Below are 72,089 nucleotides of genomic sequence, written 5' to 3'. Positions count from 1 at the left end.
TTCCTCTTTGTGGCTCAGCTGAGGTCAAGCATCTTTCTATTGAAGTCATTATCGGAGCCAAAAGAGGCTTGGGGCAGAGGAAGAGGCCAAAGGGATGGAGAAAGTGTTGAAGAACCCATTGGTTTCATTTAGCGAAGCCAAAGTTTGAGCCGAAGTGCGTCCACTCCATTTAAATAATATCTAAACAGCCGCTTGTCCCTGACAAAGCCCAGGTTCTCATAGAGTTTCAGGGCTGATTTGTTGGTGATCTCCGTCTCAAGCACCACCTGAAGATGAAAACAAAGCATACAGAGACATGATTTGCAAAGTGCACATTTTATACTAGATTCTAAGAAGTATTTACCCATGTTAGGAATGGAATATTTGCTAATTATTTACTAAATACTGCGCAGTATTCACTGCATAATGCTTTATTTTTTTTTACTTGTAAGTGAAACAGTTGCCATTATGCTGCGATATACAGTATATTAGATTGTGTCATATGACCTCATCACGTTGCATTTAATTCAGTGAGGGGCATCCAGAATTTTTCTTAGAAATAAAGTAATTTTTCACTTCTAAATCAATTTTGTTAAAAAAAATAATAATAATTACAGTGCAATCAAGTAACGAGTTGAAATACTGTAATAAATACATACATAAAAATGAAAATAAAACAGCTTTGTGTATTCTGGTTTGATTTGTCACTTTGGAAATGGAAGGTAAATTCCTGCATAGCACAAAGAGCAGTGTTGGGTAGATTACTTTTTAGATGTAATCTAGTAATGATTACAAATTACACTATTAAAATTGTAATTAGTTATGTAATTTTTTATACTACACTTTTTAGGTAATCTCATCTGATTACTTTTGCACGTTTTGATAAATCTAATCATTAGTTTTAAATGTATTAAGTAAAAAATGTATTGAGTTTAAACACTAGTAAACAGCAAATCAACAAGCATCTAGCAGTCACTGAGTAAAGCCAGTGTCACACTAGCCAATTTCTCCAGTGATCTGCAGGGGTGAGCTTCATTACATAATTGCCGGCCAAGTGGAGGGAAACGAAGCATGCATTAGCATCTCTGAGCAGGAAGTCATTAATAACTTGCGAGTCGGGACTCAGATCTTAGTTAATGGTTCCAGCAAAGGGAAAAAGGACTCATTCGCATTTCTCATTCACCAAATCATCACTGTGCAACCAAATGGTTTTAAAATTTGCTCAGTTAATTAAATGGAGATCACTTCTGCACAGTCAAGGTGTTTCAAGTGATTTTAGTATAGATACCCATGTCTGTATCAGTATCTTGGGAAAAACAACACCATGAAGACAAAAAACACTCCAAGCAAATCCTCAAAACTGTTCTGGATAAACGTAAATGTGGGGAAGGATAAAAGAAAAAGTCCCTGAATATCCCTCGGAGTACTGTGAAGTCAATAATTAAGAAATTGAAAAAGTATGGCACAGCAGTAAATCAGCCTAGAGCTAGGACTAGTGAGGGAGGCCAACAAGAGACATATGACTACTCTGAAGGACAAGCTTCATTGGTTGAGATGGAAGACACTGTGCATACAACAACTGTTGTCCGGGTTCTTTATCAGTTACAGCTTTATGGGAGAGTGGCAAAGAGTAAGCCACTATTGAAAAAAATAGAAAAACCCATATGAAATCTTGCATAGAGTTTCAAGAAGGAATGTGGGAGACTCTGAAGTATGCTGTACATAATGCACCTTTGAGTTTCTTTGAGACAGAATAGCAAACCTGCATAGCAGTTTACAGCCTTCAATGGCAGTTGCATCTATGAACGGACAAAGCAAGACAATGATCCCAAGCATACAGCCAAAGCTACACAAGCATGGTTTCAAAAAAACAGGCCCTTTCCCCACCAACAGTTCTGGTACTTTTCCCTTAGTAAATTTCTAGATGAGAACTCTTACGAGACACAGAACACCTGAGGAGAATTTTATGTTGCATTCGCACATCCACCATAGTGATGTCATCTAGTATCGACTATTTGTATTCGGAGGTTATTTGCACACGCGTTTCAATAGCAACAACAACAAAAATCAACACCGCCGATGGAAACTGTGGCTGCATCGGAAAACGTAGGCAGCTGCCTTATCAATTTATGGTTTAAACACCAGTGTTTTTGGATGAATGGATTTATATGAACAGCTTAAAAAGCACCTTATTTCATCCTATATTCATCTATCCTTATATAGCCCCCGAAGGCAGCATTTATCAGTTTTCAGAGGCAGCTTGTGTCTTCAGGTTACAGGTTAAACTGGGCTCATGAGGCGTGAATGCGTTGCTCCATGCTGCAGCAGGAGAGAGAGGACAGACGAGGCGGTAAAAGCGCTCTTTAACCACGCAGCACACGATGAACTCAGTGAACAACATGTTGAAAATCCACTATAAACCCATTTATCAACACAATCTTTTACAATAAAGGCTTTTATGACTCAGCATAAATTATTGTACTGAAATACTAATTGAATTAGAAGGCATCTTGGTGCCCACACAGTAACAGGCAAGCAATACTTCACTCATGTAAACTAGCAGCAAGATTGTTTACTATGGTGGTCGTGGAGCTACTCTCCTTTCTCAATGCAGGTTTTTGACCAATCACAGGCTGCTGCAGCACTTCCCACAGTTCCACAAGTATCTACCCTGGAGTAGGAGCTAAAAATGTCCCCTAAAACGGCTTTGAGGAACTATAGTTCCTTCGGTGTGAAAAAAAGCACTAGTTCCGGGGAAAAGTACCTAAAACTGGCTTTAGTACCGTCAGTGGGAAAGGAAAAGTCTGCCCAAAAATGACAATTCTCTAATCATTTACTCACACTTAAATGCCATCCCAGATGTGTATGACTTTCTTAAATCTGTAGTTCCTCACAAACGCTGATTGTAATCCAAAGTGATTCTGTCAAATCGTTTTTCTCCTACATTAAAATGACTAATGATTATCATAAAGCAGAACAACAACATCCTATTTTTATTGAAGGAAATTGCTTCACTCCCTGAAATCTGCATATGGACATACACCTTCTACGGTAAGTCTCAAGGGGATAAATTCACAATCATGCACTTTCACAATGTAAAGTTACTCTAACACTGTCTACTTCGGGCACGTCCGTTAATGCAACGCTGAGGCTTGAGGCTGTCTACACTGGACACATGACACGAACATTCTAAACCATCTCATAGCACCAGCACATGCAGCACAAAATGGAACAGGACACCTGCTTCCAGTGTAGATAGCATCACTGATTATAATGGGGTTCTAATACTTTTGACATGACGCTCGCTCTCGGTGTAGACAGGGTATATGAATCGCTTCCTAAATCACTCTTTTACAATAGTTTATGCTCATGCAGTACTCCTGTTGTTATTTTGGCAAGCTCCACATAACAGAAATAAAGGGAGAGAGCTGCGGTGATTTGTTATGTCTGTCACTCCACCATTTTGTATCGCAAGTGAGCGAGATCTCAGCAAAGCAAACACCCTTGGCCAAAATAGAGTTGTTTTTAAATCTGCTAGTGTGCCGCTGGCTAAAAACACTAAGGTACATAAAGGATTATAACAAATAAAAAAAACGAACCCTTTGTTACGGATGGAAGAAATTATAACATGCATATATTTAAAATTTGAAGACAACTGCATAGAATACCCTGATGGCCTACAACATTAGCAAAAAAAAAAAAAAAAAAACATTTTTGCATTTAAAATGTTCACAGGACAGTTAGAACATTTTTAAACATATTTGAATTACAGGTAAATGTTAAATTGTACTAACAATCATACTGTAATTAGCATTTCTTTTTTAAATAAACTGACAGCTCTCACTGATGTAAACATCAAATGAAGTGAAACTGTGTGGGGAAAAAAATAAAAATAAAAAAATAAAGTGCATTAAGTATTTACCATATGTCTGAGACCCAGCCATAGCATGATAGGACCCAAAACACTTTATGAATAACTTAAGCAGTTAAAGGGATAGTTCACCCAAAAATGGGTTCACCAAAAAATGAATATTCTCTCATAATTTACTCACCCTCATGTCATCCCAGACTTACTTTCTTCTGCTGAACACAAAGTTTTTTAGAAGAATATCTCAGATCTGTAGTTCCATACAATGCAAGTGAATGGTATTCAAAACTCAGAAGGTCCAAAAAGGACATAAATGCATCATAATAGTAATCCATGAGACTCCAGTGGTTAAAGCCATATCTTCTAAAGTGATATAAAAACGTGGGTGAGAAACAGATCAATATTTAAATCCTTTTTTACTGTACCAACTGGTCGAACTCCTAGTCAAAGGTGGAGATTTAAAGTTAAAAAAAAATTATTTAAAAAAGACTTAAATATTGACCTGTTTCCCCTCACACACCTTTCGTATCGCTCCTGAAGACATGGATTAAACCACTGGAGTCTTATGGATTACTTTTATGCTGCCTTTGTCAATTTTATACCTTCTAAATTCTGGTCACCATTCACTTTCATTGGATGGACCTTCAGAGCTAAGATATTCATCAAAATTCTTAATTTTGTGTTCTACAGAAGAAAGACATACACATCCGGGATGGCATGAGGGTGAGTAAATTAGTTTATTTTCATTTTTGGCTGAACTATTCCTTTAATGAAAAATAAAAATGTTACATGGTGTAATTTACCAGACAGATTTGGGGATTCAAAACAATGTCCATGCAGACCTTGTTTAGTATGCAGTAGGTGGTAAATTAGTGTTCCATTCTGAACATACCCATAGCATGAAGTTTTTGCTAGATTAATCTCTCACCTCATCACAATCCCCCTCCACCATGGCAAAGATGGCCTTTTTCACAAGGTTGGTGCCTACCAAAGCAAAATTAAAGCTTTTAATCATCCAGAAAACATTTACAGTAATATATCTAGTCAGTGTGGTACATAATGCACCTTTGAGTTTCTTTGAGACTGAATAGCAAACCTGCATAGCAGTTTACAGCCTTCAATGGCAGTTGCACCTATGAACGGACACTGAAGCAGACGTGCGACCTATAAAAAGATCACTGACTGTTGCCATTCTCAGATGAGGGCTACCGTATTAGCAGTCAGATACGGCCCTTACCAATGCCTTTCCTGCGAAATTTGGAGTCCACCGCGAGCATAGCGATGTATCCGCGACGGAACATCTTCTTATGCATGTCTAGCTTACATACAATGGCACCAACACAGTCCTTCTCAACCATCGCCTGTGACACATTAGAAATAAGAGTCATCAAGAAACCCTGGAATTAGCTCATCTTGTAGCTTGTAAAGCATGAAGAAAATGAAATACCTCAACTCTCTATAATTAGGCTTAATTTGTGAAAAATACACCAGCCTGAATGTGTGTTAATAAAGACAAATCTTGTGAAAATTGACCACATACAATTTATCTACAGTAACATTAGCTTAATAGGTGGCAGTTGTACTAAAACCATATCATAGATGGCTCCTTATAAACCATGGTCTGATCAGTATGTTTGAAACTATAACAACACTTGCCATTACTATACTAATAATAACCCATATAAAAAAAGTCATGTCATGGTACTGTGATGGTACCAGAAGGTAACACAATGGTACTTTGATATATAACATGGAAAATAGTTCATCCTCATGCCATCCCAGATGTGTATGAGTTTCTTCTGCTGAACACAAACAAAGATTTTTAGAAGAATATTTCAGCTATGAAGGTCCATACAATGCACATAAAGGCACCATAAAATTAATCCATTTGACTCCAGTGCTTAAATCCATGTCTTCTGATGTAATCAAATAAATTTTTTGGTGAGAACAGACCAAAATATAACTCCTTTATCACTATAAATCTTGACATCTTCTATTTTCTTTGGCGATCATGATTTCAAGCTCGATCACACTTCCTAGTGCCATCAGGATGTGTAATCGAGCTAGAAATCATGATCCTGCCCAGAAACTGCCATGGTAAAACGAACAGTGACATTTTTTTAATATTTTGAACCAATTGCATCGCTTCAGAAGATATGGATTAAACCACTGGAGCCTGGATTACTGTTAAACTGCCTTTACGTGCCTTTTTTAGAGCTCCAAAATATTGGTCACCATTCACTTGCATTATATGTACATACACAGCTGAAATATTCTTCTAAAATCTTTGCTTGTGTTCAGCAGAAGTCATACATCTGGGATGGCATGAGGGTGAGCAAATCATGACAGAATTTCAATTTGTGGTTGAACTATCTTTTTAAGTGTTATAATGGTAAAACAATGGCACATTTTCACGAAGGCATATAGTGGCTTAACTAAACAATTTCAGCAAAAACTCTGCACAAATACTAGTAAACAAGAATCATGGCATTACAATGTTTTTGGACATGCTAACATGATTTTCTTGACATAGTAACATGGTCATATCATGTTTTCGGCATACGCCATAGTAATATCATGATTTTCATTAGCATGACTTTTCGACATGTGTCATGTCATTGTACCTTGGAGTAACATGAAAATACCAAGGTATATTATACATGGTAATCAACCAGTATGATGGTATTATGATCTGATACTTTATCATAATAGACAATGTTACCCATTTATATAGAACATAAAGAAAGAGATCATTTTGAAGGGAAAAAACGAAATAAGACACATACCAGAAAGCAGAGCTGAGGCCAGTTGTGAATAAAGTACCTATACGTGTATATGGAGTAGGGCTCAGACAAGTCTTTCGTTATGAGTCGGATAATATCGGGCATTTGGAGCTCAGACTCGTATCTCACGTATCGGATGGACTCGTCATGCTCCTCTAGCGCGAGTCTCGACATCTCCGCCACCAGAGCGCTGTCATCCGCCGCCGCCTGCTGCTCTACTCGAGCGCCATGCGGGCCCGGGCCTGATTCCTCTGCTGCTCGAACCTTATCCACCTTACCAGTCCTGCTCCTCACATCATTCTCCAGTTGACAAGAGATGCTCTCCGTGATCGCCATTCTATCAGTGCAGTGTATCCCGTTGTTCGGCGACGACTGGCTCTGCGATATATCATTACAACGTTTATTTCTGATTAAATTGTTGTTTTCCGTGTGATCGACATGTGTTTCGCCGATGCTGTACGGGTGATGATCAGAAGCGCCGCTTTGACAGTCGGACGTCCAGTGCTGGACGTGGTTCTGGAGGTGAGCGTGGTTGCACTGGACCCCGTTCAGCTGGGCTGAGTGGAACTGAGCGCCTAACGCATTAGGGTGTACGTTGTTCTGGTTGGATTTGACAATCGCTTTATGATCGCCGGTGTGCTGGTGTGGTCCCGGGCCGGGGATGAAGATTTCCAGTCCCTCATCGTTCCCCAGTAAGGTGCACCCGTCCACGGGCAGTGCTGTGATGTCGCTCGGGGATGAAGGCAGTGCGTTAGGCCCAGTCGGCACTTCAGCCATTCCACTGCATACAGTTAATATAATGACAGGAAATCGAGGTCGGAATCAGACTCTCACAGCGAACGAGGACAAATACAGGCGTCCGTTCGGCTGCCGGTACCTGATAAATGTTGGAATAATGTAAAGTCCGAGCACTATCTCGTGTCTGTTCCTGCCATTACTCTCCACACTGGCCTATTTTCTGCCGTAAAGCAGAGCGGGTGATTTACGACACTTTGTCGGGGCTTCACAGTGAAGGATGCTGGGAAATGTAGTTTTTAATTAAAATGTTTTTAAACCTTAACGTGGTTATCTGTATCAAATGAAATGTTGTTTTAAATGCGTGTCTACAGCCCCGAAACCCGCTTACATTCACAATAACGTATTTTAAACATGATATTCGGTCTGGTTTGACTAGTGACTGGTTTACCTGGCCTATTTTCGAAGATGAGCCACTAGATGGACCTAAACATCCAATTATTTGCAATTTAGTTCAAGGGCACAGCTTGTGGGTGTTATTGACAGTGTTTTGGGAGTTGGCACTTGTTCGAGTGGCTGCTTTATCGCTATCCAGTGTGTCAAAAAAAAAAAATACATGTGTTTTTGTGACAGAAGTCTCTCTAATGATTTTCTTATGAATAAATTATCGACAGACTGTGTGCAAAAACAGTGCTGATAGTCTAATTAAATAGGGAAATTTGCCTATAGAATTGGAAAAATGTCTTTCATTTTCAATAAACTCAGTCAAAAATCCTCAAGTAATGTGTACAGGATTACTATTGGAATTTCTAATATAGGCCTAATTTTGAACCAATCCTGAAGGATCATATGAAATTCTAACATAAACATGCAAAACAAAACTACATCTTTTAGAAAACATAGTTCCCAATATCTCAATAACACCTATTATGAATACAAATATATTAAATTGCCCCTCTAGAACATACCTAAAAATAATACTAATAATATGACAATACTATTTTAGGATTGTAATATGCCTTTATCGACTGTGTGATTTATTTTAACTGTCCAGTACCAAAGACTGTAAACCCTAATATTGTCATTACTGGAAAAAATCAAGTTTTCTTAATTAAATATTACTTGAAATGTCAAGTTTTGGGCTCATTACTAAAAAAAAAAAAAAAAAAAGTTCCTTGAACTAATTTTCTTAAAAATCCATAGACTTAAGATTTGAAGTGTTAGTAAATTAAAACTATTGAGTACAACATGTAGGGCAATGGGGAATACCCACAATGTCTTGCACTTGAATTATTTAAATATGCATCCTTTGGGAACATATGGGGCATTTAAATGGTTGTTATTAAGAATACATAGAAGCTTTAGCTCTTTTTTAGTATTATTTATGTTGTTTTGTTGCAAATAGTTGTTTCGTGGTATGTCACCATTATGGTGATCTGTGTCCCTTTGGTCAAGTTGGACCCTGTTAACATAGTTTAATATATTCTTGTGCATGAACAACTGAAATTCAGGCATATATGCAGTGTTGTGGAGGAATACAGTAAGTTTATTTGATGATTGACCTAGAATCATTTTTAGTCTTCATAATTTGTGTTATTGTACAGCCTAAATCTGACCTTTCCATTAAAATTATGTAGTTGAAACTACAACATTTACACTTCAAAGCTCAATTAAGTCTACTTGCATCTAATTATTTTAACTTAAATAGCTAATATCATTCTATATGAACACCAAGTTAACACAAATACACATGTAATTACACATACACCATAATTGAATTCAGTTGATGGAACAAGTTTACTCGATTAATTGAGTAAAGTCAACTTATTAGGTTTTTCAGTGCACACAATATCCAGGACTCCAAGAGTAAAATAAATAATTTCAAAGTCCTAATGGAGTTTCAGCTTATCCAGTAGGATCTTAATTAATTCTTGGTGTATTCTGATTTGCCATCAGGAATGGTTCCCAATTATACAGACAGTTTTATGATGAGGGTGACTTGAAAATGCATGATGGCTTAAGACCCATTGACTTAGAATACATTCTCATACACTGAGGCATAAAGACTTTCTATAAGTCCTGCCCATCAAATGAGTATCTTACAGGAGACGGGCTATAATGATTAGATCGATTATGGTACGTGTTCTAAAGATGAAATCCTTGTAAGAATGCAGCCCTGCCTTGTTCTTGCAGAGATTCAAGGCAATCAGTAGATGTGGCAGACAATTAATCTCTCAGATAAAGGTTTGCTTAAGTTGAGAGCTCTTGTGTGGCTCCAGCTAAACTATCATCATCTTGCAGTCTTCTCTGTGGAAATTCTCAGCCCTAATTGACAGCCAGATGCAACTCACCTAATCTAAACAGACAATACCACATCTCTGCAGTAATACAGCTGCTTGCTGGCCATGTTGTTGGTGCTGTTTGTTAAGCAACATTAAAAGCAAGTCTCTAACACTAAAAATAAAATATAAAGTAGACCATTTTCATATTGCAAACATCAACAAATCTGTACAGTGTATAACATCATGGTCTGTGTAATTGTTTTCCTATTGTAACAATTAAAGACCAAAATGAAACGCTTTAGTTGTGAGTTAGATGACTGTTTTTTTTTAGGGCTTTTGTTAGGCAGAAGAGAGAGCCCTAGGCAAACTTAAGTGGGACCTCTATGGGTCAATTTGGAAACTAATTAAGAACTTCTTTGGATACCAGTCTGGTATTTCTCCTTAACAATCTCTCTGTCTCTGCCATCAAAATGCACTCTTTTCAACCTCATCAAACAAACACAGGGCAAAAGACCTCTTGTGAGCGAGCTCAAGGAGCCCCTATATAAACCAGCTGAACTCATGGCCCTGTCTGAAGCAAAATAAAGAAACTTTTAATTGAATTGTAATACTTCTTTTGTTGTTATTAATGAAGATGAACAAAATGGTCATCTAAAGAATGTGCAAATCAAGCTTTTCTTTAAATATAAAAGCCTTCAATCAAAATATATTTTCTACTAAAACTGAAATGCCTACAATATTATAATTTTTAGATAATGAACACACTTACGTTTCTACAAACCTAACAAGCATAGCTAAACTTAAAAGCTCACCTTACACAAATACAGTGGACTAATTGCAAGTCTTTGGTGTCATTGTACAGAAAACCCCCTAAATAATAATATAGGCAATATTCCAATAATTGATACGATTATACAATACTCTATGTTTACAATCTTATGATGGACACATATAAAAGAATGTATATATTGCCTATATATGTGATATAATGTGTATTCATCAGTAGATTGAAAACATAAAATATTATTTATTATAGTAATTTGTATTTATTTATGGGTTTTCTGTTAAATGAAACAAAAGTGTTAGTTCATTCAACTAGATAGCAGCAAGTACTAGGAAAAATACTTTTTCCTCTAATGTTTGAGTGTTTGTAGGCATTCAGTTTATTTTGTGTTCTCACACACATTCCCCAATATTTCATGAATATCTTGGCCTCTGAGTGGACTAGTCTGAAAGTAGAGAATACCTGATGAATAACCTAATGATTAAAGGTCTCACATTAATGTGGTTTTCTTGTGCTGTCTAATATTTATTTCCAGATTTTGTATGATTCTAAGCGTATTGGTTTGTATTTTAACTTCATTAACAGTGCATTTTTAGCTAACTCGTGCAAAGACAAAAACATAAAAAAACATACTACATTGTATGGTAGTTAACACTTTTAATATTTCACTGGACATATTCAAAAAGCTATATGAATGTCATAATGTAAATGAGAGCTAACACTGCATGACAGTAGTTTCAATTTACAAAAGCAACATTTTCAGGATTTCTGCCTCATGGCTTCACTGTTTAACAGCAAGTTCCAAAGCAAGTTCATTGAGTCTGGTCTTCCGTAAACATGCAGTGAACTTGGGCAGTAAGTTAATAAGACAGGTGCATTAGTGAGAAGTCACAGTATCATGAGTCCAGAAGAGACCAGGGCGCCTCCTGTGACGTTCCAAATGTAGGAGATCTGAGGAGATAAGCTCTCGCGCTACAGAAATAGAGATTGCAAATTATTTGTAACAAAAACTTAACTCTTTTTGTAACAATGTACTTGTTTCATGTTCATGATCTATTGTGAATATGGACAATTATTCATTGAAACATACTTGAGACAATATGTGGTTTGGCAGAAGAGTACACCTGAATGTGCTGGTCCACACAGCATCCAGATAAAGTCAAATCTGACACATGGAAGTAAAGCTGCAAGACAACAGACACTTAATGTGACACAGAAATCAACTTATTGAGCACATGTAGCAGAGTTGCAATATTTTTTTACAGACAGAAAAAATCCAACCACAAATTCAACCTTACTTTTCAGTTAGGTCAGTCCAGCAAAAGCCCCCTCCCGTGTTACTTCACAAGATTTTTGAAACTTCTGTTATTAACAATTATTTTGTTAATATTTAGTTTGGTACCTTTACATTGATGCCTTATGTATACACATATGGAACCTTCAAAGCAAAAAAAAAGTGAGAATATATTAAACGTTTACATGCCAAGAACCCAAACCAGGAGGTTCTTCTCCTTAGACACCTCAAGCTGTCCTGAGCTCACTTTGAGCTCTACACTGCCCATCAGGCTTGAAAAAGCATGCACAGGGAGAACTTTAAGGATCAGTTCTCCCAAAAATGAAATCTCAGCTATGTAGCGCCACACAATGCAAGTGAATGGTGACCAAACGTTTTAAGCTCAAAATAGCACATAAAGTCAGCATAAAAGTATACATAAGACTTCAGTGGTTAAATCCATGTCTTGTGAAGCAATTTTGGATGAGAACAGACCAAAATATAACTACTTTTTCACAATAAATCTTGACATCTTTAGTCTCCTTGGCGATCATGATTTCAAGCTCGATTACACTTTGCTCACACATGTGCCAAGCACTAGAAAATGTTATCAAGCTCAAAATCATGCCTAGAGATTGCAAAGGTAAAATGTACAGTGAAAAAATGTGTTATGTTTTGGTCTGTTCTCACCTAAAACCGATTGATTGCTTCAGAAGACATTTCATTTTTATACTTTTATGCTGCCTTTATATGCTTTTTGGAGCTTCAAAGTTTTGATCACTGATCACTTGCATTGTATGGACCAACAGAGTGGAGATATTCTTCTAAAAATGTTTGCTTGTGTTCTGCAGAAGAAAAAGATACAAGTATTTTTGGGTGAACTATCCCCTTAACACTGCATCATTATGAACTCCTGACATATGTATTACAAAATAGTCCTAAATCATCCAAAGGTGTTAATTATAACACAGCATATATAAATTGAGATTTTTTTTCCTCATATTTTCATTATTTACTTTTTTGGTTATTCAAATTTCCTGTTTACCGAAATAATCATATTGATTGCGAAAATAATTTTTTTTTTAATATAAATTGAATATTTGTGTAAAGGTATGTAGGATTATGAACACCTATTACTGGTTGAAAAATGGAAGGTGTGCCACACAGTAATCAAAAGTGTTTTTGACACTTTCATGGAGCTTCAAGACCACACTAACCTTCAGATGACTCTCCTCTGCCTTCAGCTGGTAGGAGCCAATAATTGGTGGCACAAGCACATAATAAAAAATTCACTGGGTCAAGTCAGTTAAAAATTCTTATAAAGAGCCCTGCAACTGCTAAGTCACAACGCAGCAACTATGCCGACACTGAAACAGGAAAAATGTCTTTAAAGTTTGTATCGCTCTATTTTCTTTTAATCAGATCATGGTTGAGCCAAACCCTTCTGTCACATGACTGATTACATTCTTAAAATAGCAGATTTTACTAAATGTGCGGTTACTGCATTTTGTCTTGGGAGGGCAGTGAGCGTAAACCATGATGGGATCAAATCAAACTAAAATACATTAATCTTTGGAGAGGTAAAACTCTTTTTAACAAGACACTCTATGCATTACATGTTGTGTAACTGCAGAGTCTGAAAAGCTCCAGAGGAGTTGAGAAGGGGAACTTGTATGGCCCTGAAAAAGCAGAGCTGTCACTCTCTTCCACACTGCAGGCAGTGAGAATGCTGGTCTCCAGAGAGGAAACACAGGGATGAACAAGAATGTCCTGCAGAGGTGAGCCATTGTCTCATTTCTTCACCCTCATGCCATCCCAGATGTGAATAACTTTATTCTGCTGAACAAAAGGAAGATTTTTAGAAGAATATCTCAGCTCTGTAGGTTCACATAATGCAAGTTCCAGAAAGCACATAAAGGTAGCATACAAGTAAAAATGTTGGTCTGTTCTTTCCCAAAATGTATTAGATCACTTCAGAAGACATGGAATAAACCGCTGGAGTCATATTGATTACTTTTATGCTTCCTTTATGTGCTTTTTGGAGCTTAAAAGTTTTGATGACCATTTAATTGAATTGTTTGGATCTACAGAGCGGAGATATTCTACTAAATATCCTTATTTGTGTTCTGCAGAAGAAGAAAAAGTCATACACATCTGGGATGGTATGAGGGTGAGTAAAAGATGATTGAACTTAAATTTTTGGGTGAACTATTACATTAATATTCAATTACTCAAATATAATAGAATTATATGGTATAGAAGCCAATAGAAAATTTTCCAACTTAACCTTTAACATTTCTTAAAAAGTATTAAACCAAAAATAAATAGCACACCGGAGATTAAATGATCTACAAAACAAAGTTTGAACTGAGTCGGTCCTTTTAGCGGTTTGGGCTGAATTAATGGCAAAAGTTTAATACTTGGGGATTTAGAACAAACCTTATGTTTAACAAATTAGGAAAATGATGGGCACTAACTTTGCACATGACTGTACTGTACACATCCCAAAGATCCTGTCGGCTGTTCTTGCACTGTATCACCTTCTCTGTGAGGGCCACACTCACTACCGCCCTACCCCTGCGTTCAGAAGCAGGCTGGCTGCTTCTGAACCCTCCCTGGGCTTGGAGCCACAGAAGCGGGCACTGATCCAGCTGGAGTGGGGGTGTCCAGTGGCAGGGCAAACCTGCAGCAGCATTAAGGGATGAGCAGCCAAATGAGACGCCAACACATCAGGCTCTGGCAAGTTACCTCCAGGGCCAGAAAGGAAATCATGCAAGCCTGACAACAGAGCTAAGCCCTGAGAGACTGAGGCAAGGCTGGGGAGAGGTGGCTGGGGTTCAGGGGGTGCTTCCACCAAAACGCTCCCTGAGTGAGAGTTAGCACTGGTCAGAGAGTTCTCCCAACTGGGCCGTCCACATGGAGCTCCACAGCTGGAGAGTGCTGCTGTCTTCCCGTACATCTATGTAAGGTTTGTCAGCATCCACCAGGCCCAAGGAACAGCCACATATTGAGCTCTAGCCAAGGATTTGGCATGGAACTCAACTGTTGGGTATTGTCCGAAGATGAATCATAAACGCAACGAAGAACCAAAACATTTCAGGGAGATATGTTGTTTAATGACGAATAATAGCTATGTTCGGATAGCATACCACTACTCATAATATTTCTGCAGTACGTACATTGTGCAAAGTATCTGAATGTTCTCTATGCATGGGATGCTTGGATTTGGGCTGTCACAATTATGAAATTTGGCTGACGATTAATTGTGAAACAAATAATTGTGATTATTACAATTAATTGTTTGTTTTAGGGTTTGTTATGAATTGTTTGACAATTCATTTTCTCTTTAAGGGCTTTCATGATTAATTGTAATATTTCTTAAGGTGCATGTGTGCGTTATAGACCTTAACTTTGATAATTAAGTCATTTTTACATATTTAACTTCAAATATATATATCATATAATAAAATAGGGATGTATGATTTCCTTTTAAGGCTTTAAAATATAGGAATTACATGAAATATAACATTGTAAATATCAAAATATTTCTAAATACTTAAAATACAGGTGAAACTCGAAAAATTAGAATATCGTGCAAAAGTTCATTAATTTCAGTAATTCAACTTAAAAGGTGAAACTAATATATTATATAGACTCATTACAAGCAAAGTAAGATATTTCAAGCCTTTATTTGATATAATTTTGATGATTATGGCTTACAGCTTATGAAAACCCCAAATTCAGAATCTCAGAAAATTAGAATATTGTGAAAAGGTTCAGTATTGTAGGCTCAAAATGTCACACTCTAATCAGCTAAACACCTGCAAAGGGTTCCTGAGCCTTTAAATGGTCTCTCAGTCTGGTTCAGTTGAATTCACAATCATGGGGAAGACTGCTGACCTGACAGTTGTGCAGAAAACCATCATTGACACCCTCCACAAGGAGGGAAAGCCTCAAAAGGTAATTGCAAAAGAAGTTGGATGTTCTCAAATTGCTGTATCAAAGCACATTAATAGAAAGTTAAGTGGAAGGGAAAAGTGTGGAAGAAAAAGGTGCACAAGCAGCAGGGATGACCGTAGCCTGGAGAGGATTGTCAGGAAAAGGCCATTCAAATGTGTGGGGGAGCTTCACAAGGAGTGGACTGAGGCTGGAGTTACTGCATCAAGAGCCACCACACACAGACGGGTCCTGGACATGGGCTTCAAATGTCAAACGTCTTACCTGGGCTAAAGAAAAAGATAACTGGTCTGTTACTCAGTGGTCCAAAGTCCTCTTTTCTGATGAGAGCAAATTTTGCATCTCATTTGGAAACCAAGGTCCCAGAGTCTGGAGGAAGAATGGAGAGGCACACAATCCAAGATGCTTGAAGTCCAGTGTGAAGTTTCCACAGTCTGTGTTGGTTTGGGGAGCCATGTCATCGGCTGGTGTTGGTCCACTGTGCTTTATTAAGTCCAGAGTCAACGCAGCCGTCTACCGGGACATTTTAGAGCACTTCATGCTTCCTTCAGCAGACAAGCTTTATGGAGATGCTGACTTCATTTTCCAGCAGGACTTGGCACCTGCCCACACTGCCAAAAGTACCAAAACCTGGTTCAATGACCATGGTATTACCGTGCTTGATTGGCCAGCAAACTCGCCTGACCTGAACCCCATAGAGAATCTATGGGGCATTGCTAAGAGAAAGATGAGAGACATGAGACCAAACAATGCAGAAGAGCTGAAGGCAGCTATTGAAGCATCTTGGTCTTCCATAACACCTCAGCAGTGCCACAGGCTGATAGCATCCATGCCACGCTGCATTGAGGCAGTAATTAATGCAAAAGGGGCCCAAACCAAGTACTGAGTACATATGCATGATTATACTTTTCAGAGGGCCGACATTTCTGTATTTAAAATCCTTTTTTTTATTGATTTCATGTAATATTCTAATTTTCTGAGATTCTGAATTTGGGGTTTTCATAAGCTGTAAGCCATAATCATAAAAATTATATCAAATAAAGGCTTGAAATATCTTACTTTGCTTGTAATGAGTCTATATAATATATTAGTTTCACCTTTTAAGTTGAATTACTGAAATTAATGAACTTTTGCACGATATTCTAATTTTTCGAGTTTCACCTGTATGTCTCTCTTTTTGGTCAACTCCAGATTTGGTCAATTTTACATTTACACTGATGTTTTTGGAACTCATACATATATATATATATATATATACAAACATACAGTTGAAGTCAGAAGTTTACATGCACTTAGGTTTAAGCCATTAAACCTAATTTTTTAACCATTCCACAGATTTCATATTAGCAAACTATAGTTTTGGCAAGTCATTTAGAACATCTATTTTGTGCATGACTTGAGTAATTTTTCCAACAATTGTTAACAGATAGACTGTTTCACTTTTAATTGACTGACCCACTGGAATCACAATTCCAGTGGGTCAGAGGTTTACATACAGCAGCTTGGAAAATTCCAGAAAATTATGTCAAGCCTTTAGACAATTGGCCAATTAGCTTCTGATAGATGTATTTTAAGACCTACCTTCAAACTCAGTGCCTCTTTGCTTGACATCATTGGAAAATCTAAATAAATCAGCCTCAGAAAAGACCTAAGAAAAAACAATTGTGTAGTTCCACAAGTCTGGTTCTTACTTGGGAGCAATTTCCAAATGCCTGAAGGTATCACGTTCATCTGTACAAACAATAGAACACAAGTATAAACACTATGCGACCACGCAGCCATCATATCGCTCAGGAAGGAGACGCATTCTGTCTCCTAGAGATGAATGTAGTTTGGTGCGAAAAGTGCAAATCAATCCCAGAACAACATCAAAGGACCTTGAGAAGATGCTGGAGGAAACAGGTAGACGAGTATCTATATCCACAGTAAAACAAGTCCTATATCAATATAACCTGAAAAGCTGCTCAGCGAGGAAGAAGTCACTGCTGCAAAACCACCATAAAAAAGCCAGACTACAGTTTGCAAGTGCACATGGGGACAATTTTGGAGAAATGTCCTCTGGTCTGATGAAAAAACTGTAAATCCATGTAAATCCGACTGTATGGCCATAATAACCATTGTTATGTTTGGAGGATAAAGGGTGGGCTTGCAAGCCGAAGAACACCATCCCAACTGTGAAGCATGGGGGTGGCAAAATAGATGGCATCATGAGGAACGAAAATTGTGTGGATATATTAAAGCAACATCTCAAGACATCAGCCAGGAAGTTAAAGAGCACCTATTATGGTTTTTAAACATGCCTAATTTTGTTTTAAAGGTCTCATACAATAGATGTACATGCATCCAAGGTCAAAAAACACTTTAATTTGCTCATAATTTAAATTGCAGCAATACCTTTTTTTCCCAGTGTCAAAAACTACTCGTTCAATGATCCGTTCTAAAGGATTCATTCTAAACTCCTCCTTTCAGCGAGCCTACTCTACTCTGATTGGTCAGATGTCCCAGTCTGTTGTGATTGGTCTACCGCTTAGTGTAGTGTTTGAGGGCGGGTCAAAGTTGTTAGCGAGCAGCCAATGAAGACCAGAGGCGGGTTTTTTGTTACCAAATTAAGTAGGTCAGTACAGGAAGTAAGTCTGGAATTACTAACGACTCGTTTCTGGTGTTCAGAATCGGTTCTTTCTTTTGGGAGTCATTAACTCCATTTGCCATGCAGTTAGATTTTTGAAACTTTGCAGACTTTTTTTACATTCAAAAACACCTATATAACACACTATATGAAAGGTAATATTTGAAAAACTATAATAGGTGCTCTTGGTCTCAAATGGGTCTTCCAAATGGACAATGACCCCAAGCATACCTCCAAAGTTGTGTCAAAATGGCTTGAGGGCAACAAAGTCAAGGTATTGGATTGGCCATCACAAAGCCCTGACCTCAATCCAATAGAAAATGTGTGGGCAGAACTGAAAACAAGGACTGTCTGGTGGAATGGGCCAAAATTCCAGCAACTTTTTGTGAGAAGTTTGTGGAAGTCTACCCAAAACATTTGACCCAAGTTAAACAATTGAAAGGCAATGCCACCAAATACTATCAAATGTATGTAAACTTCTGACCCACTGGGAATATGATGAAAGAAATAAAAGCTGAAATAAATAATTCTCTCTACATTTATTCTGACATTTCACATTCTTAAAATAGTGATAAAATAGTGAACTGACTTAAGACAGGGAATGTTTTCTACAATTAAATGTCAGGCATTGTGAAAACTGAATTTAAATGTATTTGGCTAAACTTCTGACTTCAACTATATATTTTTTTAAATAAAAAATATAATCTAATATTTTATCTATATTATATACTATTATATTATACAATTGTAAAATATTTCTGTCCTAATTTCTTCAGTTTCACACATTATTTGAATGCTCTTTGATTAAAAACATTTGAGATTTCGTTTCATCATATAAGCACTGCACAGAAGGAGCAGGGCCTGGGTAGCTCAGCAAGTAAAGACGCTGATTACCACGAGTTTGAATCCAGGGTGTGCTGAGTGACTCCAGCCAGGTCTTCTAAGCAACCAAATTGGCCCAGTTGCTAGGGAGGGTAGAGTCACATAGGTTAACCACTATAATGTGGTTCTCGCTCTCAGTGGGGTACGTGGTGAGTTGTGCATGGATGCCGCAGAGAATAGCATGGAGCCTCCACACACACACTACGTCTCAACGGTAATGCGCTCAACAAGCCACGTGATAAAATGAGTGGATTGACGGTCTCAGATGCGGAGGCAACTGAGATTCGTGATCTGCCACCCGGATTGAGACAAGTCACTACGCCATTACGAGGACTTAGAGCACTTTGGGAATTGGGAGAAAAGGGGAGAAAAAAAGTGAAACCGGAGCGCTTTGCGTTCATTTATGGCCGTTTGGCGTGAGCCTAGTCTATCGTGTGTGCCTCAGAAACATGGACCTATAAAATACATGGAGAGTGCTATCTGTTAGCATCCCCATTCATCTCTATGACTGTGCTCAGCTAGCGCAGGGTTCCCAGAAAGCTAGCGAATTGGAGGCTACCATCTTTCCACATGGGTGCTCGGTTCCGGGATCGGGTGTCACTCGTCAATGGGAATAGGGAAAAATATATATCAATTTCACACTTTTAAAAGCCCTTTAAAAACAATCTGTCACAGGAAGACGATGTGCTATAAAGTAATGAAATAATTTAAATTGGAATTTATTTTATTTAGTCATAAAACACGGCACTTTTGAATGCCTGTCTATGGAGAAAAATGCTTTTTGCCATTGGGTGGTTTAGTTCCAGCATCTACGAGCAGGTGCTAAACTGGGACCTGCTAACTCGCCAATTCCTGATGCCCTGGTCAGAAGGTTTGAGATGCTGCTCTTGTTGATGTCTGTGGTGCAGCTCAGTGACGCTCAGAGATCAACTGAATGACACACACACACATCCTTTTTTACTATAAATGTCCACTTTCACCAGCCCTCTCTTTCACAGTGCTCTCTTATCTCCAGAGGGTTTTTCTTCTTTTGATTTTCTCTACTGGGCAAAGAGAATTTATATATATAAAAAAAGACAAAATAATGTAAATTATTAATAAATGTAACTGTTTCTCACCCAAACCTATCATATCGTTTCTGAAGACATGGATTTAAATGCTGGAATCGTATAATTACTTTTATGCTGCCTTTATGTGATTTTTCAAGCTTCATAGTTCTGGTCACCATTCACTTGCATTGAATGCACTTTTCCAGACTCACCATTCTGAGACAACCCACAATGCTCATACACTTGATGCTGCTGATTCTGCCCGTCTGCATGAGAGGGACTCGTATAACTTTGCAAGTATCTAATGAAGTATGCACATAACTTAGTCATGCACATAACTGAGACATTAGCTCACTCCAAAAGACTATTTCACTCTTTCTTAACATCCTAAGATACATTTTAAGGAACACACAGAATAGAGGACCTCGCCTCTGTCATACATCTGACAGCTCCTTCTTCCGGTTTTCTTCCATCATGTGACATTTGGGGGCGTGGCAGAGTCATGTTCCAGGCTGACGGAGCTGACGTGGGATCAGTCTTAAGAAGGCGCAGTGTTTTGAATGAAATTCAAGAAAACCATGAAAGCTGATCTCAGACCTGCTCGCGAGCGCATAGGTCCCGATTCTCACCCTGTATCCTTTCTTTCTATTTCCGGCCCGGTCATGGCAGCTGGATGCAGGAAGCAATTGTCCTCAGAATAGAAATAAACAAGGAGCTAAATATTTTCGCAAATATATTTGCTTTTTGGAGCTGTGAAATATGGCTACGACTGCTCAGTTTTTCGAGGTAAGTTAGGGTTTTCTATAGCTAACTCGGACTTCGTTTAAGCTTTAAAAAACAATGAAGCTGTTTGTACAGTTGCTCAAATTAGTTCGTCCTTAGTGCTTAATTTAAGTGCACATATTTACGTCGTTTAGTTTTTGACAAATATTGCTGAAAAAATATACGGAACCAAAACACCATACTGCCACATAAACCGCCGTTTTGTTAGGTGCAGCAAAATGAGCCATTAACCCTTTGCAGTCCAGATTTGTTTGTTTGTCAATAACTTGTGTTGTCAATGATTGAGAGTTGTATTGAACAGACATGATACCTTGTCAATAGAATTATATATTCTGAATATGCATATTCATCTTTTTTTAATCTTCATAATCTTTCTCTCACCAGGAGCCTTTTGATGCTGATGAGTATATTGAGAGACTGGCTTGGAGAACTCCTGGAGGAGGTTCCAAAGGAGGAGCAGAGGCATTTGACCCCAAAAAGTGAGTCTCAAAACAGATTTTTGATTTGCATTACAATATGCCATAATGATTATCAGGTAACACACAGGGTTTTATTTCTTCTTCTTAGAAATGACAAGATGCATCTTCCATATTTTTGTTTGATTTTCTACTCGACACTCATTCTATTAGGCCTAGTGAGGCAGCATTCCCATGGTCATGGAAAACCTGGAAATATTAGGGAATTTAAAAATGGTATTTTCCAGGCCTGAAAAAGTTGTTCATTAATAAATCTTAAAGTCATGGAAAAGTAATTTTATCTTTAATAAATGCAATCTTTTCTAGTTATGCTCTATTCTAAAATATTTTATCTGCTAATTATTGCTCTTTTGAGGAGTTGCTTGCAATTCATAGTGATGTCGGATTTGTGATCAAACCATTATTGGTAGGTTCTTTTGAATGTGCCAAAATAATTAAAAAATTGGTCTGAATGATTTATTAGCTAGTTGTTCTGTGTGTGTTTTTTAATTCTCATACAGTAATCACACTGGATTGCATTTAATTGTTTTCATTTAGCAGACCTTTTTATACAAATGAGGAATACAACAGAAGTGACTTATCCCAAGGAGGCAGTAATAAGAGATGTGCTGTAATACAAAGTTGCAAATTGCACAGAGAAGCACAAGTAGAGAGGAAGGTAAGAGAGAGCGATTAAAGAAGAAGAAGAAAGAAGACCGTTATTGCATGAATGAGATTGGGTCATGTGCTCATAAAAGAGATGCATCTTTAGATGTTTCTTAAAGGTGACTAGAGAATCAGCTGCTCTGGTGGGGTTTGGCTGGTCGTTCCACCAGCTAGGAACAGTCGAAGTGAAGGTCTGGGAAAGTGATTTTGTGCCTCTGTGAGATGGCACAACGAGGTTCCGCTCTCTCGTTCATCATAAGCTTCTGGGTTGCACAATGCACATAGACTTGAAGTAACAAGTGCAGAAAGGGGTAATTTAATTCAGTGGTTGTTTTGTAAACAAGTGTCAATGCGTTGAACTTGATGAGAACATGCATTGGCAACCAGTGCAGATCGATGAAGAGAGGCTCATTGAAGACTAATCGTGACTCGCCTTGTGGATCAATTGCAGAGGTTTGACTGTTTATGCAGGAAGTCCTGCCAGAAGAGCATTGCAGTAGTCCAGTAGATGTAACAAAAGCCTGGACAAGGAGATGTGTTGCATGCTCTGGGCTCAATGGAACAATGAGAATCTCCATCTTTGCTAAGTTGAGTTGGAGGTGGTGTTCTTTCATCTAAAACAAAATGTGTGCTAGTCTGACTGAGATCCATGCAGCTACCCTAGGATTGTCAGGCTGGAATGAGAAGTAGAATTGTGTGTCATCAGCAGTGATAGGAAAAGCCATCTGCCTGATTGACAGATCCCAGTGATATCATTTAGATGGAGAAGAGGAGGGGCCCAAGCACAGAACCTTGAGGTATCCCGGTAGCTAGTTGGTGCAACTTGGACACAGCTCCCTTCCAAGACACACTGAAAGACCTTTGTCTGAGGTAAGACTCAAAACCAGCGAGCATGTTTCATGTGATGCCCAGTGCTGTGTGGGTTGAAAGGAGGATCTGGTGGTTGACAGTGGTGAAAGTAGCAGACAGGCCAAGTAGAATAAGGACAGATGATTTGTATGCTGCTCTCACCAGCCTCAGAGCTTCAGTAACAGACAGCAAGGCAGTCTCAGCTTAATGTCCGCTGGATAGTTAATGACTGGAAAAGTCATGGAGATGCGTTGGACAAAATGTCTGGGTACCCTGTTGAGTAATATATGGTTTAGGAGGATGCTGTAAAATTCCATAAACTAGTATATCTTGCAGTGAAATAAGGATTATGTACATATGTTTCACCTTTATTTCACCTGCCATACAGAAATGGTGCCTGTATAGTTCAGATATGGAACACTAGATATGTTTATTTCTAAGTTTTACACTTCCCCTCATCTTGTGTTTTTAAATACTTTGATAATTGAATTATGCTTTTAGCAACTAATAAGATTACAGGACACATTTTACGATATTTAAATACATTCTGAGTCTGCAGAATCCTGCCCAATTTCAGAGCAGAAAATGCAAAAAAAGAGTTTGCAGAATCTGTTGTTCACATGATTTTGTTGGCATGACTAATTTGACAGTCAATTCGTTGTTGAAGACAAAAGCATGAAAAAGACAAAAAGTTTATTTCAATAAAGAGGCACTGCAAAAGTGCTTTGAGTACCAAAGCAGAAACATCACCCAAAATTTTACACCGAGCTCTCAAATAACCGTCCACGAAGAGGCAGTTGTGAGCCGGGAGAGCCATTGACTCATAAATGATGGAAGAGAACAAATTTGAGTGGAAAAAGAACTTAAGCTGCCAGCAGCGTTCAGGGAATTACGATGACATGAGATTATATACTCATCACTTCAGAATGTTTTGCTAGCACCCAGCGAATTCAAACCTGCTGAGTTGGAGCTTTTGACTTTGCTGTCCTACAAGTTCTTTGAAATGCAGCTGACGAAGCTTTTGGTTGTGTGTGTAAGGTTTCCTAAATACTGTATATACACTCACACATACACAGCATGGGAGGCCGTTTTTATGAAGAGTCACAATTTATGGTAACCGGCCATTAGCTGAATTGCTGGCGAGGTAAGTACTTATTTGAGTATGATATCGACAAATAAGATGCTCTCCTTGGATGCGTTTACATTTGATAGATTGAGATCAGTTTCCTGGACTTTTTCAGAGTCTTATTTGGAAGTATTCATGAAAGATAAATGAATCTCTCAGCATATACTGATCCCTGCCGTTGAGCTGATTTCAGGATGAGGGAACAGAGCTTCAGGCATTTTTATGTGATTGGTCAGGTTTTATATAACGTTTTGCCACAGATTACATGCTACCCAAGCTAACTTAATTTGGGATGTAAGCAATTCTCACAAATCAGGCTGTGAAATGGGTCCTTTTGCGGTGTTCTCTTGACACAAAGAGTGTTCTTTGGAATGCTCTCCAAAGTCTACACACTAGTGTATATTTCATGGATGAAATTGACTCCAGAGTTCTGGTGAAAATATACTTTGGAAAATATACTCAGCAATTCAACTTCATGTGGCTTGTAACTATTCCCATATCCCATCTGAACGGATACAAAAGAAAACTTTAACATGTAATGTTATATAACTTAATAATGAGTAAATCAATAAAATGAGCAACAATTACAAATAGATTTGTACCCTATAGAGCTTGTTTTTGTTTGAATCATCGATGCCAGTAGTATTATGACCTTCTCTTCAAAGGGGACATATCATAAAAAATTAGATTTTTTCTTTCTTTAGAATTAAGACTTTGATCTACTAGACATACTTTAACAATCACACTGCAAAGCTCCTTATCCATTTATACAAATTAGAATGTGTCACTGTCATGATGTCAGAACTGTCAGCACATTAACATAACAGTGTAGTTTGGAAATCTGAGCCCACACTGGAAATCTGTTTTCAACATCTAATTTAAAACTGAAAATAAACAGCAGTGCAAAATAGAAGTAGACTCTTAACTTCACTCTATGAGCACCCAGATGTATCAACACCTCTTTTGCAGAAGATTCATTGCCATCCATTACGAAGCAAGCATACACTGATCAGCCACAACATTAAAACCAGTGAAGTAAATAACATCAATTATATCAGTACAATGGCACCTGTCAAGAGGTGAATTATATTAGGCAGGCCCGTGGAGGGAGTGTGATGCTCTGGGCAATGTTCTGCTGGGAAACCTTGGGTCCTGACATACATGTGGATGTTATTTTGACATGTACCACCTTCCTAAAGATTGTTGCAGACCCCGCACACCCCTTCCCTGTATTCCCTGATGTTAGTGGCCTCTTTCAGCAGGATAATGCACCCTGCCATACTGAAATTTTTTTTCAGGAATGGTTTGAGGAACATAACAAAGTGTTCAAGGTGTTGCCTGGCCTCTAAATTCCTCAGATCTCAATCCTATTGAGCATCTTTGAAATGTGCTGGACAAACAAGTCCAATCCATGGAGGCCCCACCTCACAATTTACAGAACTTAAAGGATCTGCAGCTAACATCTTTGTGCCACATACCACAGGACACCTTCAGAAGTCTTGTGGAGTCCATGCCTCGATACACAATATTAGGCAGGTTGTTTTAATGTTGTGGCTGATCGGTGTAAATATTATGTTAAGCCTTGCCAGGCCTACATTAGCCAACTATGTAATGAGATGGTAAAACTAGCTTTTATGCTGTGTCTTTGGTTAAATGAAAATGTATAGTGCTGATAATGTTGGTTAAAAAATAGTCTTACTTTACAAACATTGCACATTGTATTGTAGTGATAGAACTGTCTTTGGTTTCAGGTTGCTGGAGGAGTTTGTCAACCACATTGAGGAGCTAAAACAGCTGGATGAAAGGATCCAGAGGAAGGTGGAGAAGTTGGAGAAGCAATGCCACCGTGAAGCCAAGGAGTTTGCCCACAAGGTCCAGGACCTGCAGAGAAGCAATCAAGTCAGTGGTCTTTACATATTTGCATTAAATTGAACACCTCAAAAAATAAGGGCCACTTACTTAAGGCCCATGCACACGTCATTCAAAATCGAAGAACAAACGGTTGTGACAAATTTCCAGTGCGATTGTAGCTCAACTTCATCCATCATGCATGTATACACCTGCTTAATCAGACCTGGCCTTGGCGTTCTGCGCATGTTCTTTAAATAACCATAATAAAGCGTTAGTTATGTGACAGTTATGGGTGCTTCATATCAAATCATATGGATGGGCTCTATATGGGAGAGTCCACCAATCCTTTTACCGTGATGATTCAGATAGATCGCTAATTATTGCTTTTGTTCTGTATCCGTTTGTAAGATTTAAAAAATTTTTTTTTTATCATTTTCTGGAGAGGTCATGGGCAGATTTCCATTGGTATTTTACATCCAATCCTTGAAATAAGTAGATTTAAACAAGCATACTTTTCATGTACAAACTGTTTCCTGCCAAAACGTCCTGAGTTTTGCATGCAGCCCAATGGAGGATTCTGCTTATTCATCCGTTAAGCGCCCTCTTAAGGAAGACAACTTAAAATTTGAACGATTGAGTCAAAGAGTCAAGGATTTTAAGATGCTGGTATAACTCCCAATAAATAAATCATTGAGATTAGAAAATAATGTTTTGTCAAAACAAATAAGGCATTTGTGATTAAAAAGTAATTAATTGTAGGCTAAGCCTAAAGCCTGCTTTGTTTAGGAAGCCTACGTTTTCAGAGAAAAATGTAAGTACATAGAAATAACAATATAAGAAAAGATTATGTTGGAGTGAGGGGAGTTGGAAAGTAGAATTCGGTGTTCCATTCAACACATACTTTGATAAATTTGTGACATCATTTTGCACATGTAAATTTTAATTTACCCTTTGTTTAGAATTCCTTTAGTTTAGTGCTGGATAATATATTTTACATAATGTCACTTTATGTACCTTGAGTATTATTTTCTCGAATGAAATCTTGTTGAAAAAGAAAAAATATTTGTACCCAATAATCTTAGGTTTATCACATATCACATTTTTCCTCCTGTGCATCCCTATTGGTTAGTTCTTAATTAGTTTGTTCTTTAGTAATTAAAAAAAAAAAAAATAGGCTAATATTTAATATGGTGGGAATGAGAAATAATAAATGAGACTTGTTATTTGAGGTAATAATGTTATTTTGCCTATATTACAGACTGACTTTTTTGCATTTTCTTAATACCAACATTTTGAATATTATCCTTGCTATACACTGGTGGCAAAAAGTTTGGAATAATGTACTGATTTTACTCTTATGAAAAGAATTTGGTACTTTTATTCACCATAGTAGCATTAAACTGATCACTATGTATATTCAGGACATAAATGGCATGAACATTTTTCTGAAATTCTTAAACGGCTTCAAAGAGTTCTCATCAAAATATCCTTCACGTGCAGCAATGACAGCTTGGCAGATCCTTGGCATTCCAGCTGTCAGTTTGTCAAGATACTCGGTGACATTTCACCCCATGCTTCCTGTAGCACTTCCCATAGATGTGGCTGTCTTGTCAGGCACTTCTCACACACGTTATAGTCTAACTATAGTCTTTAAGATCCATAACACTCTTTTCCAATTATCTGTTGTCTAATGTCTGTTTCTTTGCCCACTCTAACATTTTATTTTGTTTTTCTGTTTCAAAAGTGGCTTTTTCTTTGCATTTCTTCCCATAAGGCCTGCACCCCTGAGTCTTCTCTTTACTGTTGTACATGAAACTGGTGTTGAGCAGGTAGAATTCAATGAAGCTGTCAGCTGAGGACATGTGAGGCATCTATTTCTCAAACTAGAGATTCTGATGTACTTATCCTCTTGTTTAGTTGTACATCTGGCCTTACACATCTCTTTCTGTCCTTGTTAGAGGCAGTTGTCCTTTGTCTTTGAACACCGTAGTGTACACCTTTATTTGAAATGTTCTGCTTTTTCGTGCATTGTATAGCCATCATTCCTCAAAACAATTATTGACTGACCAGTTGTTTCTTTTTTGCCATTTTTAACCTAATATTAACCTTAAGACATGTCAGTCTATTGCATACTTTGGCAACTCAAAAACAAACACAATGTTAAGCTTAATTTAATGAACTACATAGCTTTCAACTGTTATTGATCTAATGGCAAGTGATTTTCCAGTACCAAATTAGAAATGTATCATGATTACTCAAGGGTAATGTGTTGGAGTGATGGCTGCTGGAAATGGGGCCTGTCTAGATTTGATCAAAAATTACTTTTTTCAAATAGTGATGGTGCTGTTATTCACATCAGTAATGTCCTGACTATATTTTGTGATCAGCTGAATGCCCCTTTGGTGAATTAAAGTACCAATTTCCTTCTGAAACAGCAAAAACTGTACATTATTTCAAACTTTTGGCTGCCAGTGTATGTCCCTACCAACTTTCAAACCAAACCTATGCCCTTGGTACAGCTGAACTTTTCAATGGCTTGTTAATGACTTAGTCATTATTTGAAAACTTTAAAGCCCGTGTAACCTTCTCTTCCTTCTTATAATCATTTTAAAGGTGGCCTTCCAGCACTTCCAGGAGCTCGATGAACATATCAGCTATGTGGCCACTAAAGTCTGTCATCTGGGAGACCAGCTTGAAGGAGTAAATACCCCAAGACAGAGAGCTGTGGAGGCCCAGAGACTCATGACATACTTCAACGAGTTCTTGGATGGAGAGCTGCGCAGTGATGTCTTCAACAATCCCGAAAAGGTCTGTTTTAGATATAACTTGGCAATCTACATCAGTGCTACAGAAATTCAGAAGCCAAGAGGACCACATTAAAATCACAACAGATGCAAAGTGCTGCAATAATATACTGGGGTAGTTGATATATCCTACGCTGTGACATGCTGTGAAACTATTTTAAACAGCATTTTGCTAATACTTTAATGAATATTATTGTGATAAGGACGAAGGCAGTCGCAAGGAAAATCACACCTCGACTACGGCATTAAAGGAATAGTTTGCCCGACAATAAGAATTCTATAAGTGGTGGTGGCGTAGTGGACTAAAGCACATAACTGTAATCAGACCCATCTGATGGTCGCTGGTTCGATCCCCACACCATTGTGTCCTTGAGCAAGACACTTAATCCAGGTTGCTCCAGGGGGATTGTCCCTGTAATAAGTGCACTGTAAGTCCCTTTGGATAAAAGCGTCTGCCAAATGCATACATGTAAATGTAATGTAAATGTATCATCATTTACTCACACTCATGCCATCCCAGATGTGTATGACTTTCTTCTGACAAACACAAATTATGATTTTTAGAAGGATATTTAAGCTCTGCAGGTCATTTCAATGCAAGTGAATGGTGGCCTGAACTTTGAGGCTCCAAAAAGTACATAAAGGCTGCATAAAAATAATCCATACGACTCCAGTGGTTTAATCCATGTCTTCAGAAGTGATATGATAAGTGTGTGTGAGAAACAGATCAATATTTAAGTCAGTTTTTACTATAAATCTACACCCCGTTTGACCATCCCCGACCAGTAGGCGGCGATATGCACAATTAATGCGAATCGCCAAAGAACTTAAAAATGTATCTATTTCTCTATAACACCTATTATACCTCTTCTGAAGACAAGGATTTAAACTGTAGTCATATGGATTACTTTTATGCTGCCTTTTATGTGCTTTTTAGAGCTTTAAAGTTCTTACCACCATTCACTTGTATTGTATGGAACAACAGAGCTGAGATATTCTTCAAAAAATATTTGTTTTTGTTCTGCAGAAGAAAGTCATACACATCTGGGATGGCATGAGAGTTAGTGAATGATGAGAGAATACATTTTTTGGGTGAACTATTCCTTTAAGCAGGAATGGCATTCCAAAATATTGTTTATTATGTTAGAGGTATAAAATGTGCAATTAAAGAGTATTTGTTAAGAGCATACATAAAACCTAGGTTATTGAAAAAACAGCCTAAAAGCTCTACAGTTTATATTATTTTAAGTCAGCTCTCGGGTTCCCTCCAACAACTGAGTTTCCCTGCATTAGAGCAGCGCTAACAACAACAACAACCTTGTCTTTGTTGCTCCAAGCATCTGACCACTAGCTGCTCCTCTCCCTCTTGTGGTAGCTAGCTTTTTATTCACATTTTCGGCACCCCTGCTAAATGGAACAAACCATAAATTTAACCCCCGCTGTCCCATTCTTCCATGCTTGTTCTTAGAACATGATATAAATAAATAATTACAACAAATAGGTTGGATATTATTTAAACATTATTTGCACCTAAAATAGTTAGTATTTCCTTTACAGTACATAGCTTAAATGAGTATTCCCCCATTGCACGTGTGCGTGTTTCCTTAGAGTTTACAACCACCCTGCTAAAATCAGGACATGAACACAACACCTAAAAACTATATAAAGACTTATAATAATGAATAAGTCCACATCAAACACATTTAAAATCCTGTGATGAGTGACTGCTCCTCATGCTTTCCATTACAGTTAGGCATGCAGCTTTTATGACCTCATTTTAATGGAGACTTCATGGAATATTATTTTGTACTTATAAAAATTGACCTGTCACAGCATCTAAAATAAAAACACTTTCCATTATACAGTCCTGTTCATTTTAAGCTAAAATCCTGATTTTGGATAAACAAAATGCTAAGTTATTCTAAGTGTACATTTATAACTATACATTTTGGGGGCCACAAAATAAGGTCTGATGGGCTGGATTGAGTACCATGGGTCTACATGATAGTTTAGGCAGTGAAAACTTTCTAGACAGTGCATCCATAATGGATGCCACAGGCTAATATATGCAGCCTGCTTAGATGTTGATGTACACCAAGTTAATTGGAAATGCCACTAATAAATTAATCTCTCAAGTCACTTGGTAATGATGTGACCAACCCTGGGTGGTAAGTCTTACATCTTCTGTTGCTATTAGCATAAGGCCACCAACATACTTTCAGAGAGCATGTGGGAATATACCCGGCAGACTTTTCAATATTTCTCAAAATGAGCACGCCTCCAGAGGAGAAAAGAGGGGAAGTGAGTGGAGCTGCCGGTGAATAGCTAAAGGGGGGGAAATGGAGGGAAGGGCTGGGTTAATCCCTGTGAAAGGGAGGGCCGGGCCCAGGCCCAGGCATCGCGGAGACAAGCGCCGGTAAAAACCCCCACTGCTGGGAGATGGCTACATCACTTACATGGGATTTAGCTAATCTTAGCTGGGGGACAGATACTTAGAAAACCTAGACGAGGAAAAGGAATGGATCCACCTCACGGGAGCACAATAATGATGTTAGCTGAGGCAGGCAGGAAAAGGAGAGGGGAACAGAGGATGTGTGGATGGCAGGGCCTTTTCGGATTGCCTTTTACTTCTTGTGCATTGGGCTTGAAGGTCGAAGTGGGGGGCTCTTTTTGGGGTCCTGTTTTTGGCTAGACCTCCCACCTGCCCATGGGGACAGATTATGGGAGGTTATTTAGTGAGGGATTAGCCATAGTCCATTCTTAATAGTTATGAATGTTTGTAAGGTGTCGATCTGATGGACAGGGGTTAAGGTGAGCTGCCGGTGAGGTTCAGGTGTGCAGGGCTGAGCCGCTTTTATCATCCTGGTGGTGGATGAGAAGAGCAAGGGATGAACGGGAGGGAGAGATTTACTGTAAGCAGATCCCTGCATTTTAAGGGTGCTGCCTCTGGCTTTTGTTCATGTTTTGAGGTGTCTGTTGAGGTGCCTCTCTCATCACGGTTCGTTCTCATCCCAAACAGATAAAAGAAGCTGCTGACATCATTCAGAAGTTGCACCTGATTGCTCAGGAGCTACCGTTTGATAGGTAAGTGGCCTGCAGACCAAGCCTAGGCCATATTGCAGAAAGCAGAGAAGTTCTTATAATGGTGAGCCATTATTACACAAGCTCATACAAACAAGCAGCATTGTTTACAGGTTAAAGGCGTAGTTTGCCCAAAAATATTTTGTCATTATTTACTCAGCCTTTTGTTATTCCAAATCCATATGACTGATTTTCTTGTGTAGAACAGAAGTGGGAGATGTCAAGCTCTTAACAGGATAAAAAAAGCACCATTCAATAGTCCATATGAGTCATGCACTATTCCTGGTCTTCTGAAGCCATTCAATAGCTGTGTCTGTAGAACAGATTGAAATTTAAGTCCTTATTGACCTAAATAAATTTTCCCTCCACCATAGCGCTCATGTAAGCTCATGCACATTCAAACTAGAGATCCACAAATATATCGGTTTTACCGATTGATCGTAGGCAATAGTTACTTTTTGAAACTATCAGTTATAGGCAAAAATCAACACCGATAGTTGCAGATTTTTTTTTTTTGTTTGTTTTTTTACTCCAAATAAAAGTCCTCAGTGTATTTCGGACTTGTTCATATTTAAAAGCCCCGCATTATGCACCGTCTTATTTTGAATTTTTGTTCCTTGATTAATATTGGGATTGTGGTTGAACAATTTACTGTATCTGGGAGTTTATTAATTTTGGACTCCTGTTGCCTCTTATGTTCATGCCCATCACAGTAAGGAAATAGTACGATTTAATATACTACATTCAGTAAATAGATTTTTAAAAACTATCGGATGATTAATCGATTGTCAGACTTATCCGCAAGCTTAGTTATTGGTAGGGCTGTCACGATTATGAAATTTGGCTGATGATTAATTTTCAAAAAAATAATTGTGATTTATGATGGGCAATGATGATTAATTGATTCTTAAAGGGCTTACACAATTAACTGCCATATATAGTGTCATATTTTTTAAGCTGTGTTTTTTTTTTTGTTTTATCTGCATGTGTGCTTTAAACACCTTAAGAGGTCATTTTTGTTTAACTTCAAATATATAAATCAAATAATAAAATAGGGATATGATTTCATTTTAAGGCTTTAAAAACTTACGAATGACATGAAAAATAATGTTTTAAATGACAAAATATTATTAAATACTTAAAATATATCTCTCTTTTTGGTCAATGTTAGTTTTGGTCAGTTTTACATTTACACTTTTGTTTTCATATATTTAATATTATATATTTTTATAAAAATACAATGTAATTTTTATGCATATTTTATTATATTATGCAATTGTAAAATATTTCTGTCCTAATTTCTTAACTTTTGCGCATTATATTAATGCTCTGATTAAACCCACGAGCCCTTATTTGTCATGAAGTAAAACCTTTGAGATTTAATTTCATGATTTTATCACTCCACAGAAATAGAGCAAGCTTAGGACTTTCCTCTTTGTCACTGCGTGTCATTAACACTGCGTGTTTGAACAAGGTACATTTGCCATTACACCATCGTTTAAAGTGAAACCGGAGCATTTTGTGTTCGCTATCACAGTTATACTTGTTCGTTTATATTTTTGCAGGAGTTTGGCATAAGCCTCTGCTGAAAGTGCATGTATCAGAGCTCTTGAGAAGCGATTCATGCGCTCTTCCGGGGAGAGCTGGTTGACGTCCGTGGTGTGGCTCAATGTTGCTCGGATTCGGAGTTCTTCTGAATGACACACAAACGTGCCGTTCATGACATTTATACAGTATTTTTGCTTAAAATTCCTCTTTCTGGGCATTCAAATTCCAATCAAATTTCACGGTTAATAATCACGGTTAGCTCAAAAACCGCAGGTAGATCAAATAACCGGGATCAGAAGGTTATTTAATAATCGTGATATACCTAGTTATCAATTTCGGCAAAATCCATGGTGCTTCGGTTATTGGTTCTCACGTGACACATTTAAATGTTTTGAATTGAACACAAATACTAATTAGGGATGTGCACGGATAGTCGACATAGTTCGACGTGCCACTATTCGAAAAACAAAATCACTATTTGATTTTTCTACATGTACAATAGAGGCCTTCAACCCGACCCGAATTTGATGAGTTCCGACAAACTGCTTGGTTTTCCGGCCGCGTTTGGGACACTTTTTCAAGTGTAAGGCAAGTTAGGGGCTGTTCAGACATGATTTTGTACGTGTCTGCAGTGTTTTTCTATACACTGTTAACACGCGCTAGACGGACATCTTTGATTGTTGCGCTGAATGTTGCTGTTTTATTTCAGCATCTCGCACAGATTGACATAATTTTATGCTACCTTCAAGTGGACCTGGGAAGCTCGTAGCCTCGTACCTCCAAGTTGCGCATTCGTTACAATGACATGTCATGCATTCAAGTGGGAAACAAAATAATGAAGAAGCCAAACTTGAACAAAAACACAGTGAACGATGGTAAAAGCTCTCTTTTTGTTGTACCAGTGAATAAACATTTTCACTTATACACAACAAATTATTTATTAATTCATGGTGTCTAACAAATTATGAATTAATATGCTTAAAACAAACCTCTAAGTTTGAGTCATTAGTTGACTGTCTTATATAACAAATTAATATTATTGAAATAAAGTATATTGAAATATTTTTGCTAAATAATTGGTTTCCATCAACTTTCCTGTCAACCCAGACGTTCCAAAGTAACATCTCGTAAATACGACTTTGCTTGATCGTTTGTGTGCTTGGAACTTATAATTACGATATTTCCAACTCCACTTGAAGGGCACATTAGACCCAGAGTAATGTTAAAAATAATTTAAGCTCATAGCTATTTTGAGTAGTGCTTGAGGCAATTCCATTGCAATAAACGTTCTTTATTCCTGCATCCGAACTCCCAGCGAAAAACAAATAAACCGTTTGTGAAAACTTGTGGTTAACCGAATGTTAAAAACGGTAACTGTGCAGATCCCTAATATGAATGAGATTTGAGAGCTGCTCCGGTGCTTTATGTATTTATGCATTTTTATTTTCAGGAAAAGAGCAACTTGTGCAAAATAGGTCCTTTTGTGTTCCATGAAAGAAAGAAAGCCATACGAGTTTGGAATGACATGAGGGGAAATAAATTATGACAGAATTAATAATAATTTAATTATTCCTTGAAGATAAAAGTGTGCAAATGTATTAATTAATGTGATCAGGACACAATACAACAAGCACACTTTTCATCTACATCGTTTGTTTTGACTGTGTCTGCAATGTTTAGGGTTTATGTCTGAAATATGATTTGTTTTAAACAGAATTTTTCTCTGTCCCATGCTTTTTCCTATTCCTTTTTCAGATTTTCTGATGTCAAGGCTAAGATAGCAAGTAAGCAATTGTAGACTAAACAATACAACAATGTTAATTACCCATTTAGTAATATAAGTGTAAGTGTTAACATAACCCTTGTGCCTGTTTGAAAGGTAAATATCATGACCTTGAGCGTCAACTAATCCAGGAGTTCACAGCAGCTCAGCGAAGGGGAGAGATTGGACGCATGCGTGAGGTGGCGGCAGTCCTCCTTCATTTTAAGGTTTGTTGGAAATAATGCAAAGTCCTGATATTTTTGTGCATTTGTCATGCTGTGCAATTAATTCTTCCATCTGTTTTATTTATTTCCCACAGGGTTATGCCCACTGTGTGGATGTCTACATCAAGCAATGCCAAGAGGTGTGCATTTTTCATTATAATTAAAAAATAGGTGGAAGAAAATCCAAAACACTTACACTGAAGGAGGGACCTGTGCCATCCAGGGACCAAATTATCATAGACCCCATTTACACCTGGTATTATGATGTGTTTCGTGTGATCCGATCACAAGTGGTCAGCTCTAAATACAGGTGTAAATGGGGTGCAAAACATTTCGTGATCGGATCACAAAAACCTCATACGGAGATAATCAAAAACGCATGTGACCACATTGCATTTGAGATGTAATTGCTAATCCATCCTGAATGTGTCCCGAACAGCACCGAGGTGCCACCCCTCACCTGCCAATCAACCACTAAAACAAGAGATTAAACTTTGCTGGTTATGTGCGTATTTAATAGGAAATAACCGGCTGTGGGGTTGCTGTGGCTCAGGTGGTAGAGCGGGTCGGCCACTAATCGCAGGGTTGGCGGTTTGATTCCCAGCCCACACGACTCCACATGCCAAAGTGTCCTTGGGCAAGACACTGAACCCCAAGTTGCTCCTAATGGCAGGCTAGTGCCTTGCATGGCAGCTCTGCCATCGTGTGGGTGGGTGTGTGTGTGGGTGAACGGGTGAATGAGTTCCAGTGTAAAGCTCTTTGAAACAGGTTTTTAACTAAGGTTAAAAAAGCACTATATAAGTGCAGACCATTTACCATCTGATTTGAAAAAGTTCATACATATACTGTAAATGCACAGGTTCTTCACCGAACTTTCAGTAGTCTGAGATCAACATACAGTGAGACATATAAGAAGCACCTTCAGCAAATTCAGGCACTCCAGCAAAATAACTGAGCATTTGTTCTCAGATTAAATTTCAACTGCATCTGTGCTGTTTTTTTGCATTTTGACATTTTTGCACTTTATTATTACACAGTAGCACACTGACATTGTGATTGATGTATTTCGTCATGAAATCAGAGGCCCTCCCCCGAAATCAATGGTCATAGGAGAAGCGTTTAACTAACGATCATGTGTAAACACCGATGTGTCTCGCATTGGGTCACCCGAGACGCATCTTAATACGAGGTGTAAACTGGGTCATAAAGACTTAAAGAGGGGTGAGCACTTTTGTTTTCGGCTAGTAAGTGTCAACCTAGCAACCACGCTAAACACCCTTGCAACAGCATAGCATTGCACAAATAAACATCTAAAACACCTTAGCAATGCCCTAGCAACAATTCAGGGCACCATATTAACCTCATAGAAACACACTAGAAAACAACTTAGAAGACCATAGTAGCCACATAGCAACACCTGGAGACCGCCCACAACAGTCTAGTATCATGGTGGTGACTTTGAGCAGGTTAGATGCTGTTGCATAAAACAAAGGACCGATGTCTGTTTAATCACTATTTCACTGGTGTGTCTCTTTGTCTTTAGGGAGCATACATAAGGAATGATGTGTTTGAAGATGTAGCCATTCTGTGTCAGCGTGTTAATAAGCAGGTGGGAGAGGTCTTCTGCAGTCCAGAGACTGTCATGGCTAAACTCATTCAGAGCATCTTCGAGAACAAAATCCAGGTACAAGTTACATGCATTTTGCTATTATTCTTGTTCTGTACTGTGTTATTGACTGGAAGTTTCTATTCTCCTTGTTCTGTCAAATTACTGTATGTAAATAAAATACATACCCAGTTTTCACAGGTTCTAGTCAGCAATATGCTAACAGATACTTGTGGTTGAATTGACTGGTTTTCTAATATTTACATAACCAAATTGACTGGAGTCTGTTTAATCATTTCAGGCTCATGTCAAAGAAAAGCTAGATGAGACCCGCAACTCTGATGTGGAGCAATACCTCAAGAACCTATATGACCTCTATACACGGTAATGATTATCCTTTTTTAATTAATAATGGTTCACTTTGCTTTTCTCAACCCATGTAGTTGTCTAAAATGTTTGTCATACAGTATGCAGTTGTTTGAATATAGTCTCACTTAGCCAGACATTTAACAGGGGAATATATTCTGGTCTATTTTGCAGCTTATGCTGGCCAAGAACCACCCATTTATACAGAAAGAGGCCATCTGACCAACATGTAGCCTACCCAACCACAGTTAGCTTATTTCATGTGACGTTTATGGTGCATAAATCTGAAACAGATTCTAAAAACAAAGGCAAATATGTAGGTGTTCTCAAGGATATCTCGTTTAGTTTCTACCAAGAATCTCAAGCAAAACTCATATATCAAATCTGAGAAGATTTGTCATCATGAACCTCCCAAACTTTTGCAAATCTAGCAACTAGTTCTTCCTTAAAGGAATAGTTCACCCAAAAATGAATATTCTCTCATTATTCACTTACCCTGATGCCATCCCAGATGTGTATGACTGTCTTTCTTCAGCAGAACACAAATGAAGGTTTTTAGAAGAATATAGAGCTCTGTCAGGTTCTTATAATGCAAGTAAACTGGTACAGCACTTTGATGGTCCAAAAGTCACATTTAGGCAGCATAAAAGTAATCCACTGACTCCACTCCAGTTTTAAAAACATTTTCAAGACAATTGGAAAACGATTAAATAAAATATATTTTTATGTTTTATTTTTCATAAATGAAAGAGATACAGCAACAAATCAGGACAAATCAAGAATAGGATTCATTATTTTCACACTGAAATTTCATGAGATGCAACTGGCAGTCAAGCACATATTGAGATACACATAATATGCACATGTGTAATCTATGTGTAGCCTATGAGTATTTTCACTTGTTGAGTCTAAATAGATGCACAAATTACATTATTTCAGTAGTACACCCAAATGACAATAGTCATATACTGTTCATGACAGTGTTGTACTTGCTATAATTTACTTCTTTGTTGTTTCTTCGTCAAATAGGAATGTCAAATGTAAATCAATCACTGAAACAACAGCGCCAACTTGTGTAAGAAATTGCATGTATAATATTGGATGTATGTGTATACGCATATACAGTATAGTACTGATAATTCACCATTGTTTATAATTCATTGCTGCACAGAAAGTCAAGTCAGTTTTTTGTGTGTGTTATACTATTTATAAGAGATAGATTGAGGAATATTAAAGAGGTGTGGGCTCAACTCCAAATAATGGATGAGGTACAGGGGGTGGAATGAGGTCCCGGGTCCCTAAAGACCCGAGGTTTGCGTTTAAGGGTTAAGTCCGATTTATACTATGGAAGAAACCAAACTTTTTTTCTCCATGACAAACTACAGCACCCTTGGTAACCGAAGCCACATTTATACTCCGTGTAGAGTCATTTTAAAATGTGTTAGTTGGGGATGATGTCCTGGTGTTTAACGTACTGTTCCAGCCATGGAAGTAATGCTCATATTGCAGGTGCTTTTAGTGCTGCATTTCTTCTTTGCTTTATTAAACTTGTCACGGAGCCCTTCCACTTTTGGCAAAGTTATTTGATCTGAGCTCATAAAAAACGCAGTCTCTCTTCACGCATTTGTTGTGGCAACACTGTTTTTTACTGATTCTTGAGATATGGGACAAAACATGTTTAAATGTTTTTATTTTCTAATACTAAATTAATTTGAAATGGATGAATTTATAGACAAAGGTCTCAGCTAACGAACCATGTAAGGGAAAATGTTTTACATTTTTTTTATTTTATTATATACTTCATAAATTACATCTTACTGTCATTTGTGTCATCTCCATCAGACACACAAAAATCATGCTGTTTTAATTTAATCCATCCAACAAGAGTGTAAAGTCTTTAATTATCTAATAATAGCGTTCAGTAAAGAGTTAACTGATCAAATGCATTCTGTCCATTTATTTTTCTGTTTTCACACTATTCTGATTACTATTCACTACTCTTTAAATTTGTAATATTTTTCCATTTTAACCATGTGTTGCGCTCTGGACTGGAGCAATTTTTTTTGTTGGTTAAAGCTGCTTCTATAACAAACTAAAATGCCAAACTGTATTCCACAATTCTTAACAGTTGACATGTTGAAACTGTGACCGCAGAGACTTCAGACTATTTGTTTAAAATAAAAACAATTATAATATTTACCAGACCATGTGTCCTACTGTTGCATCCACCATGAGCAGGAAGTGGGAAAGGGGTACTCCGAGTTATAGCTGATCATGACATTGTCTGATTTATTCAAGATTATAAAAAATCTGACGTAGCAGACGCAAAGTGAGGACATGACTTTGATAGGCAGTTTTTTTATGAAATATATAATTTAAAGTTTACTTTATGTATTGTTTGATATCTTACAGTTCCCTACCTTTCATTTTATATTCATATGTATGAATTTGTTGCATTTTTTATTTATTTTTTTTACACTTTGTTTGGCAGTTAAAATTGTGACATGTTGCTTAGTACAGGTTAAGTTACATGTTCTTATAGAGCATTTATTAAAAAACAATCTAATAATATTATTTTGAAAAAATATAAGTAATAAATGCCCTGAGTATACACATTTCCTTTAGATTTAACTTTTCCAATTTTTGTATTATGAATTTCTTGATTTTTAACATAAAGAGGACTTTTGTATGTAAGATGTTTTGTCCCTTATCTCAAGAATCAGTGATTTGTGAAGTTTTTGCTACAAATCATGTAAAAAAAATTATACGTCTGCACAATTGCTGAGAGACGGGCTTCAAAATTATACATTTTTAAGGATAGTAACCTAGGTAACAACTCCTTAGCAAGCACATGCACATGTAAATAAAATAATAGTAATGTCCAAACCACAACCACGATTAGTTTTAACCAATCATCAACGCTCTTTTTGACCAGCCGAGGTCAAGAATTTCAGAGTTGTGTGTCAAATAGGAAAAATATCAGCAAATGACCACATTGGCAGAACAAAAATGTCACTGTATTTCCTCATTATTTGTAGGCGAACTAATCAATGCCTGTTCTCCCAGTAGCCCTTATAGTTTCATTCTGGTAGGTAAACACGAAATTGTTTCCTGGTGGACTTAAAAAAAAAAAAAAAAAAAGAAAAAAAAAGTGAACCCTGATTCCCACAAGCTGCATTGCCAGCCATGCAGATTGGAACTTAAGTGAGCTGACCACCACTTTTATGATAGATTTGTTAGTTAACCATATTCACCTTCACTATTTTTATCTTTTATGTTTGTAGGACAACGACACTGGCTACAAAGCTCACAGATTTTAACTTGGGCTCAGACAAACACACATTTTTGTCTAAGCTGATAAAGAACATTTTCTCCTGTTACCTGGAGAGCTACATAGACATGGAGCGCCAGTATCTACAGAACCGTAGTGGCATGATTCTCCAACGCTACTATGACTCAAAAAACCACCAGAAACGATCTGTGGGGTCGGGCAGGTAAGGAACTGTTGTTTTTGTCAGATACACATTAATAGTGCAAAATTGCTTGGAGAACTTAGGGCTGTTTTGTCAAATAGGTGTTTATGCTGGATCCTTTACCTTTTCTCTCCCTCTGTCTCACATGGACAGCATCCAGGAGCTAAAAGTGAAGATCAGGCAGCGCACCAACCTGCCTCTGGGATCCAGTATTGACACACATGGTGAGACCTTTCTATCACAAGAGGTTGTAGTCAACCTGCTGCAGGAGACTCGACATGCCTTTGAGAGATGCAACAAGGTATAGGTATTTGTAGGGGTATTTTTTTTTATATAGGAACTTATTGGCTGATGGCTTTAAGATCCCATCTTCTGTCTTTTTTTTGCAGTTGTCAGACCCTGCAGATCTACCAAAGAATGCCTTCTCCATCTTCTTGCTTTTGGTGGAGTACCTGTGTGTGGACCATATAGACTACGCCCTTGAGATTGGGCTCTCCGGTATGAGAAACACCTGAGACTCTTAACTGATGTTAGTACTGTAAGTGCTTACCATGTAGGTGTTGTTTTGCCTGGAACATACTCAAGATACCCTTGAGAACAAGGCTTCATAATACTCAAGGTTGACGTTTTCTTTCATGTCATTGCATTAGATTGCAGATCATAACACAACAGAAGTATGTGTTGCATTCAGAGCATTGCTAAAATTTCAACACCAATATTTATACATGTATTTGGTAGTATGGTATACCATGATAGTTAACATATATTATTATAGACACTTCAAAACACTGTGAAAGAATTTTAGATAACCTATTTGCCAAGTTATTCATATTTTTCTGAATGCATTGTCTCTTACATTCCATCAACCAGTCATGATTCACTACAAGGGACTAGAATTAACAAGACTTGTGTCTCTGTAGAACAAAAATGGTTGCTTTCCAATCTGGGCATTTTCAAACTGGTATGGGCGTTTTTCAACCACTTTACACGATTTGTCTAGAGCATTAAGATTCCCTACTTTCATAGGATAGTTAAAAACGCCCATCCAGGTTTGAAAATGCTCACAGATTGAGAAAGGCCGATTAGTGTTCCACAGAGTGCTATACTTCCACTTGACAAGTGCCAAATGTTTATATTTATTTACTTGGGCGAGTGAATAAAACATTACTCATCTATAATCAGTGACTCTACAAGACTCTTACAGTAGCATCAAATTTGATTTTTGATGGGAATGGAAGCTAGGCTCTGAAGGTTAGATTTACAGTCTCTTTCTTTTTTGTTTTGTTCCTTTTGTCCATGTTTTACCTGTGGAACCAGGGACTAAGAATAAAATGTTTTTTAAATTCAGTTCGTTCTGAGCAAAAAAGTTCAAAAGTTCTGCAGCCTCCTCTCCAAATGTTTATCGGTTAGAACATGATAAAAGAACGTTTAATAATGTTCTTTTCAAAATGACAGTGCTCCTCGCTAAGGGGTGGGTGAAACGCCAGATGCAGCTTTGCCAGATCTTGCAAGAGAAGCAAACAACATGGTCTGGAAAAACAACCCCAAAATAAGCCACTTGCCTCCAAATAAACAAAACATTTGTGATTTATCACAATAGAAATCATAACAAGCATACTGTTAAGTATAATTTTAATTATAAATTTGCTTCGGAGTCATAAAATCTGTATGAATGCATCATATCTAACATTAATTCAGTGAAGACTTGGAAAAAACTGAGAAAAGTACTTTTTACATCTAATAATGTTTTCCTTGTATCTGGATTAGACGTGATATGTAGTAATTATACATAGTTGTTAAAAAGGTCTTCATGAACAGAATGCGACATCACAGTGAACAGTTATGCAAAGAAATGTGTGATGCAGCCGTTTCCTTCAGGATCACAGCACATCTTTCATATTCTCTGGCAACATGAAGTGGTGTAGTTCCAAAAATATACTGTGATTATAAAGACCGTTGGTCTTTAGTTTCATGGAAACATTTTCGTAAGAAAATTAACCTGTTATAACCTGTTTCCAGCATTTTAAAATAATGTTTTCACAATTGAAAATCACTTTGTTCCGGTTTTTGGTTACATTTAGAGAAAAAAATATTTTTCCTTCTGCTCCAAACATTACATTTAAATCATGAAATAAAACAAACTCCCTACTGTTAAAAAAAAACAACAACAAAAAATGTTTTATATATATATATATTAGGGCTGTCAATTGATTAAAATTTTTAATCAAATTAATTACATGGTGTCCCGATTAATCGCACATACAAATATTTGCTGAGAAAGCCCCTCATATAACAATAATTCAATATATAAATATATACATATTTATATCAATATATAATTATACATGGTTATCTGTAAATATTTAAACATTATATATATATATATAAAAATGCATTACATTCTTGTGGCAGAAGAGTTCATCATTGATAAGACAATACAAAAAGCGGCTTTAGAATACAATGTATTGTTTATTACCATATTATTGATCATAAGTCAATCATTGGCATACAGTTCACATCAATTCATTTCACAAGTGAATTTGTCAATCAGTTCGAGATTTATCATGAGGGCTTGTTTAAGGACCCGTCAATTTACACCTTTGTCAGACATTTAAAAAAAAAATAATATTTGAAAGATATATACCCAAGAGGTATATTAAAACAAACGACAACAAAAAAGGAAAATAAATAAATAAACAGTTTAATAAAAATATCAAATTGTTTACATATTTCAATACACTTTACAGCTTGCTTGTTACTCAAATTGGAAATTGTTCTTAGATATTGCTGAACCTCTTAATTAGAAATTAAAACTAATGGTTTATAACCACCATACTTACGTTTATGAATACTAAACTTTGCCAACAAAAACAGAACATTAATCAAATAATATTCCTTATGAAGAGACATGTCATAGCTAAAAAAACCCCGAATAAAACATTTTCAAAACAAAGTTGAAAGCTGGGAATAATATGATCTCTAACAATCTTGCAGAAATCAGACCAAAAACAAGTCGAGTAGGGACAAATCCAAAATAAATGAAAAGATGTTTCCTCCTGCAGACCACAAAATGTACAGAATATATCGACATCACAATTAAATCTCTCTACAAGAAAATAATTAGTGAGGTAGTACTTATAAATAAGTTTGAAGGAAATTTCTTTGATTTTATTCGTGATTAAATATTTATGTGTAATTTCCAAATTTTGCACCATCTCAATCCAGCGTCAGACATGTTTGTGTAGCGTCTCGGGTGCATTGCATTATAAACATAAAATATTTAGGTCAGTGTTTCAACTTAAATATAGTTTAAAACTCAATCTTTAAACACATCTTGAGATACCTTAGTTCGGATTTGCGCTCCGAGTGTTTTGAAGACAATAACGTAACGCTTGTTTGTTGTTCTGCCTACTGGAGTGTTTTCTTCACTGTATAAACTGTGTGTTGCTCATACAGCTGAAATTTCACTTATTTGAAATTCAGGGGGGCATTGCGATTAAATGCGTACATTTTTTTAACACGTTATTTTTGGTAAAATTAATCGCACTGAATTAACGTGTTAAATCGACAGCCCTGATAGATATATATATATCACAGTTAGTTCTGGTCCTCGAATCTGATTGGACGAGAGATGTTCAATGAGGATTCACTCGGATGCTTCACTGTGTGCGTATCACTCCGCTTTCATGCTGTTCTAAACTAAAGTGTATTTGTAAGGATTTACTGGCTTTATTTTGGAAATAACATATGTTAGCCAGCAGGTGGTGGCAAAAGGTAATTTTTGTGTGTAATATGAGCCAGTTGGTCACGTAAAGTAAATCCGTTAGTCATTGTTTACATTGAACATGTACTTGTTCATTGAACAGTCGTATATAAGCAATATCACACTCGCAATCGTGCTATATGGCTTTACATCAGCACTGCTGTGATTACCTGCGGCCGAATCACAGCAGTGCAAATGTAGGGCCATATCGCACTCTTGCTCGTGTGATATTGCTTAAATATATATATTAGTCAAGAAAACACAATTATTGGCTTGTGCAGAAAAGCCAAATATAATTCTCAAATGAATGAATGAACTACCTGACAAGAAAATCATTATTTTAATTAACAATACTCTCTCATATCACCTCTGACTTGCACAGCCATCCCATCTGTGGATGCCAAAAATGCCAACCTGTACTTCTTGGATGTGGTCCAGCAGGCCAACACAATCTTCCACCTCTTTGATAAGCAGTTTAACGATCATCTCATGCCTCTTATTAGGTGAGTGTGAATGGCTTTCCTTTATTTTTTTTGTTCCGTCTCATCTGACTGCTGACTTTCCCATGATATTTGTTTGAACTTCGACCCTTTTAGCTCCTCTCCTAAGTTGACTGAATGCCTGCACAAAAAGAAAGAGGTGATCGAACAGATGGAGGTGAAGCTGGACACCGGGATCGATCGGTTGGTTCAAAACTCTGCTTTGAAGGAACTGATTTTTTTTAAAGTAGTTCACACAAAAAGGAAAATTCGAATTTATTTACTCTCATGTCGTTCCAAACCCATAGTACTTTTTTTTTATGTGGAACACAAAAGGAGATGTTTTAATGAATATCGTGGTCTGTCTTTTCAATATTATTGTAATTGTAATTCTTGGGGGGAATATTCCTTTAAGCACATGAGCTTTGACCTATAAACCATCCTTGCTAACTCCCTGGCTATAAACAAAATTTTTGATGTGACCTTATATAATATTTCCTTGTTTTTAGGACACTGAATTGCATGATTGGTCAAATGAAGCTCATCCTGTCAACTGAACAGAAGAAAACAGATTTCAGGCCAGAAGATGAGAACAATGTCATGATACAGTACACCGCAGTAAGATATTAACAGCATTTTTATCAATAAAGGTGCACTGAGAATATATTTTTTTTTCATTTAAAGTTTTACACATGAAGACTTTAGTCATAGCCGTAGCCAGAAAATACAGTTTTACTCTACATGATGCAGTTTGCCTCATGCCAAATACTGCTTGCTTTATTTCAGTAACCCCCCCCCCGTAATTAAACACTGTTCACAGTTTCTTTAAAATTCTTTAAAAAAAAAATTAATAAAATGGAGGTTAGAGTGAGGCACTTACAATGGCAGTGAATGGCAGTGGGGCCAATTCTTTGAGGTTTTAAAGGCAGAAATTTTAAGTTTATAATTTTATAAAAGCACTTACTTTAATTCTTTTGTTAAAACTCATGCATTATTTGAGCTGTGAAGTCATTTTAGGGTTTGTTGACATTACATCATCATGGCGACGAAGTTGTAAAATTGGCTGTATCTTTACACGTATAATAAATAGCGAGAAAGTGATTTTATCACACTAAAATCATGTTTACACACATTGTTTATGTCTTGTGGCCATACTTTTGAAAAAGTGAGTATTTTAACAAAAAAATTGGCCACATTCACTTCCATTGTAAGTGCCTCACTGTCACTTAATTTTTGCTTTTCTTTAAAGAAAAGGAGGGGCAAGTCAAAATAAATTTTTGTTATCAATATTATGCTACAAATGCTTTCGATTGAGCTTAACTTGTATTGAACCTTGAATATTCCTTAAATATATTTAATGTCTTTCCTGTGCTCTTTCTTCAAGGCATGCTCTAAGGTGTGTGCCTACATGAGCAAGCAGGTGGAGCGTGCGCAGAGATCCATGGACGGTAAAAATGTGGACACAGTTTTGTTTGAGCTAGGAGTGCGATTCCACCGGCTGATCCATGAGCACCTGCAGCAGTTCAGCTACAGCTCTATGGGTGGTATGCTGGCCATCTGTGATGTGGCGGAGTACCGCCGTTGTGCCAAAGATTTCAGGGTAAGGAGAGGTCAAAGGTCTTCTGGGGTTTTTGATTTTGCAACCGTATGCCGTTATTTTTAATTTATCATGCGTCAACATTTGTATTCTAACCAGACCCGCACCAATCTGCACACGTTTTCCATGTTTTCACCGTAAAATGTGCACAAATGGGATTATAAATGCTGAAAAACACACACACACACAAACAAATAATCGCACATTGTGTGTTAATGTGTAAAGCTGCCATATTTATTAGCAACTGTAAACATTATTTTGAATAAATGTAGCTATTTATTGAAGGTTGGTGTCTTTCATCATACTGATTTTGTTTTAAAAAAGCAATAAGGTACTCGAGATCAAGCGTCACAGTGATTTTGCCACCGTTAAGTGAGTTTTAGGAACTCCGGGACCAATGGTAATATCACTGTAGTGGTTGGCAGCCTTCAAGTGGAATTTCTGTGAATTCCACCGCCTTAAAAGCGCTTCTGACCAGTCCTTTCTTAGCAACTGTTGCCCTGCTGCCATTACTCTGACATGTATTTGTTATTTTCCAATGACAGCCTATGGGAGTAATGTGTGTTTGAGTACTTTTAGGTACTTAAGGTAGGAGCTTCTTAGGTAAATTTGAAGGCAGTATAACACACAGGTTCTTGTGGCTTGTTGCTGTAAACTGAGATCATCTGGCTTAATGGGTAGTTGTAAGCATTATTAAATCAGTGTATATATATATATATATATATATATATAATTGAATTTTTATTTTTTTATCTCTTTCAAAAATGTAATCGTGTTGAAGGAAATTGTAGAAACGAACAGGTAATATCATAGAATTTGACAATTATTAATGATTCTATGTGATACAAGCTTTTCAATGGAGCTAATATATGAGTTGCATGTCTATTTCAAGAAAGACAGAATAGAAGATTTCTTGTTTTTATTGTCAAAACAAGTGAAAAATCTACCAGTGCTGAAGTAATCCAAAGTATTTAGAGTATGTTACTGACCTTGAGTAATCTAACGGAATATGTTAAAAATTATATTTTACAGCATCTAGTAGTCTAATACATTTCAAAAATGACCCTACCAACCCTGTGTGTTGCTTGGTAATATGCTATGGTTAGCAGTAGCACAGGCATTATTCAATAAAGAGAGCATCAAATTTCATGCACCAAACTTTCCTTGTCATCATCGTAAGCTCAGGCTCTACTCTTCAGCATAATTGAAACCCCCAAAACTCCAACATAATTGAAACTCCACTAAATCTCAACAGTAATCATTAAACACTTACCATTGTCCCACTTTATGTCCACTTTAAAACACATTAAAAAACACTATTTTAACATTTACATTCCCTATCGTGTCTCATGCAAAGCATGCTGGGAACTAGAAATCCCTTGCCCAGTTTCAGTTAACCAAACAAAAAATAGTCATGTTGTCCTAACACAAATGTTGTTGTTGTTTTTTTGTTTTTCATTGAAACAACTTTAACTTTTGTTCATTGAAACAACTTTTTTGTGTGTAAATACATAATTTATAAGTCACAGTGATGAAAATGGAATGGTTTTCATTATTATATATTTACATTATTAAGTAATAAAAAACTTTTGAATAACAGCTGCATTGAAATCCCTCCACAGGTTCCTCTTGTGCTTCAGCTCTTTGACACACTTCATGCTCTGTGTAACCTCCTGGTTGTTGCCCCGGATAACCTCAAACAGGTGTGCTCTGGAGAGCAGTTGTCCAACCTTGACAGGAACCTCCTCCATGCTTTCGTCCAGCTGAGAGTAGACTATCGCTCAGCCCGACTCGGGCGGCATTTCAGCTAATTACTGGCAAGGCTGCCCAATTATTGAATAGTCTACCATACTGCCGTCCATTCAGAGCGGCCCTACTAGAAGACATGAAACACAACTGGCCAATCTTGAGTGGCTTTATCTAAGATTTAGAGTGGAGATTATACTTTGTGTTTGAAGAACAACACCAATTGCAATGCAAACTCTTCCCTGAATGTTTCATTTTATATTTTGAAAGGCAAAGTTAACTCCAAAATGAAAATTCTGTCAGCATTTACTAATTTGTTGTTTCTAACCCTGTATGACTGACTGACTGACTGACTGACTTATGTGAAACACAAAAGATGTTAGGCACAATGTTAGGGCATCTTTTTTTCATACAATGAAAGTGATTGGCCACTGTGGCTAACATTATATAACATTGTTCACGTTACACAGATAAAAAAAGAAAGGCGTACAGGTTTAGAAGAACAAGAGGATGAGTAAATTATGACAGAATTTTCATTTTGGGTTGAACTGTCACTTCAAGCATCCCATTTCAATCCATGTTCACATTAAAATGTGAGCATACTTCATTACATAGGTGCTCTTCTGTTTGTAATCTGCAACGGGTTGGAGAATATTAATCTGTTATAGAAATAACAGTGCAGATGGCTGTTCTGTACATTTCTCAGTTTCTCTGACTAATATTGAGATGATGATGTTAAATGAATGAGTTGGATGATTCTGCCGCTGGACTTTGGTGTTCAAGGGACTCTGTTTATTTGCTTTTATTTTGATTGTGCCAAATCAATCCTCTAGCTTTTCTGGGATGTGAGTAGCACTTCAGTACGCTGCTGTGGATCAATGAACTATTCCAGCTCATTTCGCTCAGGCTATTGTACAAACATAGGGCTTCACAGAGATGAAAACTCCTTTTTGAGCAGATCAATGGACATGTTGTCATACCTTAAGTTAATTCAGTCCTATATTCATTTCATACTCTTAAGAATAACGAACAAGAGTAGAGATGAGCGCATTACATCTGTATGTCTCATGTTTAAAGGAACAGTTTACCCAAAAATGACATTCTGGCATTATTTACTTAGCACAATCAGTCCAAACTTATTATATGCTGTTATTTTTTACTTCTAACACAGAAAGAAGTATTTATGAAGAATCATTACGCTGCTCTTTTTCATACAATGACAGCACATAGTGACTAATTTAAAAATGATCAAAAATGACAATAGCACCATAATAGTAGTCCATTTGACTTGAAGGTCTTCTGAAGCAATATGATAGCTTTGTGAGGAAATTTAGGTCATCATTCATGGAAAATCTCCCCCCTGCATCAAACCTGATGTGTTAAGTTGACACACCATTTTTTTAATCTTTATGTGATCACCAATGAGATTTCAGATCTTTTACTGAGGGGTAGATTATCGGTATATAACTACAGAATTTTTTTTTTTTTTTTTTTTGTGAATTATTCCTTAAAACAAGGTTTATTTTAGACCTGTTGAATGCTAAATGTGATTATGTGATCAATCTCTCGTCTCAATCTGATTTATTCATGGTGCGCTTAACCTGTAAAGCTAATACATCATTATGTATGCTGAAATGTATAATTTCATACTTAAATTGCAATGCACACCTAACTTCCTGATTTTTGAGATCTAAAATAATAATCACATCAGTGCTAACAATTAAGTACGTCGCTTGAAGTGAAAGTAATAGTTGCATACATTCATATAGTGTCCACGTAATTACTAACAAAAGCTCAGGTCACATGGTTTTGCAAAAATGTATTTTAGATTTGGTATTTGCTTCAAGTTGTGTGACATCCGTATGGTTATTCTGAAGATAAACAATGACAAACCAGTCACAAACCATTAATTCCAAGACCCTTTCTAATGACACGGGTATGTTGAATGCAGTAATGTCATATGACTAGTTGAATCCTAACCCTTAACCCCTTTGTTGAAAAGGTAGGGGGTCAAGATCTGTGACCCTTAGGCTTGACCTTGGTGATAGACCGTTAGAAAGGGTTGGGTGGTCTGATTCTGAGTCTGTTATATTGTACTGGTTTTAAACATGAATTCATGACAGAACAATCTGAACTGAATCATCTGTACAAGCTGCTCATCATAATCAATTATTTCTGAAAATAAAATGTGTGAAATTGCCCTTTTGTCCATAAATGAGACCAGTTCAATTGAGGGTGGTCTCAAATCACCATTCCTAATTTGCATTTTTATATCCCCATCATATGACTTAAAATTGGGTTAAATATTAAACAAAGTTTTAAGACGGGAACCTTGGTCATGTTTCTTTTATCACAATGAAGTGAACACTATGGGTGAATTTTAAATAATGAATTACATTTTTACTATGTTTGCCATGTCTCGGGGTGTTTTACACTAACTTAATTTTATTCTCTAATTAAATGTTTCAAATAAAGCATGGGAATCTTGAGAATAATGAATGTATGCATTTTTACAATGTTCTCATTATAACACTCCATCCTGTTGAAATATCACTTTAACTAACAAAAGCATCATCCTCTAGGTTCTTGCATTTTATATATATATCCTATTTGAATTCTATTCCATTTCATAAAATTACAGAAATACAACAATATCAAAATATTGATAACACTTTACAGTAAGGTTCCATTCATTAACAGTTAAGGTATCATGAAGAAATAATACATTTTTAACAATATTGATTAATCTTTGTTAAATTTAGTTAATCAAAATTAAATTGTTCATTGGTAGTTTATAGTGCATTAATGTTAACAAGTACAACATTTGATTTAAATAATTTATTATTAGGCTGTATGTTGAAATGAACATTAAATGCATGTTCTGGGTTCAATACAAGTTATGCTCAATCGACAGCATTTGCAGCATAATGATTAGCCTATTACCACAAAAAATAATTTTGACTTGTCCCCCTTTAAAATAAAATAGCAAAAATCGAGATTACTGTGAGGCACTTACAATGGAAGTCAATGGGGACAATTTTTGGAGGGTTTAAACACACAAATATGATGCTTATGATTTTATAAGTCCTCTAAGGTGAGTATTTACCAGAAGCTGCAGTGCAAGAGAGAGTGATTTACGGACAGCTGCCGACACCTACGTGTGTTTGTCTTCTTGTTTAGTGCTTCATTAAACTATTGTTTATATCGTCAAGCCGGTTCTCGCCTCCTCCTTGCCCTGTAATCCCTTTACACTGGTGCCGAAACCTGGGAAGGAGGAGGCAAGAACCTGTCCCACTGCAGTCTCCAGTCGGCCTTTCTGAGGCTTGATTAGCCTGATTAGGGGCTGGCCCTCCACCCTGTCACAAAAATCAAAATACTAACTTTACATCCCTTCCCTGAGCAATGGCTAACTTCAGCTCTTTATTTCCATGATGGAAATATGTACTGTTCTTGCCAGATAAATAAAGTGTCTGGGCTTGACCAAAGCATATTTCTGAAGGTCTGGGATAGGCTACGCTTTCATTGAAATACTATCATAAAATACTGAACGTTTTCTTTTTTACATACTGAGTTCAAAAGGAAGGGGCAAAAGAGTAAGAGCCACCTAAACAAAGACACAAATAAGCGGAAATATTGGTGTTACTTAGTTTGCACACTGGAGTGTTACTAGCACTCTGAGGGAAATAATAGGTTTGGAAAATAGTCTTGTCTCAAGGACTCCTCGTGTATTCTTAACCATGAAGGTTTAGGGTAATATCTTCCCAAAGGAGGAAAATTATTCCAGTGACTTTAAAGACAAAATGGGAGAAAACCGCAATGCTTAAAAGCCCTGCAGTGTTTAAGATGTGTGCGGTCGTCACGGCCAGGAAAAGGCCGAGAGTGATAGCAACGCTTCAGAGCTGACTGAGCTTCTGTTTCCACCACAGTGTGCTGTTTCTACAACGGTAAACAGGCGAAGTTAAACAGCACTATTAATTAGGCTAATACGAATATGATCATTGCCAGGGAAATTCAATTCTCACAGCCCTAATCACAACTGGATAGCTTGTAAAAATGATTTTGTTAGGCCTCGGTGCAAACACCGCTCCCTTTGCCAAACATTTGAAAACTATTTGTTTTGCATGGCGATTAGCGTTTGCTGGTAGCAAGTGAGCGGGAAGCGGCGGAGGCGCGATAACGGTTGAGAAACGGGAGCGCGCAGGGTCCCGCGGGAACGGCTGAGTGTGCACTGTGCACGCGCAGCGCTACTGCTGTTGTTTATGGGGGTCTCTGTATTTGAGCAGGTGGCGCGGATTAGCGGCGCTGTCAACACTAGAACGCCGGATAAAACCCTCTGCTCACCCTTTTCTCAGTCTGCTCATTAGAGCTCGTCAGTTTACCATTTCCATCACACTCACACGTATCTAAAGAGGTAAAGTTTGTTTTGGGAAAGAAAATGTTCAGAGTTATCCCCATGTGGAACAGTGATCTTTCTCCAGTTGCGGATCAGTATCTAAAAAGTTGTTTAAAGTGCACCGTGGTGTCTTATTTGTGTAACAATGCACGTAAATGATCAAACTTTGCAGCAACATTTGACTTAAGGTTGACTTTTAAAATTAAGTCTTCACTCCTTGGCTTAGCAAAATAAGTTTTGGGCATTATATTAATATTATATTATATAATTAGTGCTTGCTGCATATTATTACAGATACCTTTTCACAAAACTCATATTTAATATTTAACGCCATTTAATAAGTCAGGACGCAGTAAAAAACATGAAGGTAAGTACACTTTAGGAAAATAGCAAATGATTTCCATAGACCTTTCAGTAGCGCCATATTTAATTAGCTTGGCGGGAAAAACAAGGCTGACAGGGATAGGCCTCTTTTCTAATACACTTTGTAAAGCCATATAAGGTCCTGTTGTCTACTGTTTATTTATTTTTTTGAAAGATGCTTTCTTTTATTGTTTTGTCTTGCAAAATGAAGGGTCAACAGTTTAAACAATAGTACAACTATTGAAGAATTCCCTCACAGCCACATTTTCATCCTTGTAAAAAATCTAACATGGCGCTACTGTGAATAAGATCAGTTTTAGGCCGCAGGCCAGCTGGGATGCTTCTTAAACTGTAACAAAATTGTTGAAAGAGATGTTTATAAAAGATACTTGTATTTTGTATGTACACAAGTATGATACACATATGAATTAGAAGTGCCTTCATTTAATAAGCCTTTAAATGAGCTTTTCAGCTCACAGAAATCTCAATTCCCAAACAACATACAAGGAAACATTTCTCATTTACAGTATGCCGTCTATTTCAGAATAATGTGTTTATAGATGATTAACTTCCTAATTTCTTACACAATTTATGTGTAAATAGTGGGAGTAAATTTGTATTCCCAGTCTATATGATGTCTAATGACCTGTTTACACTACACGATTTTAGGCCCAATTTTCTATTGCTGACAGTTTTCTGGAGATTACAGACAAAAGCCTGAAATTATAGGCAAATTGGAGCTCGCTCCCGAGAGCGACGAAAGCAATGTATGAATTATCAAAGACGTGATCTGAGAGAAGCGCCGACGTGTTGCCTATGTCAGCGAGATATCTAGCATGTTAAATATCTTGACCTGTCTGCGATTCCAAATCGTGCAATGTGAAATGTGTTTTGACTGAATACAACTGCAGTGTTGACCTACAGCCAATGAGAGAGCAAGAAATGGGGCACGGGAAAGTTTACCTCAGGCCATTCTCTGTTGACCTCTCTCATCAACAAGGTGTTCTCTTACGAGAGGTTCTCTCGTATTGCGTAAGCTAGCTTACGCTACGGGAAAGATTCATCTTTTCTGAGATATTGAAGCCAAAAAATTATCCTTAATTTTGTATCCATTGTCAACGCAGTGCAGCAGCTGCATACCTTGAGCGGGCTAGCTAGCGAGCTCATTGGTTGCTCTGCGGCAACTGCTGCAGCCTATAGACGAACTTGAGTGAACTCGCGTCCAATGACAGGCGCCCGCGCCGTCACTGTATCAAAGCCCGCCAGAATGGGCGTGGCTAGAGTGCATATAAGCGTAAGTTCGTAAGCTGGAACCCTGGTTTTCATCTATTCAGCGAAGCTCTTTGCATCTCTGAACTGCAGAAGCCGCGTCGCCGTTCGAGGGGCATCTAGCAAGCTTGGACAGCGCTCGAAGAAGCCGGCCGTCTTCGCCACCTACAGCCATCCTGCGAGCTACGCCATCCGGCGACGTATCCTTTTTAGAGCAAGCTAGTTCCTCAGCGAACTTCACAAAAAGAGCAATAAGCGTCTTTTTAAAGATGCCTCGCACCACCTGCGCCTCATGCCGCGCCCCTCTCAGCGCCGGAGACCGCCACCTCATCTGCGCTCTCTGCCTGGGACTGGAACATGCAGAGCTCGCTCTCGCTGACGGCGGATGCGACCTCTGCGAGGAGCTTCCGATGTCGACCCTGCGGGCTCGACTCGAAGCACTCAAAACCGAAGCCGCCGCGCGCCTTCGTTTCGCCGCGCAGAAAGACGCCCGCTCCCAAAGGCTGCGGAACCGGTGTTAGAAGCGACTACCTCGCCGGAGCCTCTCCCTCGAGCCTCGCTTTCACCCTCCCGCCCCGGGACGCGCAGTTGCCGCCGAGTGGCCGCACTGTTGCCATCTCGGATGACGAGGCGGAGGATAAGGGCTGCTGTTCCATCATGGCTCGGACAGCAGGAGTGGTCAGGCTCCCAAGCCTCCTCCTCGGCCCAGGAATCCAGCAGGACCCGCGCCGAGTCGAGGAAGAACTAGCGCCTCCTCACACAGGCCGTCGACCGCCTCGGGCTCGAGTGGTCACCGCCCTCTGAGCAGGCTCCCAACAGACTCAACGGCTGCTTTCTTCAGAGCCGTCGCCTGGCGCCAGCGGCCGGGCCGCTCCCTTCCTGCCGGAACTCCACGCCGAGCTCTCTAAATCGTGGAACGCGCCTCTCTCGGCCAGGAACCGATCCCATGTCTCCACCTCTCTCGCTCGGTGGACGGCGCCACCGAGAGGGGCTACTCTTCCATCCCCGGTCGAGGATTCGGTAGCAGCACACCTTTGCCTGCCCTCCGCGAGATGGCGGTCTAAGCCAGTGCTCCCATCTAAGGCCTGCAGAACTACTTCCGCCTGTGTTGGCGGCGCCTATGCCGCCGCCGCCAAGCCGCATATGCTCTGCATTCCATGGCCGTTTTACAGATCCTCCAAGCGGACCTTCTTCGAGAGTGGGATGAGAAAGGCAGGCACCGAGAGGCTGTTTCAGATCTAAGGAGCGCGACGGATCTCGCCCTTCAGCGCCACCAAAGCTGCAGCTCAAGCCCTAGGGAAGTGCATGGCGCGCTGACTGTGACCGAGAGACACCTATGGCTAACGCTAGCCGACATGGGAGAAGCTGAACGCTCCACGTTCCTCAACGCGCCGCTCTCTCCGTCCGGTCTCTTCGGTTCCGCGGTGAGTGGCATTGTTGACCGTTTCTCGGAAGTCCAGAAAGCCACCCAAGCCATGAATCTCTTCCTGCCTCGTCGCGCTAGCTCCTCTGCAGGCCGCCCACGTGACCAGCCTTCTGCACGAGCCTCTTCACAGCGCCCAGCTCAGCAAAGCCAGACTTCTCAACGTCGACAGGGCGGCCGCCCTAGAACGTGCTCAGACAGCCGCCGCAGACCGCCGCCCCCCCTGGAAAGCTATCCCAGGGATATCCAAATGGGTGTTAAGCACAATAAAACAGGGCTATTTGCTACAGTTCGATCGCCGCCCTCCCCGCTTCAGAGCGCGGCTCGAAACTACTGTGAACACGGAAGCAGCCTGCATGCTTCGTTCAGAAATAGCAAACCTTCTGTGCAAAAGGGTCATAGAGAGAGTGCCACCTTCTCTGAGCGAGTCGGGGTTTTACAGCCGTTATTTTCTTGTCCCCAAGAAAGATGGCGGCCTCAGACCAATATTAGATCTCAGGGTTTTGAACAAGGTGCTCGCAAAAGACAGTTCAAAATGCTTACAATCAGGAAACTCCTCGCGCGTATGTGCCAGGGGACTGGTTTATTTCTCTCGATCTGAAAGATGCCTACTTTCAGATTCAGATAAATCCCGTCACAGGCCATTCTTGAGATTCAGCCGACGGCCAGGTTTATCAATACACCGTCCTTCCATTCGGCCTGTCTTTAGCACCCCGTACTTTCACGAAGTGCATGGATGCGGCGCTCGCACCCCTGCGGAGTCAGGGCTTGCGAATTATGAACTATTTGGACGATTGGCTGATTTTGGCACAGTCACATACGGAGCTTCTGTCTCACAGGACAGTTCTCCTCAGTCATCTGAACAGTTTGGGTCTTGCAGTCAATTGGACCAGGAGCTCACTACAGCCCAGTCAGGCAATTTCCTTCCTTGGAATAGAACTAGACTCCATGGTGATGACGGCTCAGCTTATCTACACAGCTGCGCCGTGTTCAGCGACTAGCCGCGTCCTTTCAGATGAACAGCCTCACGCCTCTGAAAAAATTTCAGAGAATGCTAGGTTACATGGCCTCAGCCACAGCAGTACTTCAGCTGGGTTTACTGTGCATGCGCCCGCTTCAGCATTGGCTAAACACCCGCGTGTCTCGCCGGGTTTTGGGCCACGGGCCGACAGCCGATCAGAGTGACTCAGACCTGTATCTCAGCTCTGCAGCCCTGGTCAGTGGCCGAATGGTATCTGCGGGGAGTGACGATGGGAGCTGTATCTCGCCGAAAAGTCATCTCGACAGACGCGTCCAACACGGGTTGGGGCGCGGTCTGCGAGGGCTCTCCTGTTTTTGGCCTATGGTCAGTTCAGGAAAAGCTCCTTCACATAAATTGTCTGGAAATGATAGCGGTCGAGCACGCGCTCGTGCACTTCCTCCCGGTCATTCAGGGTCACCACGTCCTGGTCCGTTCGGACAACAGATCTGTGGTATCCTATCTAAACCGTCAGGGCGGTGTCAGATCCAGGAACCTCTTCCATCTGACAAAACGCATACTGAGTTGGTCCCAGTGCCACCTGCGCTCGCTGAGGGCGACGCACGTGCCAGGCCACCTGAACGACGGCCCGGACAGACTGTCCAGAGACAATATTTCCCCAGGGGAATGGTCCCTGCACACTCAAACAGTCCAGAAGTTATGGAGCATATTCGGCAGAGCAGAGATAGACCTCTTTGCGTCAGAAGAGAACTCTCACTGCCCAGTATTTTTCTCGAAAAGCGAGGACGCGCTGGCCCAGGACTGGCCCAGGACTGGCCCAACCGCCCGCTTTACGCCTTCCCTCCCGTCTCGCTATTGCCACAGGTAATGCCGAGGATCAGGGAAACGCGTCACTCGGTGCTCCTCATAGCCCCGCGCTGGGAGAATCAGACATGGTTCCCGGAGCTTATGCAGCTGTCACTGACAGCCCCGTGGCCCATTCCAGTGAGAGCAGATCTCCTCTCTCAAGCTCGCGGCACGATCTGGCATCCCCACCCAGAGCGTTGGGCTGCACGCGTGGGTGATCAACGACTACCCGTCGCTTTGCCAGGAGTAATAAACACTATCATACATGCTAGAGCCCCTTCCACGAGAAGACTCTATGCGTCCAAATGGTCTGTGTTTTCAAAATGGTGCACCGACAGAGACCTGGACCCACGGACATGTGGGGTGTCGTCGCTGCTTGTGTTTTTACAAGAGCTGCTGGATAAGGGCAGATCCCCATCCACGCTCAAAGTGTACGTGGCGGCCGTCACGGCGTTCGCTGAACCCCTGCATGGCCAGTCACTGGGAAAAAACGAGCTGGTCATCCGCTTCCTCAGGGGAGCTAGAAGGATGAACCCCCCGCGCCCCCCATCGGTTCCTATCTGGGATCTTTCCGTAGTTCTCGAAGCTATGAAAGCCCCCCCTTTCAAACCGCTTCAATCCGTGGATTTGAAATACCTTTCACTCAAAACCGTTTTTCTAACTGCCCTGTCATCAGTTAAACGTGTGGGAGACCTTCACGCGCTGTCTGTCAGCGCTGCGTGTCTTGAGTTTGGACCAAGTGACTCCAAGGTCATTTTAAAGCCTAGACACAGCTATGTCCCCAAGGTGATCGGTACTCCTTTCAGAGCACAAATCATTTCCCTATCGGCGCTGTCAGCATCCGATAGCGAACGCGATGCCAATCTCCTTTGCCCAGTCAGAGCACTGAGATTGTATACTGCGCGCTCCGCCTCTTTCAGACGCTCTGAGCAGCTTTTCGTTTCGTTCGGAGGGCGCACCAAAGGTTTCGCCGCCTCGAAACAGACACTGTCTAGATGGATAGTGGACGCTATTGCTGCCGCGTACACGTCAAAAGACCTACCATGCCCGTTAGGCATTAGGGTTCACTCCACTAGAGGCATGGCCTCCTCGTGGGCATGGTCCAGCGGGATTTCCATTCACGACATATGTGTGGCAGCGGGCTGGGCTTCCCCCTCCACCTTTGTCAGATTTTACAATTTGGAAGTGCCCGCCCTGCAGGCAAAACTACTAGCGGTTTAATACGCTACAGCTCCCCTGGTGAGCTGCACTGACGGGACACATTCCACACAGACCGGCACCGCCGCTCTGTCTTTCCCTTCCCACTATGTGCTTATGTATTACACACACACTGGCCCGCACTCTTGCCGGCCAAATATTATTCCCCACTCACAAGGGCTCCCCGGTCCCCCACCCCGGGGCTCATGCAGTGGATGCTTGGCGCGCACGGCGTTGACAATGGGTTCCCGTAGCGTAAGCTTACTGCATATACGAGAGAACCTCTCGTAAGAGAATGAATCGGTTACCTAACGTAACCTCGGTTCTCTCTAGATGAGGGAACGAGTATTGCGTAGCCGGCCCTGCTCGCGCCACGAGCGATTTTCGATTCATTCAATGAAAACCAGGGTTCCAGCCTACGAACTTACGCTTATATGCACTCTAGCCACGCCCATTCTGGCGGGCTTTGATACAGTGACGGCGCGGGTGCCTGTCATTGGACGCGAGTTCACTCAAGTTCGTCTATAGGCTGCAGCAGTTGCCGCAGAGCAACCAATGAGCTCGCTAGCTAGCCCGCTCAAGGTATGCAGCTGCTGCACTGCGTTGACAATGGATACAAAATTAAGGATAATTTTTTGGCTTCAATATCTCAGAAAAGATGAATCTTTCCCGTAGCGTAAGCTAGCTTACGCAATACTCGTTCCCTCATCTAGAGAGAACCGAGGTTACGTTAGGTAACCGATTCGTTTTCATCTGCAGAACTGTTTTTGGCATCATTCAGAATAAATTCTAGAGACTGCTGTGTGTGGAAATCACAGAAGATCAGCAGTTACAGAAATGTGAATGTTCACATCAACCATCAGAATGGAGGATAGATCTCTGTGATTTGGAGTGTGGCATGATTGTTGGTGTCATATTGACTTGTTTGAGTATTTCTGTAATTGCTGTCTCTAGAATTTACTCAGAATGGTGCCAAAAACTAAAAACATCCAGTGAGCAGCAGTTCTGTGGATGATAACGCCTTGTTGATGAGAGAGGTCAACAGAGAATGGTCAGACTGGTTTGAATTGACAAAGTCTACAGTAACTCAGATAACCGCTCTGTACAATTGTAGTGAAGAGTATCATCTCAGAATGCTATTACTCATACTGGTATTACCAAACCATATCAAATCAGATAGCTTTAGAAGACAATGATTTAACCACTGGAGTACTTCTATATTGCCCTTATGTGGATTTTGGATCTTCAAAATTTTGGCAGCCATTCACTTGCATTTTATGGAACTACAGAGCTGAGAAATTCTTCTGAAAATCAAAATTTGAGTTCAGCAGATGAAAGAAAGAAAGAAATACACATCTAAGAAGGCATGAGGGTGTGTAAATGATGAGAGAATTTTAATTTTGGGGTGATCTATTCCATTCAAAACTGGAAAGTGTAATATCACTGTGACAGGTAAATCTGCACCAAATACAGTAGAGTTTGACTGGACGCACAACCTTTGACTTCAACAGGAATTTTTCATCCCTTTTAAAATGTGATAAGCCATACAATTAGTTGCATTTTATTATTTGCAATTTTCATATTTTTTTTTCCCTGCAGTCTGTGACAGAACAGACCTGCATCTGACCAGTTGAGAATCACTGTCTTACTTTCATACTTAGCAATGTAAACATTGCCCATTAAACTCTGTGTGAGTCTCTGGGCTCCAAATTGAATATTAAAGACCAGAGCCATCTTTATGTTTCTTGTTAGTGTTTTAGCTTGTGGTTTCAACCTATATCCACACACTTAATGAGTTATTAAAGAGTAAATTCTGTGATGTTAGCACCATTAATAGAGCTCCCACGGCCGTTACTTTAGTCCACTCTGCCTCCAGTGCCCTGCAGTGTTATGGAAGCCCACAAATTCAGGCTTGATCACATCGCTTTCTCAAATCACCCACTCTGCCTCCTGGAGCAGTGACAATACAGCATTACAGCACTCAATCCATGTCAACAGAGGCTTTGCTTAATGCCAGCTCAAAGCTTTGAAGTTAAATCTTCACCTAATGATGCTGAACGATTAGCCCTTTTGCTCTTATGCTTGTCGATAAACTTGTATCAATTAGTGTATGTTTGTTTCAGGAATGAGCATTTATTGAATTGCAGTCTTTTACATGACGGTATTCAAGTTTCAAGCCCACTGTAGATTTAAGAAATTGGAAAATCAGAATTTTTCAATGGGCAAAATCTTTTGTATTAGTTTGAAATTAGAGATTTAGGGCTTTGAATCCTTGCCATTAAAGGGATAGTTCACCAAATAAAAATCCTGTAACATGTTATGTTTAATTAGATATATTTTTCATCTTATTTTAAAAGCTCAGATAATCATATCATCTATGTGCTTGGATTGTAACAGTACAAGTTGCTTTTTGCCTTTAGTGAGTGTTTAATTATATTTCTGTTTTTGTGTTTTATGCATGCGGATGTAGTGTGGTGCCAGCACTGTCTCCTCTTGTGAGGCAGATGTTGCCCTCTGTCTTTACACACTCCTGCTCCTGTTAAGCCATGCCAAGTCCAGAAACAGTGGTGCCATGCTAAGTGAGGGGCACAATGTGAAAATCCAGCAGAATACATGTATGAAAGGTGGGTGAGATCGAGTGTAGTGTATCTGTTATTCTTTTATTGTCTGTGTGTTGTTCTCAAAGGTCTGCATTAGTGTCCGAAATTACATTTGACATAAAAGGGGAATATTTGCCCCTAGATACTTTTATGAGGGCATATGTTTTCCCCCAGCCATTTAAAACAAACTGTGTCTCATCCATTTTTGTCAAGTACATTGATTTTATCAATTCATTAATGCATATTCTCAACTTTTACCCTAAGAATTTAATTAACATCAGCTCATCAACTATGAATAACTAGGACTATAATAGAATATTAAAAACTATACATATATTACAAATAAAAACAGAAGAATTCATTACGAGGGCATTTTTGCCACACAGTTTGAATTTAGGGACATTTTTGTCATTTTTTGTATTTCCCCTCCCGAGCCCCCTATAATTTCGGATTCTGGTCTGCAGTGTTTTTCTCATATGGATGGTCAAATCAGTCTATAAGGAACTTGAAGACATTGAAATACTGATATTCTGAATTCATGCAAATTTTGAATGCATTTTGAAGGGACCTTAATGATTCAGGTAAGTTTATTTTTAATTTACATTTAAAAAATAAATAAAACTATGTCTGGAGAGTTATGCCTTTGAAGAGTGACCTTTTTGCTTCTTTCTCTATAAAATGTATCCAATAATTTTTTTTAAAAAGGGTCTTTTCAGAAAAAAAAAAAAACCATCCTGTATTATTAAGTTAAAATAAAATAAATTATATTTATGCTTGACTACTGAGTGCATCTTAGAACATACCCACATCATTTTTTAATTTACTGTATACACATTTTTTAGTCCTAAAATAAAACGGTATACAGAATATTTTGAGATTCTTGGCACTGAGCAGGAAACCACTGAGTCAAGCTCTGCTTAAAAAAACAAAACCCAAATGCTGCTTTTAACTATGTACAACCTGAGCTGCTCGACACAGAGTATGCAGTAACCTTCACAGAAAGGCAGAGGGCAGTAGTGCACTAAAACAGCCCCAGTTCCCCCAACAAGCCACATCTCCCACACTCCCTCTTTCACAATGGAAGTGCGCCCGGGGGGGGAAGTGTTGCTTTTTTGGGTCTATAAGCCCGTATCCCTTAATCCCTTGCCATGATTGACAATCATGATTTAGGGTATATGGTGTCCCATTCTAATCCAGCCGCGCTGCTTTCATTTGCATACTTGCCGTGCTTGGCCTCATTTTCAGGGGAGGCATACTGCCTGCTGCCTTTGTAAGAGATGCAGAAAGAGAGGAGAGGAAAAGAGAGGGAGAGAGACAGAACAAAAAGCAAAATAGGAGATAGAAAGAGAGCTGAGAGGGGAGAGAATTTAGAAAAGAGAGTTGGCTGGCATTGAGGAGAGAGAGAGAGAGAGAGAGCGCAAGAAAAGGAAGGGAGAGAATGATGAAAATTAGATTAGAGAAAGAGAGATTAGAAATTGGGAATGTTTGTGTATGTCTGCCAGGAGTGAGGATAACTGTGTGTGAGAGAGACAGTGTGTGAGTGTGTTTACCAAAGTCAGTCCTTGCCATCTTGCCACTTCAGTATCTCTCAATTGCCCTCCAACTCTAAATATGTGTCCCAAGGCACATCGTATAGAAGAGCGAGAGAGAGAGAGAGAGAGAGAGACAAGGAGAATAGCTAAATTAGCATTACCTTAAATAATGAGGCATTTGCAATAACATTTGGAGATAACAAATACATAGCATGTCATTTGACACCTGAACATAAAATTGACAGGGAATTACACATTATAACAAAATTAAAACATTTGAAAATCATCCATACATTATATTAGCCATAACCTGTAAATTTGAACAACATAATGACAATTCATATAATTTGAGAAATCACAGAATGAAGACTAAATTTAAAACAATAATAAATTCAGAAGAGATTGAACACAAAAGTAATGCAATTTAGTTTTTAGTATATAAAGTTATACCATTGGTTTTTATTTTTGTTTGAGATGTTTTACGTTATTTACTGCTGTTATTTATATATTAATGATGTAAAGGAGAGTGACAGTGTTATGTGTATGTATACAGGACCACTAGTCCAAAACTAATTTCACTTCAGGGACAGTAATATGCTTTATTATACTTCAGTCCTAATTTCAATTAATCATCACAATAGAACTGATGTAATTGTATCTGATTTCCATTTCTTGTGTGTATATTTCCAACTTCCCTCTGTAATGCTTACAAAAATTCCACATCCTAAACTCTTGTTTTCATACACTGGAAACTTTCATATGATATTGTTATTTGCAAAGAATAGTGAAACATTTACAGTCTAAACTTTCAAACAGAAGGTCAAACATTCAAACAGTGCCACAAATTATGATATATTATATGTTTGTTGAAGATGGATAAGTCTTGTTATGAATGATTTATCAACTTGGTTCACCACAGTTTAAATAATATTAAATGTTATGTTATATTACTATACTTGCATTATATTATATATTAATTAAAATATGTTATACTTATATATAAATGAATATATTTCAGTTATTATAAAAATAGTCTTTGTGGCCATGTAAATATCATGGATATATTAAATCTGAAAATATCTGGTAATGATTGTAATAGAGCAATAAATTATTACTATTATGAGAGTGAGAGACTGGCTTTATTGTAATAATACATATTAATATGTATAATTATTTATAAACGAATTTATAATTATAGATTCATATTTTATTATTTGTATAGTATGTATAATTAGTAATAAGGCAATTAATTGTATAAAATGTAATTATTATTATATTTATTATGCAAATGATTTTGAGTAATAATTATTTATTTATCAAGGATAATCTGACTAGGTAAGGGGAAAAGAAAATTGATTTTGTACAGTATAAAAATCATTGTCTATGGAGAGTCCTCATAAGCACGTGTGTGTGTGTGTGTGTGTGTGTGTGTGTGTGTGTGTGTGTGTGTGTGTGTGTGTGTGTGTGTGTGTGAGCATGTATTTATCACTTTGTGGGGACCAAATGTCCCCATAAGGATAGTAAAACCCGAAATTTTTGACCTTGTGGGGACATTTTGTCGGTCCCCATGAGGAAAACAGCTTATAAATCATACTAAATTATGTTTTTTGAAAATGTAAAAATGCAGAAAGTTTTCTGTGAGGGTTAGGTTTAGGGGTAGGGTTAGGTTTAGGGGATAGAATATAAAGTTTGTACAGTATAAAAACCATTATGTCTATGGAAAGTCCCCATAAAACATGGAAACACAACATGTGTGTGTGTGTGTGTGTGTGTGTGAGCGTGTATTTATCACTTTGTGGGGACCAAATGTCCCCATAAGGATAGTAAAACCCGAAATTTTTGACCTTGTGGGGACATTTTGTTGGTCCCCATGAGGAAAACAGCTTATAAATCATACTAAATTATGTTTTTTGAAAATGTAAAAATGCAGAAAGTTTTCTGTGAGGGTTAGGTTTAGGGGTAGGGTTAGGTTTAGGGGATAGAAAATAAAGTTTGTACAGTATAAAAACCATTATGTCTATGGAAAGTCCCCATAAAACATGGAAACACAACATGTGTGTGTGTGTGTGTGTGTGTATGAGAGAGAGAGAGAGAGAGAGAGAGAGAGAGAGAGAGAGAGAGAGACAGACAGACAGACAGACAGACAGAGCGAGCAAAAACGTGCCACAGAGATTGTGTCAAAGTTAGACCCAAGGCCCGAGTATATTTCATTTTTCTGCATTCCTGATCGGGTCCAGCCTGGTCGACTGCGCTGCCTTTCAAAGTATACTCCTCTGACTGCGGGCGAATAAGAGTATGTGTGCTGACCTCCCACAAGTTAACCCTGTTTACTAAGTGATTTCTTATTTTCATATCTTAACATACCTACCCATTTAGTTATTTACTGAAAGTGAGTCTGTGTGTGTTTGCGTTGGGTGCGTGTGTGTTTATGCATTTTAACATATCTCTGGGTCTGAAGGAGACGAGGAAAAAACTATTTTCTTATTCCCACATTTTGGGAAATTATACTCCTGTACTTGATCCAGCTAATAGGATTTTCTTAAATTACTTTAGAAAAGACCATCTTTTAACTTCCCTCTCTCACATCCAATCCATTCATTAGTAGGTCTGCCTGAAGGGCCTCCCCATATCAATTGCTTGGGTTAAAGTTACAAACTTAGGCATCTCTGTGATACTCTGTGCTCATGGTGGTTTGCGGAGGCGGGGGCCAGTATTATTAATTTCTCTAGTATAAGAAAAAAGAACAAGACTGAATTAAGAGTTGGCCCTCTGTTATCCTGGGCGGCTAGCCTCGGGGTCTAACTGTGATGGAGGACATTATGCAAATGCAGCTTCTCTATATCTGCTCTCTCTCCCCCTCTCTCTGTCTCTCATTTTTTCATTCCTAGGCTGTGTCCTGTTATGTTCCTATGGGTCTCACTCCGTATCATCATGTACATGTCCTTATGTGTGTGTCTTTGTCTGAACTTGGTCTTTTTCCTCAAACATTACTTTCCCTAAACTTTACAAGAATAGAATTCTCTGTTTCTTCTCTCTGTATCTCTCCAATCTCAGAGGAGGATGAGATTGTGACAGGTCCCATAAAAGAGACAGCTGTCAAAACATGGTCTGTTCCTGTCATCCCATCCCTCCCTCTATATCCCTCCCTCTGTATCTCTCTCTTTCTCTCTCCGAGGTGCTGATGCTCTTGCAATCTCTGAATGTGAAATGGAAGAGAGGATAATCTGCGTCTATGTCTGTCTCTGTTTCCTTTTCGCTCATATTTCCTCTTCAGTTTCTCTCTGACAGGTTTAAAAAGCTCCAAGCTCGAAAGCATTGTGTTGCTCCTCAAAGCTCACACAGCATTCAGTATAAATGAAAAGGGTTGCTTTCCAAATCAACACTGGAATGACCATTTTTCCCTAAAGAGCCTGTTTTAACCATGCAGCACACGCTGAACTCAGAGTAAAACATGTTGAAAATGCACTATAAACTATATTGTACTATAAATACAGTACAATCTTTTACAATAAAGGCTTTTATAACTCAACATAAAATACTGTACTGAACTACATACTCATTGACTTAAAAAAGACTTCTTGATGCAAGTTAACGACGCAGTATCAGGCATGCAACACTTTCCACATGTAAACTAGATTTCATTACAATTGTTTATAATAGATTTAATTTGCCAACTCTCGATAAACATCTTATATTTATGTTCATTATACCTATGAAAACTGAAAAACTGTTACTGTACACCAAATAAAATAATTTCTGGATTTCAACAGAGTACAGATGTGATGAAAACTCAAAGCGTCTGCCATTGTAGCCACACAGCAACTCTTCTTACCCCTCACATACACACACATATGTGAAACAGGTGATACTCTTTGGATACTTTGTTGGTTTTATATTATTTCTGTTAAGGGAATTTAAAAATGAGCACATTCCTCTAAATAGCAGGCTAGCAGCTACAAGTTTGTTTACCAATGGCAGCTGCCGACTCTTAGCATTTCTTATTGCTTTGTGCATCATACAGGCTGCATCACCTCCCATAGTCCCTCTTATGAGGGTAGAAGTACCTACCCTGGAGTAGGAGCTAAAAAGACTGTCTGAAGTCCCTCCAGACAGCTTAGAGAAACTATAGTTCCTCTGTGCGAAAGCGACAAAAAGTACTTGTTTCCGGGAAAAAGAACCTAAAAAGTGCTTTAGTTCCTGCAGTGGCAAATGGCCTCTTGATGCCAAAGGAGAACCTTTTTTTAAGTCCCATTGATGCCATAGCAGAATCTTTTCAAGTTCTACTGATGCCATAGGAGGACCATTTTAAGTTTCAGTGATGCCAACTTTGATTTCTCCTTCATCCATTATAAAGTTCAGGATCTTGGACCGATTGTCATGATTTTTGTTTTCTTGATGTTCAAATGTAGATTCAAAGCCAGGCTGTTTTTCTTGATCATCCTGAGCAGATATATCAAGTCATCTTGTTTCTCTGCTATTATTGTTATTTCATCTGTGTATTGGGTTTTATCCTGCCACCCCTTCTGATGCCTTTCTGATAGTATTAACACATTTCACAAATTTCCTGATTTGTATGCGTGTGTGTGCTTTCACAAATGTTCAGAAACTTCTGATTCTTTAAACTCTGAAGGATTCGTAAACATTTGTGTATCTCTAAATTTATTTAAAAGTTAATAACTTTAAGTTTCAGATGCTGTCAATGTTCTGGTGTCTATGCAAACATACGAAAGATGATCTCCTCATCACTGACCCTCAACACTGGAGCCCCACAGGGCTGTGTTCTCAGCCTACTCCTGTATTCCCTGTACACACATGACTGTGTGGCAACACATAGCTCCAATGCCATCATAAAGTTTGCTGATGATAGGACGGTGGTAGGTCTGATCACTGACAATGATGAAAGAGCCTACAGAGAGGAGGTGCACACTCTGACACGCTGGTGTCAGGAGCACAACCTCTCCCTCAACGTCAGTAAAACCAAGGAGCTTGTGGTGGACTTCAGGAGGAAAGACGGAGAACACAGCCCCATCACCATCAATGGAGCACCGGTAGAGAGAGTCAGCAGTTTCAAGTTCCTCGGTGTCCACATTACTGAGGAACTCACATGGTCCGGTCCACACTGAGGCCATTGTGAAGAAGGCTCACCAGCGCTCATCTTCCTGAGACGGCTGAGGAAGTTTGGAATGAACCACCACATCCTCACACGGTTCTACACCAGCACTGTAGAGAGCATCCTGACTGGCTGCATCACCGCCTGGTACGGCAATAGCACCGCCCACAACTGCAAAGCCCTGCAAAGGGTGGTGCGAACTGCCAGAAACATCATCGGAGGTGAGCTTCCCTCCCTCCAGGACATATACACCAGGTGGTGTGTGAAAAAAGCTCGGAGGATCATCAGAGACTCCAGCCACCCGAGTCATGGGCTGTTCTCACTGCTACCATCAGGCAGGCGGTATCGCAGCATCAGGACCCGCACCAGCCGACTACATGACAGCTTCTTCCCCCAAGCAGTCAGACTGTTGAACACTTGATCTATCAGGATCAATAATTAGCACTGCACTTTATTAATCTATAATCTCACACTGGACTGTCAACATATTCTCCTCAATATACTACTTCATATTATATATATATATATATATATATATATATGTATATTTCATATACTCCTACTTATTGTATTGTATATTGTGTATTCTATATTGTGTGTATTGTTTACTGTACATTGTATATAATTATTGTGTTGTGTAAGTATGTGTACATTTGATATGTAAATTGTGTTGTGTAAGTATGTTGTTTACTGTAATTGGTATATGTCTCGTCACTGTCATGACTGCTATGTTGCTCGGAACTGCACACAAGAATTTCACCTACTGTTGCACTTGTGTACATGGTAGTGTGACAATAAAGTGATTTGATTTGATTTGATCTGATAGTCACAGTACATACAAATACCTACAAATACTAATGAGATCATGTTGGTCCGTTAAGCAAGAAATGTTTTAACTTTTTATGAATAAACAAAATATAAATATACTGTATATTGTTATGAAGTTTATCATGGCCAGTGCAGAATATTGTGGCTACTTAGAATCTCCAAATAATTCAGATTTCAGTTGGTAAACTAGCTGGATGGGTTTGACATTAGTACACATTGGAGTGGATACTAGAGGAGATGTGAGCTGGTCTTGATGTCAGGTCCAGGTCAGGATAATAATAATCCTGGTGTGAAATGGAGATCTAGAGCCCAGGATAAGAGAATAGTGCTCAGGTCTTTACTCCGGCTCCTTTTACCAGGCAACGTAGGATAGACTGATCTGATGTCAATAAATATTAGCTTTACGCCTGCCGCTACATTTGTATGTATATATGTATCCTTGACAAGCTGATTGGATATTCGGGGCAGATGTTGCTATAGTTGTACTACAGGAGAATGAGTAAGAGAGATAGAGAGGAGGGGAAGGGGGGCTCCTGTCAGAGGAGAAGGTAATTGGCCCCTAGGCAATGGTGGGTACAAAGAGAGAGAGTGAAAGAGGCAATCGCTCTCGTCCTCCACTCCCCCTCGCAGTCTCTCATCTCTGGTGCTCTGCAGATCTGATAAAGATAAACGTGTGGCAAACGTGTCATTTGATGAAGGAGGCTCTGAGCAAACACAGGCGACATGATGAGTCTGTGATCTGCCTGCATGTGTGTCAGCAGGGGATGGGCCAGAGATCTCAATCCAGACCTCGCACTCTCTCGTTCTCACTCTTCAGTACAATTGCTAGTGGTTTTGCAAAGACACACACACACATATATTATATATTAGGATGGCAATCTAAATTGTCTTATCTTTTTGTTTAATGTAAAACACTTTGTATCCTTTTAAAGTCTATTGTATTTTGCAGCAAATTCATCAGTCACTTTGTAGAAGCTAGCCAAATTATGCAATAAGGACAGGTTATGTGACATGCCCTCATCCTTGAAAACCACGAAAAAAACTATGAATAAACTATGTAGTTTCGTTAAATTTTTATAAAAAGAAATATAATGTCTTTCCTTCTTTTAGTTTCTGTCTGACTTGCACTTGACGAGTAAATATTGACCAGGCGAGAATTTTGTTTATTCAGTTGCCATGACAACTAGGTTTGCGCATACGCGCCTTCCAAGGGCTTCTGAGAACAGAGCGTGAAATTGCGATGCTAGCAGTGTTTGAGACTAGCTACCAGCAGCTACTGCCCGGATTATGCAATAATGTCTGATTCCATTCAGTGCAAATCATCAGAATAAGGTAAATGCCCTGGCTATTGTAATCTGTTGTGCTGTAGGTGTTTTGCGTTTAGTTTTAAACTGAATGATATCAACATTGAACATTATTATATGAATTCCATGTAGGGATAAATGCAGTAGTCCCAACAAGCGTTTTCTTTTTTTAAACGAAACTGTGTTATTTTTAGTTGGTAGATCTTATTGAGTTGGTCATTTAAAAGTAGATCATCATGCAAAAAAGTGTGGGCACCCCTGGCCTAGGCTATAAGAAGATTGCCAAGACCCTGACACTGAGCTGCAGCACGGTGGCCAAGACCATACAGGACAGGTTCCACTCAGAACAGGCCTTGCCATGGTCGACCAAAGAAGTTGAGTGCACGTGCTCAGCATCATATCCAGAGGTTGTCTTTGGGAAATAGACATATAGCTGCCAGCATTGCTGCAGAGGTTGAAGGGGTGCGGGGTCAGCCTGTCAGTGCTCAGACCATATGCCGCACACGGCATCAAATTGGTCTGCATGGCTGTCGTCCCAGAAGGAAGCCTCCTCTAAAGATGATGCACAAGAAAGCCCACAAACAGTTTGCTGAAGACAAGCAGACTAAGGACATGGATTACTGGAACCATGTCCTTTGGTCTGATGAGACCAAGATAAAATTATTTGGTTCAGGTGGTGTCAAGCGTGTGTGGCGGAAACCAGGTGAGGAGTACAAAGACAAGTGTGTCTTGCCTACAGTCAAGCATGGTGGTGGGAGTGTCATGTCTGGGGCTGCATGAGTGCTGCCGGCACTGGGGAGCTACAGTTCATTGAGGGAACCATGAATGCCAACATGTAATGTGACATACTGAAGTAGAGCATGATCCCCTTAGAGACTGGGCCGCAGGGCAGTATTCCAGCATGATAACGACCCCAAACACACCTCCAAGACGACCGCTGCCTTGCTAAAGAAGCTGAGGGTGAAGGTGATGGACTGGCCAAGCATGTCTCCAGACCTAAACCCTGTTGAGCAGCTGTGGGGCATCCTCAAACGGAAGATGGAGGAGCACAAGATCTCTAACATCCACCAGCTCCGTGATGTCGTCATGGAGGAGTGGAAGAGAACTCCAGTGGCAACCTGTGATTCTCTGGTGAACTCCATGCCCAAGAGGATTAAAGCAGTGCTGGAAAATAATGGTGGCCACACAAAATATTGACATTTTCACTTAGGGGTGTACTCACTTTTGTTGCCAGTGGTTTATTATACATTAATGGCTGTGTGTTGAGTTATTTTGAGGGGACAGCAAATTTACACTGTAATACAAGCTGTACACTCACTACTTTACATTGTGGCAAAGTGTCATTTCTTCAGTGTTGTCGCATGAAAAGATATAATCAAATATTTACAAAAATGTGAGGGGTGTACTCACTTTTGTGAGATACTGTATCATTTGACTTAAAATGGTAAAAAAAACAATCATAAGTTGTAGGAATTTGTGAAGATTTTTATCTTAAACAATGTCAAAATATGAAACATATAATTCATTATAACTATGAGACCTATAATGCATTATAACTTCAAAGAAATGTGGTGTTGATGGTGTGCTATAATGCCAGGGTAGCCGCGGGTCATTAAAAAGTTTTAAAAGGTATTAAACACATTTGGTAAAATATAAGGCCATTAAAAAGTCTAAAATTACAATTCCCGAGGTATTGTTTTTTGTTTGTGTGAACATTCCCTCCTTGGATCCTAAGGTTGAATAAAAAACGTTCACACCTCACAGATAGCAGAGAATAGAGTGGGTGCGTGGTTTTCACATGTATGTTCAGTGCCAAAGTCTTTCTAGCAAGTCAGTCCACTGTCGGCC

The 72,089-nt window shown here is 38.9% G+C and overlaps 2 protein-coding genes across 2 annotated transcripts in view; one reads left to right on the top strand and one right to left on the bottom strand.

Annotated features, from left to right (window-relative positions):
* LOC127662194 (N-alpha-acetyltransferase 30-like) overlaps positions 1–7,959 on the bottom strand; it is a 14,535-nt gene extending 6,576 nt beyond the window's left edge. The window contains exons 1-4 of the mRNA XM_052153285.1: positions 6,634–7,959; positions 5,085–5,208; positions 4,776–4,831; positions 1–266 (exon numbers count right to left, since the gene is read on the bottom strand). The exon at positions 1–266 is cut by the window's left edge and continues 6,576 nt beyond it. Coding sequence (XP_052009245.1) covers positions 129–266; positions 4,776–4,831; positions 5,085–5,208; positions 6,634–7,407 — 1,092 coding nt within the window. The 5' untranslated portion in view covers positions 7,408–7,959 and the 3' untranslated portion in view covers positions 1–128. The remainder of the gene's footprint in view (positions 267–4,775; positions 4,832–5,084; positions 5,209–6,633) is intronic.
* Positions 7,960–20,870: 12,911 nt separating this feature from the next.
* On the top strand, positions 20,871–50,872 carry LOC127662186 (exocyst complex component 5-like). Its single transcript, XM_052153274.1, has 18 exons — positions 20,871–21,004; positions 21,386–21,480; positions 25,849–25,996; positions 28,562–28,756; positions 31,772–31,836; positions 35,137–35,165; positions 35,261–35,370; positions 35,463–35,507; positions 36,911–37,051; positions 37,275–37,357; positions 40,624–40,833; positions 40,966–41,113; positions 41,202–41,310; positions 44,958–45,078; positions 45,172–45,258; positions 45,564–45,672; positions 46,439–46,654; positions 48,274–50,872. Exons 1-18 carry the CDS (start codon positions 20,978–20,980, stop codon positions 48,460–48,462), a joined length of 2,127 nt encoding a protein of 708 aa, XP_052009234.1. The 5' UTR covers positions 20,871–20,977; the 3' UTR covers positions 48,463–50,872.
* The last annotated feature ends 21,217 nt before the right edge of the window (positions 50,873–72,089 follow it).

This window comes from Xyrauchen texanus, chromosome 22 (genome assembly GCF_025860055.1).
Source record: "Xyrauchen texanus isolate HMW12.3.18 chromosome 22, RBS_HiC_50CHRs, whole genome shotgun sequence".
Taxonomy (NCBI): domain Eukaryota; kingdom Metazoa; phylum Chordata; class Actinopteri; order Cypriniformes; family Catostomidae; genus Xyrauchen; species Xyrauchen texanus.
The sequence above is the reverse complement of the archived record's forward strand: the minus strand, read 5'-3'. Positions and strand labels throughout refer to the sequence as shown.

Coding starts and splice junctions, on each gene's coding strand:
- LOC127662186 (XM_052153274.1), top strand. CDS start 20,978: ATGGCTACGACTGCTCAGTTTTTCGAG. Junction 21,005..21,385: donor CGACTGCTCAGTTTTTCGAG/GTAAGTTAGGGT, acceptor TTCTCTCACCAG/GAGCCTTTTGATGCTGATGA. Junction 45,259..45,563: donor CTGGACACCGGGATCGATCG/GTTGGTTCAAAA, acceptor CCTTGTTTTTAG/GACACTGAATTGCATGATTG.